Source organism: Thermobia domestica, chromosome 3 (genome assembly GCF_964235325.1).
Source record: "Thermobia domestica chromosome 3, izTheDome1.hap1.1, whole genome shotgun sequence".
Taxonomy (NCBI): Eukaryota; Metazoa; Arthropoda; class Insecta; order Zygentoma; family Lepismatidae; genus Thermobia; species Thermobia domestica.
In genome coordinates, this window is record NC_137456.1 from 48,134,896 (window position 1) to 48,206,984 (window position 72,089).

General features: G+C 36.3%; 1 protein-coding gene across 1 annotated transcript; it reads right to left on the minus strand.

The window, feature by feature from the left end:
* Positions 1-4,963: 4,963 nt before the first annotated feature.
* On the minus strand, positions 4,964-44,960 carry LOC145681768 (uncharacterized). The gene is made up of 6 exons (XM_081753379.1): positions 44,452-44,960; positions 41,408-41,569; positions 35,707-36,233; positions 24,060-24,786; positions 9,916-10,019; positions 4,964-7,051 (listed from the first exon to the last, which is right to left on the minus strand). Exons 1-6 carry the CDS (start codon positions 44,608-44,610, stop codon positions 6,385-6,387), a joined length of 2,346 nt encoding a protein of 781 aa, XP_081609505.1. The 5' UTR covers positions 44,611-44,960; the 3' UTR covers positions 4,964-6,384.
* Positions 44,961-72,089: the final 27,129 nt, after the last annotated feature.

Sequence of the window (72,089 nt, forward strand, 5' to 3'; positions counted from 1 at the left end):
ACCTCGTGCTTAACCCATATTTTAGGCCGTCTGTATTGTAGATTAGTGTCTCTTAACACTTTTCTTATTTGATGTATAGTTCGCGGGATATTTGCGTGTAACACTCAGTGTGAACATTGCGCTTTGTATTTGAACGTGGAACAATTTTCGGCGGCCATTTTGAAACAGGCTTGCCCGAAATCAAAACAAATTTTGTACTAAGCTGTTTGGCTTTCCACGATCTATCAAACAAGGTATCATTCAACCTATATTCGCATATGAAATCTTCAAGCTGGTCCCGGGGCTCCATGATGGGGCCCTGGGGACATCGCAACAATACCATTCCACATTCTCTATGGTTTTTCCGTTTTGCATTTTTCGTTTCGACGTTTTTTACTCAGCCGTTTCTGATTTATAAGTACTGGAAATTTTATCTGATACAGGACAATTTTTGGCGTCCATCTTGAAAACGCTGCCCTATATCAAAATTTGTTTCCTACAAAAATTGTTTAATTTTCCAAGCTCTTTCGAACAAGGTGTCACTCGACCTATATTCCCATTTGAAAATTTCACTTATTTCCCCCTCCCCGCGAAATGGCGCGCGGAGCGAACCTCCTCGTGTTTGACTCAGTTTTTAGGCCTTTCTGTATTTTACATTGACTCTTAACATTTTTCTTATTTGATGTATAGTTCGCGAGATATTGGCTTGTAACACTTGACTCACCCTATATATATATATATATATATATATATATATATCCTATCTCTCTGGCAAATAAAAAATAACTAGTTCATCGTTTCTCCTAGACTGATTGTTGAATTTGCCGCTGTGGTAGAACTCTCAACTAACTTGCTGAACTTGACAAATACAGTATTTTTTATATAACAAAACATTAATCTTGCCCAATAATGAGTGCAACGAAAGTATTAAATGCATAGATCTAGTATTTACATTTGAATCCGAAGACTTTTTTTTTAAAAAAATATCAGTGGTCGAGTGATGTCGTTGAAGGTTTGCATTTCATTAAAGTGGTTGACTTGTTAGTGGAAGACGGTTGGAAATATATGTTTTCAGTCGTTAAAAACTTTTTTTATTAATTGTATAATTACACATGTGTGTGTTGTACTGTGTTCTTTAGGTTAACGTGGTGTGGTGTTACTTTTAGTTTTATATAACAATGGATAAGTTCATTATCTATATCTATTAAAATGCTACAATAGCAATTAAAAGCGCCTGATTTCCAACCTTTAACTTTAGCTTTCAAATCTTTCATTTACGGTTATGTGTGATTTCACGTTTAACAGAGATAAACATTTTAAGTATTTGTACTTTATATAGTCTCAATTAGTTAACTATATCTTTTTCATAAAGTTTATGATACAAAATTATTGCTCAAAGCATTTGTATTTTAATAAGCCTTCTCTAAAAATCAATGCATGTGAGTTGTGCTTCCATCTTCCGAGTTCTTTTAAACTATGTTTATATGTTTGTTGTCAATCCTTTCGACAATGAATCTCGGAAACTACAGGCTCTAGAAAGATGACGTTTTCACTGATCGATTGGAAATTTTGCGTAGATTGTCCAGTTCTAATTGAATATTTAAAAAAACATGGCCATTATTTTTTATTACATTTTTTTAGGGTACGCTGGAAGCGTTGAAATTTAAAAAAAACTAAAGCATCATATCCTATGCGTTATACATTCCAACACCACAATGTTGTATATTGGGCTTGTATATGTATCAGGCGTTTGTTCCATGGCCAAATAATAGTGAAAAAGGAAGGATAACTATTTCTCGAGTCTTAAGATAAATCTTTATTTTTTGAGTGTTTTCGACACCATATATAACCACCCAATGAACACCATATATAACTGACATTATAATTAATTGTATATGTAATGTATTTGCTTATTACGCACTGCATGCAAGAAGAAAGAAAACACTAGTCATACATGAATTAGAAACTCCAACCGGAAGTAGGCTCAAATCTTGTAAACGGTGCGAGATATTGAGAAAAAATAATCGAAAAAATCTGCCCTTTATGATACCCCTTGCCGATTTTTTTAAAAATCAAGACGTCTTTCACTTGTGTCTGTAAAGGGACATGTACATATGTTGTGAGGAATGAGAAGAATATTTATGCTCATATACGAATGATGCGCTGTGCAGGGAGCGCAGGTTCAGCTAGTCTACAGTAAATGGCTAGATTTTGTCGCATCATCTTCATAGTCTCGTAATAATGGACAAAGGGAACGCTCTTCTACTATACCTCAAGATATTTCAAAAAACAGGTGAAATTATCAAGCAAGTAAAACTTAAAATATCAGACGGACAGAATGGTTTTCAAACAGAATGGTTTCAAAGAGTCACAGGGTTGGAATACTCACAATATCAGAATGCAGTTTCCTGTTAAGGCCGCACAGTTTCAACTTTGTGGGTGTAAAGAAGTCACCTTCACATCAAAAAAGTTTTAGGAATTGGAAGGCGGCTCTTGACAAATCAAAACTGGGTTTTATAAAACATACAGCTGCAACAACGACACATTGTTGCAATGAAATCCTGGGCAGAAAAACAAAATCGCACGTCCGTAGGAAAATCAGTTTCACTTTTGGTAAATGAAAACGTTCTTGAAAGAAATTAGTATTATGTGAAAAGTATAGCTGAAATTATTTAGTTTCTTGCTGTAAATCAATTACCAAATGAGGTGTACATATTGTGAAGAACATGAGGAGCACACAGCCTATTCCAAAATCATTTTAAATATTGCAATATTCCCTCCACATGCATGATACGAACAGCAGAAGCAGGTCGATATAAAGTGAGCTGCTCAACAGCATTCGGTGTTTGACTAGTCAACCTTACCTCTTCTTCTCCAGCTGCTACGGGCCAGAAAAATTCTTAACTTCTCTCTAGCTGCAGCGTGTAGGAGATTCCTTTATCCAATTCTCCAGCTGCTACGAGCCGGAGAAAGCTCTACCTTCTCTCCAGCTGCTACGGCAGGAGGAATCCCAAGCACTTTATTAAGGAATCTTGTATATTTTACACTTAGTGAAACATTGCAATATAATTTGGGTAAACACTTGGTTTTGTAATAAGACGCGGTGACGGAACTAAAACACGTGTACTGTTTACTCTACGGATACGCAACGAAAAGACGAAAAATCTTGCTATTCATTATATGCAAATCCCTAAAAACGCCTGTTATCCGTCTCCAGACTATTATTATACAGTTACATTAAAAAAATCTTACAATGTCGACTTGTTTCTCAAGAGTCGTAGCTAGAGTTTTCTTTTTCTAGAATTACACAATTCAATCATATTTCTTCTCTCTCTCTCTCTTTAAGTCTTTAAAATGCGCTTTTGTATTCCATTACTTTCTCTAATGACTATGGTAAATCTCCTGTAACTGTTAACAGACTTTTGAATGTGATCATACATTCTAACATCCGGTGGGAGACCTTTGAAAAAAATTGAATTTTCACTTTAAACTGAAGGTCCATGTCTCATATAGACTTGGTGCTGAAATGGATGCTAAGCTCCAATCTAACCAACCACATTAGACCAAGTTTTTATTATTATTATTATATTCAACTTATCTATGGATTTATCTTATCTGTTACTTTGTTTTATTGATATTCTCTCACTGAATCGCGTTACTTTCATTCAATAGAGTCCATGCAATATTGTTAGCCCCTGGCTTTTTAATACATAAATCCGAGCCAGCTCTTCTTTCACATTTTTCTTCCTTCTAACATTATCGGTGGGCAATGGCTTCAATTTGCATATATCCACATCCCATAATTCTTCCTCTAGGCTCCGTGACTAACATCAGGTGAAGACTTGTTCAAATCTCTCCAAAAAATTCGAAAGGCGTACTTCATCCGTGAAAGATGTTTCATACTACACCCTTCTCCGATACGAATTCAACCGAATCTAATCTCGGTAAGCTAAACACATCCGAGACTCCTTGGATTTCAATGACGTTCTCTACACCTATATATGGTTGAACTCCACTACTGCCTATGTGTCTGATGCTTTTCGGATCTTGTTTGATGTTACACTCAATCAAAATGATTTTCTGCTGAACAGCGGAAGCATCGCTTACTCCATGCTGAACATTTACCCTTCGGGGCAAACTTTTCTACAGGTTTTGCAGTTCCAAGTGGGTAGTGCCTGTTTACAACTACTGCAAATAGACTGTGATGAAGCTGATAAAAATGAGGTTCACGATCTCTCTGTGATAATATTTGCCTTTGCTGTTCCCCTACTCTATTCGACGCACGTCTTGAGAAGCATAGCTTTTGGTTTTAAAGAACCCCAAATGAGCTTTTGTCTGCTCTATCGCACTGATTAAATCCACTCCCTGCTGAAATGCTAGATGCTATGAGCATGAGTCTTCAAGCCGTTTTGTCACGAGCTCAAAATACAAATTGATCCCGTAATGTATGTTCCAAGGAATCCCTCTAATTGCAATACGACGCTTGCTTCCTTAGGGTTAACACAAATTGTGCCACGGTCTGATATTTTTCTTGTTTAGTTAAGTGGAAACGGAATCTTTTCTTCAATCTCACATGTTTACACACCAAAATGTGCAACCACCACCTTCTTTACCTGTGCAAATTTCTTATCATAGGACATATCTAGTACTCACAGGTAGTTTACATTTTTATAAGCTTCATCAGCGAAAAAAAAATTGTCTTTTTTCTATCTATTCTATCTATTGTATTGTATTGTATTCTATTCTATCTATGGCAAGATCGTTGATATCCACATTCCTTAGAAGCGTTGCAAGTACGATTTCAACTTCAACATCGAAAAATTCCAGTAAAGAGAATGAAGTCGGGTTACTTTTTCACATCTTTTGACTGTCTGAATGCGAGAATTCATATTTAAAACGCCTCTTGTTTCACGGGGCACAATCAAAACAAGTTATATTAGTTATGAATTAAGAATGTGTTAGAAGAACTAGAAACAGTTCAATCTTTCAGTAATTTACTTTATTCGACACAAATCAGAGGTAATATTAACAGATGTCAATAACCTACTAACTTGTGGAACGACCTAATCGTGTATCATTTCAATTCAATTATTATTTATTCATTACTATACGAGGCTCTTCACACCAAATTTTCATATAGAAATATTTTTTTTTTTTTCTAAATCAAACGCATAAATAGAAAACTGTCCTAGGTACAACAACTGATCCCGAAATTACAAAAACATTCGCAGATTGTTTTATTCCCTCAGCACCTACAAGACAACAGTTGAGGTTATTTCATCTTGAAAAAGTGTCCTGAAAGTAATTTCTCGACTTGGAAAGTAATCTCTCGACTTGTTTTTATTGGGAAGACTATTGTCTGATATCATCTCTTGAGTAATCTGAGTTATCCTCTCCCGCCCCAATACTTTCTTCGCGTCGGCGCTTATGTCCTATACAGTATGGCGCTAAATTTGTTGTACTAAAGCAGAGGAGTGATTCCTAAGAGTAATACAAACAAAAAAGTTCCAATAAACATAGGGCGAAAACCCCATCGTATACGTGTTATAGGCTGTCGAAATCATGAAAAAATGAATTTTAAAGGTTCATAGCTCCAAAACTATGGGACCTACCTTGGTCGGGTCAAGACTTCACTGAGGAACTAGTATGTGTCCTATCCAAAAATGCGTGTTTCAGAATCCTGAGGTGTTTCCACAACAATTTTTATAGAGGGAATTTGACTACGAGCCTATAATATAAAGTACTCTCCAACTACCTCCATAAAAATTGTTGCGTGCGTACCTTAGGATTCTAAAACATGTATTTTTGGATAGAGCACATACTAGTTCCTCAGTGAAGTCCTGACCCGACTACAGTAGGTCCCATAGTTTTGGAGCTATGGACCTTTAGAATATATATATATATATTTTTTTTTTAATGTTTTCGGCAGCCTATAACACGTAAATGATGGGGTTTTCGCCATATGTTTATTGGAACTTTTTTGTTTGTTTTACTCTCAGGAATCACTCCTCTGCTTTTGTACAACGAATTTAGCCCCATACTGTATATTAAAATACAGTGGATGAATAATTCTTACAACGATGGAATTGTTTCCGCTATATTTGTGATGAAATGTTCCCGAGTTTGATCGTTTGTACAATATCAATAGTGAAGTCACTGCAGAGTAAAATGTCCCAACCAGCCTGATGTCAAGTTAGTTGGAACGTTTCTTCTCGTAATAATTCCGTTATCTAATATGGCACATTTCAAACACAAACGATTAAAGTGGAAATATTCAGAGAATTCTGTGTACTATTTCAAAATGGCATCAAAGAAAGAACCAACATTCCGATCTTAACTTAGTTTTCTGAATTGCAAACGCACCACAAACAACTGAGCGAAAACATCCCCAATAATATTCAAATTTCAAACTGCTGTACAGGACAGTGGCGTAATTGTGGCCTTAACTTCGTTAGTGCGATTGTATGAACATTCGAATTCCGATGAATGTTGTTTAGCGAGGTGGGAACCGAGTCTAAATCTCCGAGAATATTTTTTCCCGCATAAATGGCAGTTAAAAGGACGTTCTCCAGTGTGCGACCGCCAATGGTTCTTGAGGTGTGACTTCTGAACAAAGGCTCGACCACACGTTTCGCAACGAAAGGGTTTCTCTCCTGTGTGAATCCTTCGATGCACTTCCATGTGCATACGTGATCTAAATTTCTTTCCACATATATCACATACACTGTTATTAGGAACTTTCCATTTAATATTTTCAATAGGCACAGTTTTCGTTGAAGGTATCAAAGGATACTTCATTCTACCATCAACCTTCCTGTTGTTCACTTGTCGATCAACACTGAAGCTTCCAACAGACGATACAGTATTCTCCAAAGATACTCGTAGCAAAGAACACTCTGACAACGGTAAATGTGTCCATGCACTGCTCACAATTAGAGATCCATTTGAGGTGTTTTGTTTCGATATGTTTGAAGTGTTTACTGAAGGTAATGTGGGAATATAAGCAGTATTCTTCATGTAGCAGCTTCTTTGGTTGCTTTGGGATAAACTTTCCGCATACGGCCGCTGATACCTTAAGAATACAATAAGAACAAGAATTACTTATTGTCACTGAACATCAAGATGCTACGATATAAAAGGTTAATTATCAAAATTGACATGCGCATAATTAACAGCAGACAAGACTTCTTTCCTTTCCCAAGTATCCACCACCAATAGTCGAAGCAAGTTAAGAGAAGGGAAGAGAACACCAATCAACAGCGTAGACTCGCCATCTTTCCGGCTCCCTACATACATGTAATTGATGCATACCATACTGGACATAGTTATTGTAGCTTAATAATAAAAAGCGGTTAATACATTCAATACGAGGAAGTATCGAAAAGTTCGCGCAATCACCTAGAAGGAGATGAACTACGAACCCCCTCGGACACGCATTTTATAGTTAGATCCTCGTATGTTAACCATATAAATTCTGGACTCGATAGAACAACTCTTTCTTTTTTCTGAAGGTGCAATGATTAACAAGCTTGAGGCGCGGAACGTCATTAAGACTCTCCATCTCTTCAGGGGAAATCAGCAAAGCAGATCCACGAAGAGAGGAGAAGTCTATGGGAATGAAAGCCCATCCAATGAGAGGGTATCCAAAGTGGAAACGGCAATTCCAAACCGGACACATGACCACTGCGGACGCCTCTAGATCTGGAAGACCATCTTCCACTGATGATGTCATCTTGACGAAGAAAGTTGAGATCATAATGGAAGGAGGAGGATAACCACTGAAAGTGTTATGTGTACAATAGGTATGAATCTGCTTGGAATATCATTCAATCTAGCTGCATCTTCAGAAAGTGTCAGCACAATGAATGCCACGACTGTTCACACCTTTCCAGAAGAGAAATTGCGAGGATGCTGCAAGAGAAATGTTGCATCGCTGTGAAGTGGATGAAGAGGACTTTTATCGGCAGACTAGTGACAATGGATGAAAGTTAGGTTTATTTCTGATCCAGAAACAAAAGAAATGAGCAAACAATGAAAACACTCGTCCCTTAAAAAAGTACGAATGTAGAAGTCTGCCGCCAAGGTGATGAAAAATCCATGATGAAGGCAGTGGAATTAGGATATCAAATACTGCCCCACCCCAACACTCACCCGACCCAGCACCAAGTGACTTCTTTCTCTTCCCAGAATGAAGCGTCTATTCAGAGGCCGCCATTTTGACAGTAGGGATGAAGGCATTTCTGAGGTTGAACTGTAGTTTGAAAGCCAAACTGCCGACTTTTACAAAACGGGCTTACGGAAAGTGAAGAACCGGTGGCAAAAATTTCTCGCCAGGCACGGTGACTACGTAGAGAAGGACTAATATCATGGTATCAAAGTTCTCCAGAGTGGGTTTTTTCTAGATGATTGCACGAAGTTGTCGATATCACCTCGTACAATTTCGTGGCCCGTAATCTATCAGATCCAGTAATGCGTCCCCCATGAAGACTTAAGGAAAAAAAAAAATAGACAACCGCAGTCAGTAGTTCTGACAAGGGATCAATACCACCCAGGGATTTATTTTTAACCATGGAAGCCTGTGAACTTCCCCCCTTGTATGTTTTGACTTCCCTGTCTCTAGGTTTAATTCAGTCTTCCCAGCCTGGAAAGATATTTTCCCCTTTCTTAGGCTACATAATCTGTTTTAAAGTACAAACCTATCACTGTTCTGCCCAAAGTGAACTCTTATCTTTTGTTGTATTTATTGTTCGGGTGAGGAATTTGGTTTTCAAAGACTTAAGAATTACTTGTCATAACAAAACTGTCTTACGTAAGAGTGTGACATTTGTTATGACAAGTTGTCCAGGCTGCAATGTAACTATAGGGCTTTTACTGGATGTTGCACACTTGTCCTTAGCAGTAGGATAAAAAGTAGTAAGGTAAGTTCCGGTAATGCATGTAATCTAATCTACTTAACCAAATTTTATCTAACGTACCTACCCATATTTATCATTAAATTGTTTTAAGAAAGTGAAATAATAATAATAATAATAATAATAATGAACTTGGGGACTGCCTATGTAACTAGTGCCATAATTTCAAAGTAGGTAGGTTTAAAAATAACGTCCCAACCCGACTTTAAAGTTGTTCTGTTATACAGAATACAGTCTTGGGTATATATTCCCCCTTTCTACAAAATCCACAAATAAATCACTGATACCACCTACCATCATTTTCTTATGTACCAACTTTGGGTTAGATCCGTGAATTCCTACTGGGTGTTCTTATACTCATTTTTACTACTATATTCATACTTTTCACATTGAAATGTAAACTTCTGTGAATATATATATATATATATATATATATATATATATATATATATATAACCAATTTTACGTTGTGTAGAGGAGGATTTAGATTTCTGGGTTTTCAGCATCTAAGGCCATTTAGCCCGTCACGAGGTATGAGGGATGACGTCCCTCGGCGAGCACACTATCCGGGCAAAAGGAAGGAAGGAAGCGAGCTGAAACCTATAAGTTAGGTACCACCCTGGCATTTGCCTGATGTGAATGAGGAAATTCTAGGAAAACCTCATTCCGGATGGCTGGCCTGAAAAAGCTTTTTACACCTTTTCGACCGAGTGCCCTCATCGGGAATCGAACCCGGGACAGCTCGTACCGATGGCGAGATGTGTTCAGTTTAGAATTTTACGTTAGACTTTAGATTTACCTAGTGATGATTTTTAGGTAGCGAGAAAAAAATAATCGTAGGAATCTGTAATGTAGTCACAAAATAACGTCTTTTTCAATTTAATACGAAGAAAAATAGTTTCATAGAAGGCAATTATGGATATTTATTCTGTATACGCATGAAAAATGACTGAACAAAAATTTTAGTTTTTTTAAGAAGCATTTTGCAACCTTCATTGATGTCCATGAGAGACAAATCACTTACCTTTGTGTTACCCTCTGTTCACGTGTTTTGGCTTGGTTTTTCTTGCGTTCGCCTGCTTCACAGAATAACTCTTTACGTTGGTCCTTATGTGTAATGTAATCACACTTTTAACAGCCAAAAAGGAACTAAGACACATTTTCTCTTACCAGAGTAGCTATGGAGGGAAAAAAAAAATAACGACTCTCACAAATGGATATGGCCGCATGATCTGAAACTAGTTTTTACCTTTCTCTGAACATCGTAAGTGACCTTCTCATTATATTTTCCAGCTCATTCTTGTACAGTTACTTCTAAAACACGTGTCTTAGTCTCCTTATATATGGCATGTTCTATTCGAGAAATGTTGTATTGTAATTTTTTTGTATGTGACGATTCATTGATCGCTTTAGTAGTCTATTTATTCCGAACATTGTGAAGTAACTACTTAATTGTAAATACTTAATTGTAAATATATACGCTTTGATTGGACACGTAAACTGAAGGAAACAATTACACGAAAAAAAAAAAAAAAAAACTAACAGATAATATTATATAGTAGAATGTAACGTGGAAAGCATTTGTAGAAAACGGAAAAGAAGAAAAAAATCGTACACAACAATCCAGCCTTGAATGTTCCACAGCGACCAAATGATTGCCAACCTGAGTGTATCGTCCTCTTTCAGCTATATGTAGGTATACATATATCACACTTTATGGTCACCAAAAACGTCAAAGGCTAAATTAGTAAAACAACTGTCAGGTATTTTAAATTACTACATAAGACATATCTCAAACAGAAAACAAAAACACATTACAAGAAAACATGCAAGCCTAAAGCATAATTCAAAGTCCTTCTCCTTTGTCTTTCTGACACTGGTATTGCATCTATATTATACAGGGTGGACTAAAAATAGGTATACACCACTGCATTGATCAAGTATAACATTCTAGCTTATAGATTTATTTGCTTCGGCTGTTTCGAGCTTAAGATATAAGTAAAAAGACATTAAGAACAAATAATAAAGAAATTAAATCTACCTGATGAATAACAGTAAGAAACGATATAAAATGCAATGAACTGATCAGTATGAGACTATACCTACTTTTGGGCCACCCTGTATTTTGAAGAAATTAAAAAAAAGAACTGTCGTTTAGAACTGTCTTTTTGTCCACTATTTCTCTGTTAAATTTACTGTGTCTATGGTATTTTAAGTAAGTTTAGAACCAACAAAATATACTTTTTGTCAAGGAAATATTTCATTTTTTATTGCACTTAAGAACCTGCTGTTTCGCATGCAAGAATAGCTTGTAAAATAACTCTAAAATCAATTGCATAGATAAATATACAAAATTTAATCATTTACCTTATTTATACACTGGTATACTAGTAACAAACAACACTTAGTTCCAAAAAATACCGTAAGGTTTCAAAATGAATTGCACATGACATGAAGTTAATCGACATACTTATGATTATTGAGACTTTAGATTAAAGGAAGATACTTAAAAGTTATCTGAATACCATTCATTCTAGGTTTGGAACTTCATGTACACAATAAACGGCAAATTCTGACCAAATCATATATTATCTAATAAATAACACATGCTTTGGTCAGAATTTTCCTTTTGTTGTGTTAAAATTTATGTTGCTCACCACAACTGTTCTATGTAAAGTTATTTAGTGATACGGACAACATCAAGGCGACAGTAGAATTTTTCACAGTACTCATTCCAGCATATTTTTAAATGACACGACGTTAGGTCAGGTGACCTAGGAAACCACTTGTAGAGCACCAAATTATGGCTTACAAACTGGTGCGCACATGGTAGGAATTCAATTATCGCTTTGATGTTCCTGTTACTACAGGATACACTGAATTTTAGGGTATTTCTCTTAAATTAATAAGTTATTAAAATTATACATTCATACATATTATAAATACATTTGAAACCCAATCTATTTTGAGAAACCTTGTATTTGTTAAGATCTTATCAGTAAGGTTCCATACAACAACACTCAATATCAGTTGACATATCAAAGTTGCATGTATATTACAGCGCAAACACATTCTACTACATAGGGTGTGGAAAAAATTGGGGGGTAAAATTTGGAAGTGAATTCGTAACATCAAATAGAAAAATTTAAAAAGAAGTTATTATTAGCGTTTAAGAGCGTGGCATACTGGAAATAATACAAGATTTACCACTTTTCTATAGTTTGTTTTTCATAAGTGAAAGGAGATAATGAAATGCAACTTAACAAAATCATAGATAATATTATTCTACAACAGAAGATAGGAAGCTGAAGAATTTTCATTGTGGCCATCCATAGAAATTACAGTGTTGCCAGAATAACATTTCCCTCAAAATCTAAGTTAAAGCAGCGACTAGAGTAGCGTTTCCCGACTGGTGTGCCGTGAATGGGCCGCTGGTGTACCGCGAGGAATCGAAACAAAATTATTAATTTTATAGCAATCAAATTGCAAAACGTAGGGAAAAATGTATATTTGTATTTCATATTACTATGAAGCTCTACTATGAATCTACAATTTTAAGTTTCTTACCGGGTTACTGTTCTGTACATTTCTAATGTTGAAAAAGGTATTTATCATTGTTATGACCAATATTGCTTCTTTATTGTTGCAGACTATTTCGTAACTTGAAAATTTAAAATATCATTCAATCCTTTCGATAAATTACCTACATTTGCGTTTTAAAAGTAAAAGAAATTTGTTTGTTCGTTCGTTATTTAGTGATCTTCCTCCTTAGTAAAAGGTTGGATGCATTTTTTAAAAAGAAAGCGTATTTTCAAAAACCTGAGTCCAATATTTCATTGCAATTGTTTCTATTTTTAAATTAGAATGAAAAATATGCATAATGATTTACCACGGGGGAAAACTAGTGATAGAGCTTTCTTCTCTGTAAGAAAGAGATAAAAAGTCACAGAAAGAATACTACCGTGTTTCAAATTTACAAATAATAATATCTATAAGTGTGCCGCGAGAATCCAAGTAACACCAGTAGTGTGCCGGAAGTTGAAAAAGGTTGGGAAGCGCTGGACTACAGGAACGAACTCAATTGCATTTGTTTACGTATCATGTTATCTTGGAATCCTGTGAACTTCCTTTTAAATAGTAGTTGTATTTAGTTTATAATAAACAAAATAGTTTTAACACACAGTTAATATAATTTAATAATGTTATTTAAATAGTAGTTCACAGGACATTATTTAAATAGTAGTTCACAGGACACCAAAACAATACGATACGTAATCAAATGCAGTTGAGTTTGTTCCTCTAATCGCTGCCTTAACTTAGATTTTGGGGAATTGTTGTTCTGGAAATACTGTAATTTCTATGGATGGCAACAATGAAAATTCTTCAGGTTCATATTTTCTGCTGTAGGATAATATTAACTATGATTGTGGTAAGTTGCATTTCATTATCTCCTTTCACTTATAAAAAACAAACAAAAGAAAAATGGTAAATTTTGTATTATTTTTAGCAGGGTCAGGCTTTTCACGAAAACAAATGTCCGAAGATGAAACATATACTAATCAAATAGACTTAGTAAGCTGAACAAAACTGAAAGAAATCGACTAATTTATAAACCTAAAAATTAATATGAGACTCATACCATTTCTTTCATTAAGTTCTTCATTTTATGACACTACCAGAGCTGGATTTAGGTTTGGTGGGGCCCTAAGCTATTGAAGGTAATGGGGCCATTTGTGAGTCCAGATGAACGTAGGTGTCCTATACACACAGAAATGAAGAAACTAGTGATATTTTAAAAAATAGGTTAGTAGAAGGGGCCCATTATTTACATCACAGGACTTACACAACACGAAGCAGTGTTGCTATATGTAGACCTCATTTGCTGTTTCTCTTATATGTTCTAAATGTAAATTCACTTTATTCCTTTATTTTTGGGATAAAGGAATAGCTTCCTAAGCTATAGCTTGTTTAGCTTATACGTAAATCCGGCGCTGGACATTACCGAAGTACGGTTAATGAGATATAGCCTGAACTTATTAAATTTTAATTTCTGCTTAATTCAAATACTGCACAAATATAACACACACATGATTCGATGTATCATATCTAGCTGAACCAAATATTATGCTAAACCGGAATTCTCATGTATAGTTTTTGAGAAAATCGAAATGAACGCATTTTTGTGGCGCTAAGAAGTATGTCATTTGTTGCCAATAATACAAGTTCAAAGATAACTTTCGTTTAAAAAAAAAAAAAAAAAAAAAGGACTACTACCATAAAAATTACGCTGTTCAACACAGATTCTCTAACGGAAACATATGCACCCAGTTCTTGGATAATTTAGTTACCTGAACAGGAAAATCACAATTAAAGAGTGAGAAAATCACTTCTTGTGATTGCGTTGAGAACCCAAGAAGGGAATGTAGTTAACTTTTAATGAGTAATTCTATGAATTTAAAATAACCAATAAACAATGAAGACTCATGTTGAAGTATCTTTAAAGGAAAAAAAAAAAAAAAAAAAAAAACATATACAGTTTCGATGGTCGGCTCACATCATCCTCGGTACAGTTAAACTTATGCTGCTAATTACAAATTTCAATTTCTTCAAATCTGCAGAAAATGTTCGAGAGAATAAAAATTCTGCTGTAGGTAAGCAGGCCCGCATTTACGCACGGGCTAAGGAGGCAAATTAACAAATATCAAGGCTAAAATATGATATGCAGAAAAAACAAGGCTCTACACTGACGGAAATTTAAGGGAGATATGAATTTTGAAAACGTGATTACTGTGATTGCCAGTACTAAAATAAAGAGACCATTTTCCTAGGCGTTGATGAACTTATTCGTTTTACTTAGAAATATATTTTCAAAATATGTTACATTTTGTGTAGACTAGTTTTAGTAATTTTTGCTTTTACAGAGTTCCAACAGATTTTTGTACATTGTTTTCCCTGTCAATGATTTACCTATTTCCCTGACAACAGTTTGTTGAATTTTGTTACTTTTTCGTAACCCCATGAGTTAAGTTAGGTACTAAACTAAAAGTAGAACACAAAAACTTCCTATAAAATATAGGTCGGTCTAGAAAACACACGTGACTGTAGGACTGTTTTGTTTTGTATCCTAGAAACACACTACAATGGTTTGTCTTTTGTCAGTTTCTTTTGTTTTTCCTTGCACATAATTGAATACGAATGAGGAAGAAAGGAGGATGAGCAAAATTTTTCCTCGGTCCAGAGGCATAAAATGACTAAATCCGAATTTGTAGATAAGCATAACTTCTGAATTCCTTAAATCAAAGTTAAAGATTATGTTTTTTTTTAAAAAAAAAGGAAATCCTTTAGTTTAACGTCCCGCGAATATGTCCATTAGGCTAAACGAGACGATGAATACGGCAAGTGAATGATGATGGATGAATTGATAAAATGAGGATGTGGGAGGAAACTGGAGTAGTACCCCAAGAAAATCCACTGTACTCCCTACTATTATGTAACTATGTTAGTAACTTGTCCACATAACACTTGTAACATTATAAAATAAACGTGCTTAAATCAGAACAAGTACGAGGAGGGCTCATACATTTTAGAAACATTTATTACATAATTTACACTTACTATAAATTAATTTTAGCCTCTGTACAAAATGCATGAGGATGATGGAGAGCAAGACAATCCACTAAAGTACAATTGATTTCTCAGTTCACCGATTTTCTCCATTAAGGATGCTTCAACTAATGTTTGTCCAATGATATCACTGATCAGAACAACAATACAAACCACTTCTGAATTCACTCCACTGCACGAAATCACTTCCAAGGTTTACCCGCCTATTTCCTTCACACCCTATGCATATGTTTAGATGCTATAATACCATAATAAATATTTCTACGCGGGATTTTTTTCATTTAATTAATATGTATTACTAGCATTGTAAATATAATAAATAATAAATAAATCTCCTTATCGAACACCATTAAAGCTCTCATTCAGATCATTTGAAACGGTTAGGAACAATGTCTACAAAACCTAGGACATATACACACACATATATAAATCTATACAAAAAATACGTCACAATAAACTATAGTAAGTTTTCCGGTAGTACGAAAACTAGTACAAAAAAGTTAGTATTAACATATCTATAAATAAATTAAACTATCTCACAAATAATATTTTTTTAAAAAAATATGTTTTAAAAATAATAAGCTTCATTTAAAGCAAGTTTGAACTATGCAATTATGATGCACAATATAGAATACACAAAGTTATAAATACTAGGCAAGAATTCATTACACTCACTCACTATTCTTTCAATAATAACATTATTTTCAGAATAAGTACTACTGTAAATTACTGACACAATGATTTCACGTAGCGAATACAGAATTAGCTTTAAAATTTTTCAGGCACTCATGTATAAAATTGAAACTAACACTATGTACACGTTTTACTTCTCAGATGAACTGTTTATCATATGAATACAAGAATTCATGGTTTCCACCGTTTTTGTGATAAGAATTTCTGAAAAGATGGAACAGTAAGTACAGTTTATTTTCTCCAGTCAACCGACATACGTATATACAGATGATTATCAAAATAATGGAAACAAGTGCATGTGATAACACTGATAAGATGCATGAATGCATTTACAGCGCCTGGTGTGTTAGGTGATCGTATGTAGTACATAAGGCGCGTGTTCAAGGTGATACAGGTCTACAGAACTCGTGGCAAAACAACACGGAAGAAAACTCGCAGTGCCAGGGATCGTCGAGTATTGAAGAAAATTGTAAACAAGGTTCGTAGAGCAAATGAGGCAAAAGTGACTCCGGATCTCAATGAACACCTAGTACAGCCTTTCGACGCAAGTTGCCTAACTTCACATCAACGGTCGGGTTGCAATTTTCAAGCAGCTGATAACCGTTAACAATGCTTTAGTGCCAGGAAAATGACGCTGAGAACATCCAAAGACATCGCCGATGATTCTTCTTTCACCTTATTTCCACTATCAAACAGTGTATGTATGGCGCAAGCCCAAAAAAGGTTATGGTCCAATCTGTATTCTCCTTATTGTATAACTTGGTTGTGATGCTGTGGGCTCCAATTTCTCGTATTCCGTGGGTCCTGTGATTACGCTCACAGGATATATTACTGACTATTAATTATGTAAACATTTCAGATGACCACGTGCATCCTATAGTCCAGATGTTTCCGGCCAATAACGCACTCACCACGATGACAAAGAGCCAATTCACACTGCTAAAGCTTTTGCGGCAAGGTTTCATGAACATCGCGATTAACTACACCTCCCGAGTTCCTTCGTGGCTATGTAGATAGCGTACGCGGCTTTCGCGTGGGAGACTCGGGTTCGATTCCCAGCAGGAGCGCATGTAGTTCAGATTTCTCGTTAAGTTTCAAGTCCACGTCTCAAATAGCATTGCTGTTGAATTAGACATTACACTTAATTCAACTCAAGTACTTCTCCCCATGCCCGCTCAATCCCCAGACCTCAATATAACTGAACACCTTGTGCAACTTCTGGAGCTCAGATTCCGAAATAGGTATCACGTTGGATATGGCAACTTTACGTCAATTTTTGGTTGACTATTCTATGTATGATGACTGTTGTAGTAATGTAAGAAAGAACATTTTCATATTCACTTAAAATATTAAAACATAGTTCAATATGCACTACTGCATACTTTTATATTATTTCATATTTCCACGGACCTTACAACGATAGCATATCCTCGTCCACCTTTGCTGACGAACTGAGTACTTCACTAAATGAGAACGGATATCATCACCGTGGAATACATATGACATATACTTCATTCCACCACGAACCACACTATTCTACAGGCTATAATGTTTATGATGTCGCGATTTAAGTTGCACTTCCTTCAAGTGTTTCCATTATTTTGATAAACATCAGTATATTGGGGAAAATAAACTGTGGTTATCACTTCAAAGGAATTAAATTTGTTAGTAAGGAGTTTTTAAAAAAGTGCATTAAAGACCTGCTAAACAATTCTCTCTCTTTCGGTTGTTCCATGGTTCGTAGGACTCTTAAATATACGGTTGTTCACAAAAGATTCGTTCTTTTTACCATTCATCAATCTACCTTTATTTTAATATGCATATAGTTGTTACCAGATGGTGCATCTATTTTTATTATTAATACGAACTATTAAAGTTTGTTCTGTTTTCTATTTATTTCTTTACTTATTTTAACTCTCAACTGATAACAACGTTACGTAAAATATGTTTAAAGATACTTACGAGGGGGGATGAAAACTTTTAAAAATGAGTCAAAATTTTGGAAAAAATGGGGTGAGATTATCGTTGAAATTTGCAACATTGGGAAGAACACGTTGAAAAGTAGTCATAAAGTGGAAGCACCTAGTCGGAAAAATGAATAAATAATAATAATAATAATAATAATAATAATAATAATAATAATAATAATAATAATAATAATAATAATAATAATAATAAAAATCTACTGCAGTAGCTTATTATGACTCGCTCCTCATAACTTAAAATTACATACCCACCGCATAATTCTGGAACTATTTGAACCAGAAATTTGAAACTGTCGTGTTAGGTAGCTATAGCTAACTATTCCAGGGTGTCTACTAAAAATCCAAAATGAAATTTCGTGACTTTTTCTCCACAAAATCATAAAATTTCCTAACATTTTCAAGAGCGAATTTGGGTGCAAACTAGGCCGAATTTTCATCCATGCGATAGAAACGTAATTTGCTTGCGATTTGGTAGCATCTAAAGCCGACCATAGACATTTTTGGTGGTGATTTTTGACGTTTTATAGAATGAAATTTTCCAATCTATACTTACATTTGTACAGTTAAAAAAATCGTGACCCAAATGCTAAATTTCATGACTTTTCCGTGACTTTCATGACCGTTTCCTGATTTCGTGAACGATAGACACCCTGTATTCTCTAAACAAAAAATTGGATCAGATTTAAGAGAATCCCTTCCTACTTTAAAATTTCAACATCGTCTTCTAAAAGCAACAGAGAATAATTTATTGTGCATAAAATGAAAACACGTTCTGGTATTAGTTAAAACTCAGAATAAGCACTCTATAATACTATAGACAGCGACAAAGTGTTTCAACAAATGTTCTTTTGATTATAAGTATTGAATATTTGTATTAACATGAAATTTAAAGTACAGTACTTTCCTCTTATAAGAAACACACATTTAACTCCCGTTTCAATAGTTTTCTATATGTAATAATGACACGTTGTATAAAGGTTCGACCCGGCGGTGACATTACAGAAATGTAGAAGAGTTGTATCCCGAAAGTAATGGTTTCAATAATGTTCGAACTGCCACACTAACCTCCAAACGATAAAACAAATTCTTATCCAAGGTCCAGGGCATAACTGTTACCAACCCCACCACATGGACTCAACGCTGGAGCTGACAACCGATAAATACTGTATATACGAGGTGTGCTAGAAAAGTAAAGAGACTGACAAAACTGTGCACGAACCAGCAACGCTGCTGCTTTCACCTTCACTCAACAGTTAAGTTGAACCTTGGCGTTGACTCAGTACATGTTTGAACTTGCTTCAGTTGCAATACGATTATTGAGAGCGTCTGAAACGAAGTTGTGTTTGTGAGGTGCGTTACGAAAATGGTCAGGCAATGAAGTTTCGGCAACGTTCTGCCATCAAATTTTGCGTAAAACTTGGCGAATCCGTTACTGTTACTTATGAAAAATTATAAAGAGTTTATGGAGAATATTCCCTATCCAGGGCACACGTGTTCAAATGTTTTTAGAAGGTCGAGAACAAGTAAAAGACAAACCTCGCACGGGAAAATCTTCAACCTCAAAAATGCGGAAAGCGTCAAGTCTGCAGTACGCTCAGATCATCGATTGACGGTGAGAATGATCAGTGAATTAAATCTGAACTGTTTAGCATCCACCGAACTTTAACACAGGATTTCAACATGAGAAAACTGTGCGCCAAGATGGTTCCAAAGAACCATGCCACACGACAGTCTCCATCAACGAATTTTTGTCAGGAAAAAGCACTTTTCTGGTTCCTCAGTCCTTTATTCGTCTGATCTCAGTTCCTGTTACTTCTTTTCATTCCTCTTGCTCAAAAACCACTTGAACGGGTTTCAGGGGAAGCATTACAGCATTGCTGCGAAGAACGAAAAAAAAAAATGAAATGAAATCTTTCAGTTTTACGTCCCACAATTATGCCGGTTAGGCTAAAGGAGACGGTGATGATGAGATATGAGTGAAATTGTGGAATGAAGAAAGTGGGAGGAAACGGGAGAACCCCGAGAAAACCCACGAGCACGGTGTTTGTCTACCACAAAGTCCACACGGCGCGAGCTGGGATCGAACCAGGAACCTCAAGCACCGGAGGTGAACGCTCTACCACTGAGCCACCGCGCCCCCACAACGGAAACAATACATTTATCTCTGCGTGATTGCCAAAGAGGACTATTTTGAACGGGATAACCTTGATTTATAACATTAAAATAAAATCGGTCTCATTACTTTTCTAACACATCTAGTATATGTAAGGTAATCTTATTCTTCTATATATGTATTCTTTCAAAATACACTTTCGTAATGCTACCACCGGAAAACATGCAGGAAACAAATTATGAATATCATAATCTAATATAAATAGTTTGTTTGTGTGTTTGTCTGTCTGTCTGACTGTGTGCGGCCTGAGGACCAGACGAGTGGACCGAGAGTTGCCAAATTTTGGTCAGGGGTACCTTGGCCCAGGCCTCAGATTAAGACGAAGCCCTTCTTTCAAATTTCGAACCAGGGGGTCTCAGGGAAGGCGTTTACCGGAACCGGCTTGGGAACCAGACAAATTGACCGAGAGTTACCAAATTTTAGTCACGAATACCTTGGTCCAGGCTCCAGACCAGAGTTAAACGTTTTTGTCAAAATTCGAACCAGGGGGGGTCTCTGGGAGGCGTTTACCGGGACATGTAAAAGTAGTAGAAAATGACCGATATTTGTGTCGAATTCATAGTTTTCGCGGTCGCTGAAATCAATGGTGAAACTCCGATCGCATTAACTTCCAAATTCACGCTATTCGGCTCCGGGGTGGGTGGGGGGTGAGATACCGAGACATATAAAAGTAATCCAAAATTACCGATATTAGTGTCAAATCCATAGTTTTCGCGGTCGCTGAGATCAATGGCGATACTCCCACAGGCGTTGACTTCCAAATACAGCCCCCGTGCGAAGTGTCTAATTGTTCAAAATTTATTAATCGATAATCTCACTGAGCTGAACAAAATGATATGGGTGAGCATAAATCCTTATGCACAGTTTTTGAGAAAATAGGGAGAATTGAATCAGGGTGTATACTAAAATTCCAAACTGAAATTTCGTGACTTTTTCGTGACCTTTTCTTTACCAAACCATAAAATTTCGTAACATTCTCAAGAGCGAATTCGGGTGCGAATTAGGCCGAATTTTCACGCATGTGATACAAGTGTGCTTTGCTTGCGCTTTGGTAGCGTCTAAAGCCGACCATAGACATTTTTGGTGCTGAATTTTGATGTTTTATAGAACGAAATTTTCCAGTCTCTACTTATACAGATCCAAAAAAATCGTGACCCAAAAGCTAAATTTCGTGACTTTTTCTTGCCTTCCATTACCGTTCTCTGATTTCGTGACACTCGTGACTTTCGTGACCGATAGACATAAGGGTGCCAATCCTGAGGGGGCAGGGGGCCGGGTTGCCCCAAAGCTCATGTGGCCCCCCAAGTATATTTATGAATATACAATATTTGACATAATTTGAATGCAATTTGTCTTAACATCCTCATATATATATCTTCTGCGTCTGAGCGGGCCCCCAAATTTACAGAGAAATCGGCGCCCTTGGATAGACACCCTGTAAATTCTTTAGTAAACCTAAAAATTCATGCTGTATTATAACCACGCCACATATAGAGATGAAAACTGTAATGAAGTATACCTTTATCAAGGTTTCCATTACGACAGTATACAGTATGATTAATGTAAAAATGAAATCTTTTAGTTTACCGTCCCATGATTATGCCCTTAAAGGCTACGAGAGATGAATGATTAAAGCAAGTGAATGTTGATAGAATTGGTGGAATGAGAGTGTGGGAGGAAACGGGAGTATCCTGAGGAAAACCCACAGATACAATGTTGTCTACCACAAACTTACTTGGCCGCGGATCAAACCACCATGGACCGCACGCACCAGAGGTAAACGCTCTACCACTGTGCCGCCTACCTATCCCCCCTCCAGTATAGTTAATGAGACACAGGCTAAAATTATGACTAGCACTTAAACTTTAATATGTGTTTATAATACTTCCATAAATAAATAAATTATATCGCGTGAACAGAATGATATGTTTAAGCGTAAAGTTTCATGCATATTTATGGAGCGAAATGAATTTCTACAACGTTAGAAGGTACATTGTCAGTTGCCAATCTAACGCTGTTGGTAAGTTTTTTATCCTGCTGGAAGTTACTGCTTATTTATCTATTTATGCACTGTGCATGAAATTATACACTGCTATGCATCTATTGTCGCTTCATTTCTCCTAACCGTCAAGCTCATAATCCTGACTTATATATATATGTAGAGCGTTAGCCTGAAAAGCTCATGCCAAAACAGCTTTCTATGTAGACCACGAATACCTTGGGTTAATGTAAAGCTTTTCGGATACGTGGGTGTTTATAATCATTATCGGAAATCTTATAAAATCTTTCAGTTTTACGTCCCACGCTTATGTCGGGTAGCACAAAAGAGACGGAATGATGAGAATGAAATGATTGAATGAAGATAGTGGGAGAAAACGGGAGAACCCCAAGATAATCCACGAACACGGTGTTTGTCCATCACAAACCCAACTTGACGCATGCGGTGACCAAACCAAGAGCCCCACGCACCAGAGCTGTACGCTATACCATTAAGCTACCGCGGCCCACTGTTATCATTCCTGGGTTGCTAAGGTACATAATAGAATAAAGTTCACTGTTGGACTGCTGTTCCTGCAGCGACTAACTTAAGACACCAATTGCGAGGCATTAACGGAAGTTAGTCGTTCTTGGATTGTATAAATGCATAATTTTATTTAGTTCTTAAATAGAGTTGTGTTCATTCCAATATTAACATATTATTTTGTCTTCCTAGTTGCTAGTGTTTTATTTAGTATTCTCGTGGAGTTAACAGAAGCAGACACTGTCTGGAAACCTCAACCTCAAACACGCATCAAGTCACGTATCCTACAACCCTATCCTCTTGGTTTAACCTCAATACTAATCACGAAGGGCGGAAACCCAGATACGGAAAGAACATTTAAACTTGAAAAATCATGAAGATACTCAAGATAAAATAACTATATATGATCTACTTTTGCTAAATTTAAAATCTAAAATCTTGATAACACAATTCAAAACCTAAAAACGCGTTTGTTCCATTGCAGATCTGATGTACGAGATATGGTACGTGACTGGAAATCTTACTCCTACATCGGAAACACAATACTTTGATGGTTTATTTTAACAGGCACAAACTTTTTTTCACATGCTAAGTAACCGCATCTCTCTATAATTCGTGTAACAGGTTCAAACACAGTTAAGAGTGCAACGTCTCGGATAAACTCCCAGCAGTAGTTCGGTTATACTTCATCGTCCTTTACCGTATAATCTTGGTGTTAAATAAGGGTATAAAGGATTTAGTAACAGCTCTCTAATTAAATTAACTTCCATGGAAGTTACTATGAAAATACTGAAAAATCCGTGTAACATTACTGGACTGGGTTTCCATAGGTAAAATACTAGGAGCTCAAAGGGCTTAAGCCTCCTATGAATGAGGATAAGGTTGCATCTTACGAAGTTACCCTCCTGTCATCTGGACCTTATAATAGATAACGTCATTTTTATTATTTGTATGTTCTAATTTTTATAGTCATAAACTTAGGATTTAGAACTAGGGCTTAAAATGGGGAATCTGGTGGAGGAGGTTCATACCTGAGCGAACATGTTGATACAATTTCTTGTATTACTGCATCTACGCTCACTCACTCAAACATGTTGAGAGTGAAAACCGTCATTAAATGGAGCACTTATTATTCTAACGTCCGCTAACGGACCTAATATTTCTGGTGTTTAATGGTGAGCTAATTCATGTATTCGCAGATTACTTTGATGTGCATATCGTTTATCGCAAAGAGTGCAAATAAACGGTTTTTCCCCTGTATGCGTCCTTATATGTTGTTTGAGGTTGCCCTTTTGTGAAAACCCTCTGTTACAAATCCTACACACAAATGGCTTTTCACCGCTGTGCACACGCAAATGGTTCACCAAATTAGATGACGTGGAAAAGCTTTTAGGACACTCAGTACAAGCATGCATCTTCAAAGTATCATTCGACAATCGCTGAATGACTTCCAGAATGTCAGGATTTATCACTGGCTTCTTAAACTCGTTCACATTTTTCTTGAAGACCAAATTTTTTAAATTCATTTGAACTGTTGATTTGTTTGGTGATGCTGGTACAATTTTCTGGACTGGGGGTACCGGCCTCTCAGATGAACGTGATCGGTCACATGACAATCGTTGAATGTACTTCACAATGTCAGGATTTACCATTGGTTTCTTAAACACGCCCACATTCTTCTTGAAGACACCCAAATTCTGTGAATTCATTTGAACACCTGCTGTTGATTTTCTTGCTGGTGCTCCTGTGATTCTCTGAATCGGGGGTACCGGTCTCTCAGATGAATGTACGTTCATAACCCGTGACGACCCTCCACCAGCGCTACCAACTACAAAGCTAACGGCTGGAGTTAAGTAACGTACTATTTCCTCGTCTGAAGCATCTGTCCTTATGCGAGATCTGTAAATGAACAAACAACACTTGTGCAAATACCTAGTGAAAGCACCATACCTTCTTAATACTACAGAAATTAAGTCATTAAATTTTAGAATGAATCTTTAGCGTTTTATTGGGACATAGTTCCGTTACCAACCATCACGTGCTAAATACTAAAGGGATGATACATTGGTCTAATAAGAATTGGTTTTCTTGATCATAGACAATGACACTACACAGTAAATGGAAGATGTGCTACCTGTTACATTATTATTTTATTTTTCATGACCAATTTGTGTGAACAACGTACCGTATTTGCGCGAATATAAGACGGGTGCGAACATACGCCGCACCTAAACTTTTGACACAAGATTATAGAAAAAGTAAATCTCGAATATAGGCTGCATTACTAAATTTACGAGAAAGTTCAATTAGACAGTACTTTGTGTTGCATTCTCTCTCCTTTCCCTTCTTCGACTCTTGCATAACTAAGGGTGACTCATCACCAGCAGGTCAGGTTTTGAGTATTGGGAGGTCTGGTGACCTGATTTAAACGACACTGCAGGGAAGTTCAAAGTTGATTTATTCGAGAAAAGCTGAGTATTTGGTTTCTAAGTGACGATGAGAAAGAAGCGTATTAGTTACACAGCGAAATTTAAACTTCAAGTTATCAGCTATGTAAAGAAACGCGAAAAGTGGATATCTGAACGCAGATTTGATGTTGGTGAAAAAACTTCGTCGCTGGTGTGCAAGTGAAGAGAAACTCTTAAATAGTTTGAAAAGTCGGTCTTCATTTCGAGGGCAAAAGTGGAAAAGATCTGCTTGATTTTTTAGTTTAGAACACAAAATGTGGATACGTCGTTACAACTGAAATGATTCAAATTGAAGGCTGCAAAATAATAAGTGAACATTTCATTTTGAAACTGCCGATTTATGATCTGAAGGAGGAAAATCTCGATTATAGGCCGCTCCGTGATTCTTCAAGCCAAAATGTAGGGGAAAAGTGCGGACCTATATTCGCGCAAATACGGTATATGGATGAAATTTAATAAAAGAATAGTTAAGAAAAGAGATACAAAATGAAAATGTTGAAGACGGATTTTGGAGAAACGGATATGGATTCTTGCCAACGCATTTCAACCGTTTTCTGTTTTAAATGATAGAACGTTACGTGGTAATAATCAATCCCATCTATCATACACATATAACACCAGAAATAATCGAAAACCATCAACACGTTTCTCCTTCAAAATCACGTGCACGTCAAACGTAGATGATTATGAGCACTGTGAGGTGAAAACAACTAGAAAAATTGGTAATACACACAAAACACGTTCACTTCACCCATGCCACTACTGTATTGGCCATCCATAACAAGGTATGGCTGCTAACAACAATGGTTTCTGATCCTCCGAACTCGCCATATTTAATTCTAATTCCTAAGCTAGAAAATCCACGATTCCAACAATAAAAAATATTTCAAGCACGATCGTGTCTTGTTGTCCGTGAAGCTGAAAGATAAAGTGAAATGAAATCTTTAGTTTTACGTCCCATGGTTATGCCGGTTAGACTAAAGGAGACGGTGATGATGAGAGATGAGTGAAATGGTGGAATGAAGAAAGTGGGAGGAAACGGGTCCCGGTGCTTGGGGTCTCTGGTGCGATTTCAGCTTGCGGCGTGTGGACTTTGTGATGGACAAACATCGTACTCGTGGGTTTTCTCGGGGTTCTCCCGTTTCCTTCCACTTTCTTCATTGCATCATTTCATTCATCTCTTATAGCAGTTTCAAAGATGCCTCCAGATTTGTCAGCATTACTAGATACATTGTAAAGTCTTAAAAGAAAACCATCTTCAAGGAATGGCCTACTAACTAACCTGAGCTATTTTTTATGTTTTTGATACGGAAATTTAATGACTCAACCTCGTAACATGCCAAATCAGGTTAACCAAACATTAAATATATACATATTCAAGGCGTTCTCCATTTGCCTATAACAAATCATTTACAGAATTAATTGCTCTTCTAGAGACGAATATTAGCCCCTTGGAATCACATTTAAATAATTTGCTTTAAGTATATGACAAGATGTTGACCAACTCACATGTCCCTTCTACAAGAAAAAGTGAATCTAGGAAACATCTCTGCGCAGGAAATGTACTATTTCCATTTATATTAACCGGCAATACTTCGTGAGTTCTAGTCGTCATATGATTTGAACGTTTATATGACATACGACTTCGTCATATGTCGTCATATGGACTTCGCATGTCCACAACTCGTCATATGATTCCAACGGGTTAATCATCTCGTATAATCATCCAAGTAAAATGTGGTAAAGCCGCTGATGTTACGAAAACTTACGATTTCTATTTTGGGGGCTGCGGTAGCTCAGTGGTAGAGCGTTCACCTCTGGTGCATGGGGTCGCGGGTTCAAACCCTGCTCCTGCCAAGTGAATCTTGTGGTGAACAAACACCGTGTGCATGGGTTTTCTCGGGGATCTCCCGTTTCCTCTCACTTTCTTCATTCCACTATTTCATTCATTACTCATCATCACCGTCTCCTTTAGCCTAGCCGGCATAATCGTGAGACGTAAAACTCAAATATTTCATTTCATTTCATTTCACGATTTCTATTTTCAAGTTAAAACGGCTGGAAAGGGAGCAATGGCAATATATTTAGAAATAACAAACCATTTATTCTAGAATCTGCAATATTACATCCTACCGTATATATCCTGCCAATTCCGGAATGCCATGTTTGTTCATATCAAAAAAAGAGCGTCCGACCGTTTCCAGGATAATGTTTCTAGGTAAGACGACTGAACACTCAGTGGTTCCTTAAATTTGATGATAGAAATAGAAGAGCTATCGGAGAATTTTGGATGTTCGAGTACTTTTCACCTGCGACGTGAGTCAGTGAACACACGTGTGTTGAAATGCTGCCATCCTTGCCGGAAAGATGACACCCAACATGTCAACGTCTGACATAGAAAGGCTTTGTTGCCATGGGATTCGCAGAGATTCACACAGCATACCTTCGTCTTACTGTCACGTATTACTTTTATTTAAGGCAGTCCTATTGGAAAATATTGTTCTGGACGGCTCAACATCACATCCGCCCTATTCGACTTCCACAGTGAGTATAATGGTTATTATTAAGGCACTTCAATAATTTTTTTTATCGAGTGCAGGACGTTTTGGATTCCATATAGAGCTATTTCCGTATGTACAGAGGCATTCCGTATTAGTGATGTGCTGAACAATAATTATGTCTGAAGTGTTCCATGAAGAAACTGACAAAAGCTCATGGCAAAGCTATGCCGGTAGGAACTTGGTCTACTCTTCGTAAAGAAACTATTTGGAACTGAGAGTGTGATGGAAAATAATTCTGTCTGAACGGAAGTACTGTAACAGGATTGCAAAGAAATTATAGTAAACAGATAATGAGATCAAAATACATCCAAAAATCGTCAAAACTTTAAGTGTCGTCAAAGGATTCACGAAGTCAATCAAGTTTCTCCCATGATTTTACATTATCCCACCTGTTGTTAAATTAATAATGTAAAATACTTACGGTTCTCATCAGATTTATTTCACCTGGATGATTACGCAAATGCAGCTATGTGAATTATTACCACAAAACCACATGGAATATGCAATGTCACAATTAAAAAAAAAAATCGATTCAATTTCTACTATCCATTATATTAATTGCCAATTTTGTCTTCCTTTTCCCTAACCAACCAGAAAATAACCAGATAGAAACCTGAATTAAGTCCTCATACGAAATAATGAAAAAACACTGGAGTTAGTTAAGGAAAAATACAGTCAAGGCTTTCACTCAACATGAACAACAGAAATTATATAGGGCGTTTCAAAACAACACCGACAACGTTTGGGAGGTGATTACTCACTCCGAGACAAGACAAAAAGTATAGACCAATCTTGATGCACAAATCCTTCCTTTCGGAGTTATAGGCTATCGAAACTTGAAAAAATGAATTTTAAAGGTCCATAGCTCTAAAACTATGGGACCTACCGTAGTCGGGTCAAGACCACTTAGGAACTAGTATGTGCCCATTCCAAGTTTCAGAATCCTGCGGCACTTTCGCAACAATTTTTATAGAGGTAGGTAGTGAGTACTTCAAATTATATGCTCGTAGCCAAACTCCCTCTATAAAAATTGTTGCGTAAGTACCTTAGGATTCTGAAACATATATTTTTAGTTAGTGCACATATTAGTTCCTAAATGAAGTCTTGACCCGACTACACTAGGTCCCATACCATAGTTTTGGAGCTATGGATCTTTAAAATTCATTTTTTAAAATTTTTTTTCGGCAGCCTATAACTCCAGTGCATCCAGGTTGGTCTATATTTTTTTTAGCTTATCTTGGTGCCAGGAATCACCTCCCAAGAATTGTCAGTGTTGTTTTGAAGCACTCAGCATATATTTTAATATATATATATGTACAGGTACAACTGACATTGTTAGTACACAACTCTACTTTTGTACGCCTACTGTCTATGATAATACTACATGTTATTTCAACAATACAATTCGTAATCCTTTATCTATGTTCCCATAAAAAATGTATCAACATTATTGTATGTCCTATTAAATAACGAAAATACGCTGGTATGTCATTTCTTTTATTATATAATTAATGGTAAGTTAGAAGTAACTAAAACAAAAGGAGAAAACTGATGGATAACTATTACTTTTTGGTCCTTTACGATCTCTCGGACAATCAGCAGACATACATATCTCAAGATTGTTTAATTTTGACAAAACGGCACTGATGACAGCAGATGGTGAATAAATTAAGTGAATCCATTAATTTAACGTCCCACGATTATATTCTTTAGGCTAACGGAGACGGGTGATTGAAGTGAATAATTATGAAATATCATGATATAATGGTTGCATGAGGATGTAGGAGAATCCCGAGAAAACCCACAGGAACGATATTCTCTAGCATCAACTCGTTTAGCCAGGCATAGAACCTGGGACTCCTAGCACCAAACATGAACGCTTTAACATTGAGACATACCGTACCTCCCAACAGCAGACTGTGGACAAGAATCGTTGGTTGTAATTACTTATCGAGCGTATAGAATACATTTCGAATTACTCACCTACTGACGTTCTTCGGACGATATTTTCCTAATATTTCGAGTGTTACAATCGAACACTCATTCTCATGGGCACACAGTGACTTACGTCATTTCTCATAACACAATCTTCAATGAGGAAGAATGCTCGACTGTCATCTCGAAATATTGGAGGGAAAAAATGTAATTCGAAATCGCTGGTTGGTTGGATTAGTGTTTTAGAGTCCCCTTCAGCATGAGGCTATTTTGAAGCATGCACCTACAGCTTAACATGGGACCCGAACTACATGAGCTCCCACCAGGAATCTAACTAGGGTATTCCATGCCGAAGGCGCGTATGCTAGCCATACAGCCACGAGGGAACTCTGGACACCAATCGCTTAACTACGATTAGTCAATATTAAGTTAAATTTCATTTAGAGTATTACAAATTTTCCGAATCTTAACCAGTCTATAGTGTACCTCATAACTGAAACATTTTCAGGTTTCTTTCAATGCCGATTGTTCTACACAAGTCTCCTCTTAAGTTCTCTAATGTTATTTAACTTCGTTCCTAATAGCTGTAAAGCTATTTTATGTTGAAAACAGTCATTTTATAACGGAAACAATTAACAATTAAATTAGAAGAATTTTGAAAGTCGGCCTGAGTATACAGGGTGTTTCAAAACAACAGCGCAACGTTTGGGAAGTGATTTCTGACACCAAGATAAAAGTATAGACCAAAATGGGTGCACAAATGCTTCCTTTCGGAGTTATACAGTGCCGAAGACATGAACTTTTAAGGTCCATAGCTCCAAAACTGTGTGACCTACCATAGTTGGATCAAGACTTCACTTAGGAACTAATATGTGCGCTATCCAAAAATACATGTTTCAGAATCCGAAGGTACTTACACAACAAATTTTAGAGGGAGTTTGGCTACGGGCGTATAATTTGAAGTACCCTCCAACTATCTCTATAAAAGTTGTTGAAGAAGTACCGCAGGATTGTGAAACTTGGATATTTGGATAAAGCACATACTAATTCCTAAGAGCAGTTTTGACCCGACTACGGAGGTCTCATAGTTTTGGAGCTATGGACCTTTAAAATTCATTTTTTCATGTTTTCGGTAGCCTATAACTCCGAAAGGAAACACTTGTGCACCCAGGTTGGTCTATACTTTTTGTCTTATCTTGGCGTCAGTAATCACCTCTCAAACGTTGTCTGTGTTGTTTTGAAACACCCTGTATATTTGAAGGTACCATTGCAGTTTGCTTGGTAGCACTGATAAAACTGGAAAACCAAGTTAGGATGACAGGCCAAAAGTTTGTAACTGTTATTACCCTGTGTACGGTCTATAATGTTGCTAACCATTAAATTACTATATATTTCTAAACAATATTCTGAAATTTAGAGGGAAAAAATGCACATGTCTGAAAAATACAATTAAGTTATATTTCTAAATGTACTTCAGTTTTATTTTACATTCTGAGTAGTATTCAGCCTTCTACCTTGACCTTAGAGGTTTCAACAAAATACATATTCGCAGATGCTCACATAAAGGACTAGCTTCAGTACGAGGAAATACAAATGCGGGGATGTATATTTACTAGGCGTATTCTCAGCAACTATAAAGATATTCGTAACACACTGAAAATATTTCATTAATCAAGGATCTTGCCGGATAAAAATAGTTTTGCACTGCCATAAGAAATGTTTATTACTGACTTAAGTTTGTAAACTGTAATTAATCTGCCATGCCCTTTAATTGAAAGTGGATAACGCGCTTGCCTTCTATGCACGTTGTCCCTGATTCGATCTTCAGTGGAGTACGTGCCTTAAATAAAAACTCAATTATTTGTCATGTACCGAAAAATTTAACTCTGCATGTCACAATAATGGTGAGGACAAAGGGGGATCATGGTAATGATATTGTGGATACACAAAACATTCTTATTGGCTTTAACGTTAGGCTTCAATTACCAGCGAGACCTATGTTATACTTAAATATTGAAGAAAACTATTAGCAACACACTACAGATCCATTACCATAACTTTAAATTTTGTTGAACAATACGAGGGATGATCGGGAAAAAGGTTACAAAGCATATAACTTTTATGATATCCACTGCAGCTTAACGAAAATTTACTTGTAGTTTAATACAATATGTTTGTCTTGTTCCAGGTTCGAGGACTTCGGATACTGACCATGTTTACCCAAGAAGCGGGCACTTAAAATCACACAATTCCCACTTATTTGGTGACCACAACTCCCTGACCCTTCCAGGTTATTACATATTTCCAAGTTTATATATATAATGTTAAAGAAAAGAAAGAAAAAAAAAACTATTTTTCCCCGCCAGGGGTTTCTCATCTACTAAGCATGTATCTATATCTATCTATCTATCTATCTATCTATCTATCTATCTATATATATATATATATATATATATATATATATATATATATATATATATATATATATATGCGTAGGCAGACTAGTATTGTAAAACAAACTAATTTATTTTATAAAATATCTCTTACTAAAAAGGCAAAAAGAGAAATGTATTCTTTAAGGCAAAAGTCCCAACTTAAAATTCCCTGACTTTTCAAGGTTTTCCATGTCGATTGGAACCCTGAAATGATGACTCGTCTGGAAAATTGATAAGGCTAGAAGGCCAGTGTCATAATTCTTGTGGGTTCCAAAATAGTACACCTGCTAACACTCATAGGCAGATTATGGAGGTGTATTGGGAGGGCTCAATTTCAAGGCAATATATAGCGAAGTGGTGTCGTGCCTTCAAAGAAGGACAGACTAGTATTGTTAATGACAGCCCTGTAAATAGCGGTAGACCCAGTACCTTAATCATAGATGTGAACTGTCCTTCCGTGGATAAGTGTACTCGTGTGGACAGAAGAAGAACATTATGTTCAATATCAGCTGAGCTTGGACTACCATACGTGCAGGACATGCTTAATGTCCTTAAGTATAGGAAAATATGTGCGAAATTAATGCCTACGAGAACCTGATACGTACTTCTGTGCAACTGGTAAGGAAAACCTCATCTACCGTTGTGACAAGTGATTTAACAAACAAACAAACAACACACAAAACAAAAAGAAAAAGTGATTACACTGATTACATCGAGATATAGTATTTAGTACTCTCTATCAGATGTGTTGATCTTCCAGCTATGTCACAGATCAGCCATAATAGACTTTGTAGCCTTTATTTATTTTATTTTATTTATTTATTTTTTTTTTTTTTTCGATTATCCCTCGTAGTTTAATGTGCATTCACAAATCCGTGAAATTTTTTGCTTTGATTTATTAATGCCAAGTAAGGAGGCATTAGTTTTTAATTGAACCCCCTTCGTAACCTCTCAGTTATATTAATCATTTAGAGCGCATTCCTAACCCAAAAAACTACAAAAGTTGTCAGCACAATAACCAAACGCGTATCATAACTGACGTGATACTTCAGAATCCGCAAATAAAATTTTGTCTTAATTTTGGAATGGGGTCCGCCGGGTTATATACATCTCATTTGAAAGTGTGCAGCGAAGTTCTTTTGTTTTAATTTCTGAAATTTTCTGTCTGACCATTCGGGGAATCATGATTACTCTATTTTATCATGGTTAAATAGCTTGTGTGTATACGGAAATCGATATCTTCATTTGAAATTTACTGTGAAAATATATGTATAAGGGCTTTATATTACATTGCTCTTTCCTATGCAGCATAATATTCACTTCGCTCATATATAAATGTGAAAATTAAAACGAAAAATTCGACACTGTACGTAAAAGAAGCGGTGTCATGAAGACAATACATTCATATTAAGCTTGTTTAGTACAGACTATACAACCTAATATCCTGTCATAAGTTACGACCTTCGAATAATTGAAATGAAATGAAATGAAATCTTTTCAAGTTTTACGTCTCACACTTATGCCGACCAGGCTAAGAAGACGGTGATGATGAGAAATAAACGAAATGGTGGAATGAATAAAGGGAGGAAACGGGAGAATCCCGAGAAAACACACACACACACACGGTGTTTGTCCACCACAAAGTTTACTTGGCGCGAGCTGAGATCAAACAAATGACTCAATACACCAGAGGTAAACGCTCTGCCACTGAGCCACCGCGGTCCTTTCGAGTAATCGAGTTTTACAGCAAGAGTGAGGCAGTGGTCACAAGTAAGAAAAAACTTGGAATAACTAATGTTTTTATAAATATGTATTTTTTATAAATATCAATTTTTTATTAAGTTTGACGGCGCTCTTATATTTAGGACGCTCATTCGAATGTACGAAATCGCTTCTCTCTATTACCGTTTTTGCTTTATAGTGATCAAACGTTTAAAAAAAAAAAAAAAAAAAAAAAAAAAAAAAAAAAAATCGACATTAACGCAGCACTAAAGTAAATTAAATACACTTTTAGTGCCATAAGAAACTAAACGAAACATCTAAAGAAAGTCAAGAAACAAAAATGAGTGACTGAACTGCTAATTAAACGCAGGTCTCCAGCTTACTATGCTGGTACTCAGATGTTCAGACCTGATCTGTACCGCAATCCTTGTTTTGTTTTGACAATCAATGTTTGTGTACTAGAGTGTCTGTATTCATGAATAGCATTGACGGTTGAATTAAATATTGTATGGTATATGAGAGTTCACCTACTTTTTCTCGCACCTATCTTCTATAGATGCAATTTCAACAGAATTCGAAGATAAGAATGTGAGACTGCACCGGTAATCAACCCATCACCGGCTTATTGTGTTGTTGCGAATACACATAATCTAACTGAACATAATGCTTGATAAGTTGTACTGCCAGAGAATTCAGCACATACTATGGCGAAAAGACAACGTTCTTAAAAATTAAAATTGATACAAATTTCTTAAGTTAGATGGCAAAACTCGTCCTTTCGATACTGTGACTGGTGATAAAATCTCGCTTCTTTGAATGAATTTCATATTGAGGTGAAAAGAGAGACAGTGCCTATTCCTGGAGCGCTAAACCGATTCTATGAAAAGCCTTCTAACTATCTCATCATTTTTGCTCTATGTAGATCAATACTGAAACCTTAAGTTGCAATGGATTTCTATCACTTCCGGGTTTTCGTAGAGAGTTAAGGATCGAGATGAAATGTATTCTTCTCACACTTAATCGATTGCAGAAAACCCTTATCGCTATCTATTACCGTTTTCGCTCTATAGTGGTCAGGACAGGATAAATATATATAAAGAAGTTTATGTAAACGTAACTCCTTACGAGCTTTTAATAAAGGTTACTTCTGTCGCTTTGAAATGTCTGAAACAGAAATGGCATTCTTTAGCTAAACGAATTATTTGAAGACGACAAAAGACTTTTTTTTTTTTTATTTATTGTTTCCACGTGGTAATTTATAATCACTGTAACGAAATGACAGTTTTCTGATTGCAAGACTTGTGCAACTAATTTTTAAGGTGCTAATTATTTGCGGATAATCCTCAAGAAGGTACTAAGAACTTGAACATCATCAACAGTGTTCAAGAATAGTGCTCATCGGCAATTTTTCTTTACAGAATGAGAAGTGAAAAAGTCTTACAAACAAGAAAAATTAGATCTCTTACTCTACATTTCGTTTAGCAGCGAGACTTTACCAGACACAGTGACAAAGAGGTGGGCTTTGCCCCGAAATCGTATATATAAAACTATCTTCAATGGATATTTAAGGTAATTTTTTTTATTTATTTATTTATTTATTTTATTTTATTTATTTATTTTTTTTTGAATATTTAATATGCATTCAATCGTATTTGTTAGTAAATGTTCTTAACAGTTATTTTATTTCCTAGTACTTACGTTGGTGATTTTCCGTTCTGTTTTACGGACTTTAAATCATCAGTATCATCATCATCATCATCATCTACTATTTGAACATCATCATCAGAATCGTTCGAGGCTGTAATCCTTTCATTGGGGTCATAGTCACTTAACTGTACCGTACTTTTCGTCGAAGAGTCACAGATTGATGTTTGCACAGTAGGCGGCTTGGATTCAATCAAAGCCTCAGAATCGTCAATTTCTATTTTGTTTACGCGACAACTCGTTTCAGCACTACCCACTTGTTCCCCACTATCCCAATAGTCGTCATCAAGTCTTTCCTCATCGCCATCTTCAAAGTTCTGAGGTTCTGTTTTTACAAATTGCTTCGCTGTAGTATTCTCTGGAACAGACACAGTTTCCTCATGGCTTGAGTCTCTCTCGATCTTAATATTGGAACAAGTAACATTAACCATCTCAGACTCATTTGTCACAGCTCGAGTATCAACCTCTTGACTATTTTCATTTGAGCATGGAGCCCACACAGGATCCACAGGTTCACGACACTGTAATACATAAAGAAAATTAATCAGCCAAAGACTGAAAAATACTTCAACATTGTGTTCCATATAAATGAACTCAGTTACGCCTGTTGATACAACATATACAACGTACCTTATCCTGTACGCAGTATCCTATGAAATTGATTATCAAGCCTAATTGGAGTTAATGAAAATTCTGAGTAAAAAAAAAGAGTGCAAATCGAACTCGTGTCTTCAGTTCAGTGTTCGTGCGCTGTCATGTTTTTCATTCCGAATTAGATGAAAAGAATGGATGGTCTAGGAACACTGTGGACAGTTTTTTAAAGAGCTTTTGGCTTTTAATATCTTAAATTAACAAATACCATAACCTATATAATAAAGCTGAACCTAAGTCCAAGGATAAGTGAATCTCTTTTCCCTATTGCAACAAATTGTCATTTTGACTGAACAAAGTTCATAATACATATGGATTTCAGATTACCTGCAAATAACTCATAAATATTAAAAAGTATTTTCAGATTGCAAAAATTACTTTGTTAATAACACCGCACAAGCTGGTTGGTTGGTTTGCTTGGGAATTTTTAGCGTCCCTTTCAGGACCGAGGGTATATGCGATCTGGACCTAAAGTTGTTTAACGTGTACTCCGAATTATTCTAATGTGTTCAAATTTCATGGCCTTCCCACCTGGACCCCATGCACCAAAGATGCGCGCGCTAGCCAATAATAAATGAGAAAGGTTGTACAAGCTGGTTTATACTAGGTTATATCAATACAATAGTTCATATACTGCTATGCTTAAGAGAAACGTAGGATCTACAATAAAGAGCATATAAAAACATGCAAAAATCAATATTCTGCTGACTTTATCATAGCACCTGGGGACACCCAAACATAACTTAAAGGAGGTCAAAATAATTCGGAAAACGTTCATGATATATAAAAAGAAATGTATTTGAGTCCTATTATAGTGGACCAAACTCCAACGTTAAATTTGGATAAGGGGAACCTCGACAAGAATTAATATACTGTTATAAACAGCTTTATTCAAAAATGAGTTTGCATAATATTAAATGAATTGGAAATTCAATTTTCTGGGTACGTACGGAGCCTGCAAGCTCAATCATTTTATTTCATACCTGACAATGTTCATTCACTCATAATCATAACATGAAGGATTTCAAACCGCGTAGGCGCCAAAAGGGGAACGGGTGTCCCCTGGTGGGTACGTCTGCTCCAGGGCTGTCTCCTTTCTCCAGACATGTTGTATTGTAATGCAGATGAAGTAATTTAAAATTATCCTTTCGATATATAAATAATAATAATAATAATAATAATAATATCTGCCCCTCGCTACTTTTTTCTACTGTTCCCTTTACTTCCCCACAAAATTAAAGCTGGTTTCGTTACTGGTATTAGCATATAGCTGCATCTTGTATATATATATTATTTTAATATGTATAACTGTAATTCTGAAGTTTCTTTTTACACAGCGTTTGGAAAGACCACCAACATGTATAGATAATAACAACAGTAATAACCTTTATTATTGCTTTTGCAAAGGATATGATTAAAAACATATAAAACTCTTTTGAATCCTTCTTTTATTCAATGTCTGTCAGAAGATAGGTCTGTCTAAAGAGATTTACATGCTTTTAATCTTGTCCTTTGTAAAAACAACAATAAAGGTTATTATTATTATTACTTATATATCAAAAAAATATTTTTAAATTACTTAATCTAAATTACAATACGACATATCTGAGGGAAGGGGGTCAGTGGGGGAGCAAATGTACCCACCAGGGGGGCAATCTTCACAATTTTAACGTCGTCACTGACTACACTCTACACGGTTTTAAAACCTTCATGTTACGACTGTGAGTGAACGAACACTGCCAGACATGAAATAAAGTTGTTGAGCTTGCAGCCTCTGTACGTAGCCAGAAAAAGGAGTTACCAATTCATTTAATGTTATGGAAACTCATTTTTGAATGAAACTGTTTGTAACACTATATCAATTCTTGTCGAGGTTCCCCTTATCCAAATTTAACGTTGGAGTTTGGTGCACTATAACAGAACTTAAATACATTTTTTTTCTATTTATGATAAACGTTTTCCGAATTATTTTGACCTCCTTTAAGTTATATTTAGGTATACCTAGGTGTCAGCACCTCCGGTGCTCGGGGTCCCTGGTTCGATCCCAGCTCGCGCCATATGGACTTTGTGGTGGACAAACACCGTGCTCGTGGGTTTTGTCGCGGTTCTCCCGCTTCCTCCCACTTTCTTCATTCCACCATTTCATTCATTTCTCATCTTCATTGTCTCCTTCAGCCTAACCGGCATAAACGTGGGACGTAAAACTTATATATTTCATTTTTTTTACCTAGATGTCATGGTAAGTTAACAGAATAGTTATTTTTTTTCATTTTTTATGTGCTCGGCATTCTAGATCCTACGTTTGTCTTATGTATCGCAGTATATGAACTACTGCACTGACATAGCCTTGTATAAACCAGCGTGTTCAGCCGTCCCCACTGATTTAGTGGCTAGCGTGCTCGCCTTTGGTGCATGGGGTTCCGGTGGGAGGGCCATGAAATTTGAACACATTACAGTAATTTGGATTGTATTAAACAAGTGTAGGTCCACGTCGCATATACCCTCGGTTCTGAAAGTGACGCTAAACTCTCAATCCAACAAACCAACCACCAACACTATACCTAGCATGTATAATGTTATTAACAAAGTAATTTTTGTAATTCAAAATTACTTTTTAATATTTATGGGTGATTTGCAGGTAGACTGAAACCCAAATTTCTTATCTTTGTTCAGCCAGAATGATAATTTGTTTAAAGGGAAAGTGTTCATTAAGAGTTCACTTAGTTCAATGGCTGACAGCTGCACACGCAATGTAACCAAACATAGTGAACTTCTTATGTGTTTATGAGCGAGCTTCCTGGATGTTCGTTTGGCCGGCGTGGACCTCATGAATGGCCAGCAAGAAATCCAGATCTCACTCCGTGGGGCTACACTAAAAAGAACGTGTACAAGTCCAAACTTCACACAGTGGACGAATTGGAGTTACGGAATCAAGAGGTATCCCAGTATCCCAATAGACTTCCTTCAGAAAAGCATCAACTGTATCCCTGGTCGTTTCAGGAAGCTTGTTAACAACAGGCACGAGATTCAACATATTCGTCTGTTTTCTTATGTAACGAAGGACATAAGATTTGTTTTTTTCTAAATAAAAACAAATCAATATTATATAACTTATAGCAGTTTGTTATTACATAGTTACTTTTCACCCACCCTTAGGGTTGCCAACTGACCGGAAATATTGCTGTTATTTTGATTAAGACCGGTACAAATTCCTTATCAGCCTATTTATAACATGTGTTTTGAAATCTGTAATCCAAAATAAAACACCGAACATCGAAATTCTTTACAATGCCTTTACAAATACAAATTTCTGTTGTATTATACATTAAATGATCTTTTTGTAATGTATGGCATTTCCTTAATTTAACATACGAAATTTTGATAACAATTAAATTTTATTGTGAAACATTGTTTTCAACAACAGAGGTGTATAAATTATCATAATTGTGCGGCATAAATATAGCGATAAAGGTGAATTGTCGATCGATTGTTGGCAAATAAAGGCATTTTGTTAGTACAGTGTTTGTTGCATTGTTTAGTTTCCATCCCTAGCTGCTGCATATGACAACTTTCCTTTTTTAAAAAAATATTCATTCCTGAAAGGGGCCTCAATCAATGTTTTGTCTGATAATGTCGACTTGGCGTCAGCACTTACTCTTTCCAACACCTAATTGCTACGAGTACAATAATTATTCTTTGTTTCTATTAAGCTTATTAGTGAATATACTAAGTATATACAGAATACAGGTGTTAATGCACTTTTGTTTACGATACATTTCCGTCTCATGGATGGTCCGTTCAGAGATACTTCACATTTTGGCCTATATCATAAGCTTTTGAGGGAAGCAGGTAATTTTATTTTCCAGGGTTGGCAGCCCTACCCACCCTGTACAATTGAAGTTAAACTTTATGAGAAAAGACAGTTCGAGATACAAGATGAGATTTTGATTCTGAATAAATGAACCCCACAGCAAGCATTAATAACTGTTCGGTGTACAGTTTATTAATTCTCCGAAGAAAAAAGGCGTACTACTCTACTCAATTTAGACTTTAAAGTGTTGAAGCAATTCTTTTTTCCATAAACATGAATATGTAACAGTTTATGAAGTAATAAAAAAAAAATACGGCTGTTGGACAAAGCCATCACTGAAATATAGCAGCAAAATACAAATCCACTACGCACAACGAAAGTAACAGAATTTGTTCTTTTATATAAATTACAGTATTAAAATGTATAGTTAATGTATTAAAATGATGTATCCCTTGAGCAACACTACAAAATATGCAACACTTTCTTATTTCTATAACTAAATTGATAAAGGAAGAGCCACATTTCAAATTAAACTACAGCTATTGCTAAAATTACTTTTTAACTGTACAGCTAAGAGAGTTCAAATTTCTTCAATTCTTTCCCCCACCCAAAAAAAAAAAAAAAAAGATAAATCAAGATTCAAATTTTTGTATACTTAATAAAACTGACAATATCAATATAACTAATATATAGTTATTCAATGAAACATTTCAAGAACTATCTCACTATTGCGAGCGATGATTATATTCAATGAGAAAAAGCGGAAAGGCTATTACTCACCGCAAAAAATATGTTGCAGAATTTTGTTCTACATGCAACACCTAGCGCTTTCGAAAGCTGCTACTTTCTTCATCAGCCTGTGGTAGACTTCAAAAAGGATAAAAAACATGAAGGATGGTTAAAAAGTTAGGATATGTAAAAAACCAAATCGTCTGTCAAACATTAAAACTCACGATAATGGAAACTCACTGACATTGTTCACTGTTTTCTGTTTTTGCTTTCCAAATGATAAAAGTATGTAGTGAAAAGATTACTCCCTAATAATATTTATTTCTCCTTTATCCAAGTTAAGTGAGGGCCTTTCTTTGTGAATATAATATTATGATGAAGGAAGTAGCAGCCTCCGAAAGCGCTACGTGTTGCATGTAGAAAATTCTGCTACATATTTTTTGCGGTGAGTAATAGTCTTTCCACTTTTTCTTATTTGAAGAACTCTTCTATTGGCACACTTACATTAATATCTGAAGACGAAGATGGCTTAAGCACTGATGAGGCAAGATACGAATTTAACAAATTCTCTGATTCATGGCACTGATCTCGGAAGTCTTGGAAATTATCCAACTTATTTACGCACGAGTAACACACATATTTGGGAAGATTATCCTCTTCTGATACCTAAATACGAAAAACATAAAGTATCTCAATATTTAAAAAACACAATAATGAATCGTAATATGTATGAAAATGAAATGAAATCTTTAAGTTTAACGTCCCACAATTATGCCGGTTAGGCTAAAGGAGACGGTGATGATGAGAGATGAGTGAAATGGTGGAATGAAGAATGTGTCTGTAAATACTTAGATTATGTGTCTGTACATTCATACTTTGTACAAGAAGAATTTATTTGTATTGAATGTGATATTCGCAGCTTTTGAATGTGTATGACACAAAAACAACTTACGTGATAAACAAATTCTGTTGCAACAAGTACTCAGATATATCAATACTACTACCATTTCTAGTTTAAGATAGTTTAGGTTAGGTTAGGTTAGACTTGCTAAGGTTATGTTAGGTACAAGTACTTTTATCTTACATTTCTCCTGTAAACTTTGTATTTTTTAAGTGCATCTCGACCCCTTTTGCTAAACAATAACCAGGACTTCATATAATAGTTTCACATTAGTAACTCACGGGTTAATAGCTGTATCGCCGGACCACCTTTTAGAAAATTTACCAGATGAATTGGAGAATTTATCTTGGTTTGTGAGGAAGACTGAGTGAAAGTCAGGTGAGGGGAATGGTTGAAGTTAAGAAAATACGGTAATAGTATACAACAGTGCCTCATGATCTGTGCGCGTGGATACTTCCTACTGTTGCACTACGTATAAAAATGATTTTATTACATTTAGAAGTAGTAAGAAGCATCCACGTGCACGTGACATGCGATATGTGTTTCAAATCCCCCACATATACTCATACACTACGTACAAGGGCACATTATTATTCTTCGCATACCATAAAACACAACGAAACGCAACGCAAACCGACGTACATTTTATTTTATATTACTCAGTAATTAAATGAAAGTCGCCTTGTTACCTCATTTTCAAGTTCCTATATCCTCAATGAATAATCCTTAAAAGACTGCACTTCGTGAGTCCTCGCTAAATGATGAGGCACTCTCGTATACTATATCCGAAAATACTTGCTTTGTTGCTTTCGATGTTGTGGAGCGGAAGGAACTATTTAGCGGAGAGGCACACTCGTTATGATTTATGGGAAAGGCAGTGTGGAAATGGTACGTACATGACAAGATTATGACATATCTTGTTTAAGTTTTATCGAGTTATGATATAATTAGTGTCAGTTGTTGAAATTATGTGATAGGCATGGTCTACTAAACAGGCGAACAGCTTGTTGTAAGCGTGGAAACGGATTACAGAAAAGAAGAAAAACATCTAACAAAACCTAATTCCTTACATTTTGGTACTTTCTTGGATGACGTTTAGTATCTCTCCCAATGCTGCACAACACATAAGCAGTTTATTTTATGACAAATAGTTTCTCCACCATGTTCGTTCACGCGTATACCCACCGCCACTGACGCGCCTGCCCTTACAAGTGTATTTCCCGATTTAGCCTGGGTCCACTTAATGTGTTCCTGCCCTGACTTTGTTAGATGGCATTCGTGCTTTTTAGTGGCCACTTAGTACAAGTTGGTTCGTGTTTTATGCACTAGCTTTTATGCTACATGTGCACATTGTATTTTAAAGAATAATCACTACCAAGTAAGCCAGGATTTTGGGAGAAAAACTAAATAATATTCCCTTTTCTTCGATTTTCGTGTGGTCTGGCAATATAGCAATAATGCCGTAACCCAAATCTCAAATACTTTTCTCTTAATTCGTGCGGAGGTAGAGCATCAGTCGAAACTATATCGGAATACGTGATGCTGAAGAGGATAAAAAGAAAAGAATCTAAACGGCAGAGTTCTAGAACACAGGTCAATCTTCCCATTTAGCTGTAATAGACAGAAAACAACGTGCCCTCGCTCGGCAATATTATGTGAATTAAATATTAAACTTTGTAAGGAACCAACCTAGCTTCTAATCTATATGGGGGTAACCTGTGTTCTAGCACCTTCCCAATCTAAACTTACCTACTCTACTCTATCCTACCCTAACACACCTCTACCACCTGATACTTCGGTAATAAAAAGTAGAAATTTAACACTGTGTACAGCTGCCCCTTCTGTAACGCAATAGCCATTAAATTTAATAGTCCTCCTTCGGCAAACATTCAGTAGATGTAAGGTGTTTTTAGTTGAATTGAGTTGACTGTGAATTTAACATATCTTTCAGCAGCGAGGCTATACGAGACGACAGATACTGATTAATGTGGAATCCGAACACGAGCTACCACCGGGAATCGAACCCGGGTCTCCTGCACCAACGGGGAAAAACCCTTTTCCTTCATATAGTCACTCATTTAAACTGTAAAATTACTATTTTTGTGGCGGTATACTGTAAACATTTTATTTTATTGAACAAGGTTTATCGTATGATAATGTTCCGAACTTAATCTCAAATCATGTTACCAAATACTGTCAGATAAACTATACAATACCCTCTCCAGCTGGAACCTTGGGAACACGAGAAATCACACTCCATTTAATATGGATCTGAAATTTCCTAAATTAACCCACCTCAATCTACCCTACTCTATTATACCCTTTAAAGCGGTCCTACATAGCAATGAGCAGCTGAAGCAGTAAGAGTGCACTTTGTTCAAAACATTCATAAAACCAATACTTAAACGAGTCCTGCGGGGCTTCTAACCCGCTTCGCTCGCTCAGCTATGTTTTCTAAAGTAACGCTGGAGATCTTACATTTGCAAGACTGGGGGAGAAAGATACCCAAAATCACTTGTTCTGCACAAAGTACACTCTTACCACTGAAAGCGTATATTGTAAAATTTACCCGAAGTATCATCGATGAATTGTTAATGTATTGTTAAACTGTTCAAAGCAATCTCCGAACATTTTAACAAATACTTACAATTAACGATAAGCAATTGAGTATTTTTTGATATACTTGGCGCTGAATGCCTTCATCATGAAAAATATTTAGTTTGATTTGCGTGTTCATTAAACAGAGTCTGCATAAGTCATTAAATTCAGAATTTGATAGCTTTCTCAATCGACCGATCTTTGTCATATTGTTATTTTTTTCAATACGAAATATTATCCAAAAATAATATTAAACTTTCCAATAATACTGAATGTGACTATACGAATTGTCACAAATATCCTCTTATTTCATTCATAAGAATCAATAAATAATAAAACCAAGGCATGAATCTCTCTTAAAAACACATATTGACTTCTTCACTTTCACCAAGAATGCCTAGAAAACAAAACACATCGACCGACACCATTCTGAACTGTTTATTAATATTTCCGAGACTTCAAAAATTCAGGACTTCTTTCTCCCATCAGTCCGGCACGCTGAGACTATGTTCCTCTATGTGCCTCAGTTCAATGAGCAGTTCTGGAAAAAGTGAGAATTCCTGTCATCTCTCTCATCACAATAATCATATACCACCAAATGAAAATAATAATAATAATAATCTAATAAATTTATAAAGCGCTTGATAAACATTTTATTTTGGTCAGGATTCCTATACAATATATGGAAATATTTAACCGTGCCGTCCAGTCCCAGTTTAAGTATATATATTTAATTTTGACACAATATAATGTGTATAAATTTTGAGGCTTTAAGACAATCCCCACAGATTAGAGTTAGGCTAGTGAAAAATAGTCCCCTTAACCCCTCCTCCGGCCCCTTCCCTTTAAACAAACTATGATTTTAAGAATGTGTTCTACAATAGCTTTTGGAAAACAAAATCGTCCAAAAAATGAGATAGTGAAGCCCCCCTGCTGAGTTGTAACTAAAATATTTCCGTGAAATTGTTGTAAAAATGTTTCGATCTTTATAAATCATAATGGGTATTTTGTTCGAGATTTCAGAGAAGAGAGAAGGTCCTTCGCTTCTACAATACACGCATCACTAAAACTTATTACCATTATTTATGTGAGATTCTACCATTTATGTGTCTAACTTGCTTTAATTGTACTGTGATAAATACAAGTATATTGTGTACCAAAATATTACATGACATGTGACACAACCTTGTATGATAAGAGAAATAATTTTCCTCGATAACTTTCATAAAAATAATTCAACTTTGATGCAATATGGATATATTTTCTTTTAGGTTTCCCAATGTTCTCCACTGGGTTTAAAATGAGTCAAGAATTAAAGGTAGAATTTACTTCTCAATCGATATTTTAACAAGAATTTTAGGAAACCTATAAATGGATCAAAAGATTGCATTCTTGCCAATGATTAGTTTTTTTGGATCAGGGGCCACAAAATTTTTGAACGTTCCCTAAATAGAGTTTTCGTGTTTCCTACGGAATAAGCACATCATGCTAAGTTAACTGATAGTTTGGGTTTGGCTAAACTATATGTATAAAGGTAACCAAGAAAGTTCTGTCTCTTTTTCATGCACCGCCTTCGAACATCGATATGTCACCTAAGACGAACCTGGAACATCAACAGTAGTTCCCATCAGCATCGATGACCTTCTGCCAACGTTCTGAAAGGCCATGGATTCCATCGCGTTAGAACTTGGTGAGCCGTGAAGCGAAGAAGGTATCAAGAGCATTTTGCTCCTCCACTAGGGATTTGAGCTAACGTCCTCTAAGGTGAGTCCAAGGAATGGAACAGATGATAATCGATGTCTGGGTAGTATAGTGGATGCAATAGTGTTTCCCATCCAAGGCGTAGAATGGTGTCCCGGGTCATCCCAGCCACGTGAGGCTTAGCGTTGCCCTGTGACAGGAGGACCTCCTTGGGATTCAGAAGTGCTGGCTCCAGAGTTTTCCATTTTTTTTAACACAGCTCAACAGCTGACAGTACACAGTTGCATTGATGCTCTGACCAGCTGGTAGTAGTTTCCGATGCATGATGCCGCGAGCATTCCACCGAGGACCTTCTTCTGGTACAGTGCTGGTTTCGGTTGTTTTGGAACACGTTTACGGGATGCTAACCAATGATGACTGCGACGTGGAACTTCGTACAGGATCCACTTTTCATCATATGTCAACTCCCTGTCCAGAAATGGCTATTCCCTCAGACGAAACAGCAAAGAAATACAGGTGTCTGCTCGCGTTGCCCTCTGGCCCGGAGTCAAATCATGTGGGACACATCGACCCGATGGAAGTGCTGCCGAATGGTTTCTCCACTCACACTGAATTGTAGTCCCAGTTCCTCACATGTCTAGCCACTGTCTGCCTCAATTACTGCCTGCAAATCTTCATTTTGTACATGTGCTGGTCTTCTGACACGTGGTGCGTTTTCGAGTGTTTCGTCACCGTCCTTAAACTTGTTAAACCACTGCTGCACTGTCCGAGTAGTAACGACACCCTCACCAAAGGCCTGGCTATATCTTCCGCCCCGCTGCTGCGGCGTTTGACTCCAGTTTGAACTCGTACAGCATACACGCCCTTATGACACCCTGTGGAGCTCCCATGTTTACTCTGTCCTTACGCAAGTTCACTGTATAACTGAACTGCCACAACCAGGTAGTATGTTGGATATACCCACACAGGCCGGTAGCCAGCCCAAAAATGTAGGGGGAGGCGGTAGAAGTTAGGGGGCCCGATCCAACCATATTATACTTGATTACCATATTATAGTTCATTTGCAAGCCTATCTTGAAAATTTTAGGAAACCGGCAAAAATTTAGGTGGTCCCGCAGCCCTTAGAACCCCTTGGATACGGGCCTGTACCCACACCAATAACAGACAGAACTTTCTTGGTTCCTTTATAGTTCTCCAAATATGACCTATAAGCATGGGTGGAGTTATTGATTGTCTCCTGGGGGAACAGACCATTTGTCTTCTGGAGGGGACATGGTAAATACAAATGAGAATTGAAGGATCTTATAGGCGCCACTTTTATTTTTTGTCAAAAAGTTGAGGGCCAATGCCCCCTTATGCCACCCCATAACTCCGCCACTGCCTACAACTTTGGTGATCATAAAATTTTCCGCTGAAAACGGAACATGTTCCGATTTTTAATAATCATGAGAAAGCCGTTTAACTGACTTTTGCAGTATTGCCAACACCCAACCTGCCTTCACCCGCCAGGTGCCAAACTCCAAGCATCTCTCACCATGCCCATAAGAAAACTGGCGTTAAAAAATTCACTTTAAATTTCCCATGCAAGTTACTTATAATGAATATATTTTTTAAAGACATAAGAATGAATATGAAAATAGGCTATAAAATGTCTAGATGAGTGTGGCTAGGATTGCTACTGGTGCTGAAATAGCAACCCTGGACTTTTAGGCCTACCTTTGTTCTTATCAGCATCCTAATATCAGAGCTTCCCCTCCCCCTCTCTCTCTTTGTTACAGGGCGGGGTGAAGAAATTCGATACTTATGAAAAAGGAAAGACATGTTGAAAAGTTTGTTCAACAAACTAAGCATCTCCTAAAACCTCTGCTGCCTTTAGAGCAGTACTGCGAACTGCAAATCGTGTTTATTGTAGGGAAGTTCAGTTCAATTCTCGCCTCTTTGATATTATTAATATTTTTACAATGGATAAAGGTACTGGGTTTGTTATTTATTTATTTCACTTGCATAACAGAGGATAAATACTACTTTTCTCTATTTACTGACGGAATGGCCGGGACACGTTTCTGAAGCAGGACTATCCTGGTCAAAACGGGACGTATGGTCGTCCTACCTACAAGAAAATTTTTGCTGAAATACATTGAAATCTTGTATCTTTTGGGCCAATCGGATCAGGGGCCACAACATTTTTGAACGACCTCTAAATCGAGTTTTCGTATTTTCTACGAAATAAGCACATAATAGTTAACTGATAGTTTGGGTTTGGATACACTATATGTAGTTCTTCAGATATAAGGCCTATAAGAAAATTTTTCATTGAAATGTATGAACTAAAAATAAGTTTCATAATAATTTTCGTTTAAAAAAAAAGTTATTAAGCCTTATGCAGAGTCGTAATGACGCATGATTAGTGTCATATAACGAGTTTGATTAACATGTCTCCTGCAGTAGACAGTCCTTTAGTATGATGCTAATCATACGTCCAAACGACTCTGCATAAGGCAGATTATATTTTGGTGCAGTATGGTGTTTTATGTTCTTCAAGATTTTCCTTAAAATCTCCACTGCTTGGGATTAAAATCAGTCTGTAACAAGGGAGAAAATTACCTCTGTCCGATTAACAGGACTGTAGGCTGTATCATGAGACACATGAGACAAAAGTCAATAACGCTGCCTTGTCTTGAAAATGTGTCATGAAAGTAACGTTTGGTCTCGAAAAATGTCTCTGTTTCTATTGGAAGTCCTTGTCATAGCTAGTACAAGGTATTAATTTATTGTTACATAATTGAAGCCGCGCGTTCTGTAACAGCACAAGTCCACTTTTTGGTACTATATGAGCAGGCACGTAGCCAGGATTTCGTAATAGGGGGGGTCCGAGACATGAAATACTGTGGTTATCGCCTCTTCTCTTTCTCTATTATCAGAGCTCGATTATACTAAACCATTTTACTGGTAACATATACTGGTTCGTTTAGTCAGATTTCGTGATGGGGGGGGGGAGTTTGATATGGAATATTGTGGTTATCACACCAGGAGCTTGACTAATTTAAACTATTTTACTAGCAACATATATTGGTTTGTTAAGACTTTAAAATTAGGACATGTTAGCAAGGGCGCCGATTTCTCAGTAAATTTGGGGGGGGGGTCCATTCAGATGCAGAAGGCATATATGAGAATTTTAAGACAAATTGCATTCAAATTATGCCAATATATTGTATATTCATGAATACAACAAGGGGGCTCCACATGACCTTTGGGGGGCCTGGCCCCCTTATCCTCTCAGGATCGGCGCCCATGCATGTTAGTAAGTATTTTAGTTACAAACTATGAAGAAATCTCGAATAAAAGAATATTTATAAAAATATTTTTTAAAAATTTACAATATCTACGTTCCTTCTTCTGATCATCCAAATATAACAATTTTCCTTTCATTATGACCTCAACTATTAAAAAAAAAAAAAAAGTACTATCCAATAATGTCTTGTAAAATATTTTATATCTGCGTTCCTTTCTCTGTTGAATCAAATGTCAACATGACTTGGTTTCCACATAACTTTTTTGTTTCATTATTTCCATTTATAGAAAAAGGGAAAGAGATGTGTGTTATATTTATTGACCTAGAAAAGGCTTTTGACCGCGTGAATTGGGAATTGTTGTTGGGAGTTCTAACGAAGATAGGGTTGGAATGGAAAGATAGAAGACTTATAAGAAACTTATACATGAACCAACAAGTAAGTGTTAGGATAGGGGAAGAACTGACGAAAGAGAGTGCAATTGGAAGGGGAGTTCGACAAGGATGCTGCCTCTCACTAACACTATTTAATGTCTAGAAGAGATAGTGAAAAAGAGTTTACATGATGATGATGGTATTTTGGTAGGAGGTAGAATGATTAGATGCATAAGATTTGCAGATGATATGCCGCTTGTTGCAGAATCTGAAAAGAAAATCAATAAAATGTTAGAAAAAATGAGAAAGGGCTTTGAAGAATATGGGATGAAAATAAATGTTAGAAAGACAAAAGCCATGGTGATTGGAACGAAGGGGTCTGTGTCAAATATAATAGTAGGAGGGGAGAAAATAGAACAAGTGAATAGTTTTCGATATCTGGGTAGTATTCTTAGTAATAACATGAAGTGCGAACGTGAAATAAAAGCAAGGATAGGAATGGCGAAAGAAGCCTTTAGGAGGAAGATAATTATGTTTAGTCTGTTTTGTGGGACCTTGAATAAAGAGTTGAGAAAAAGACTCATAAAATGCTTCGTGTGGAGTGTTGTATTGTATGGGGCGGAAACGTGGACAATACGTAAAGGTGATGAAAATCGACTGGAAGCCTTCGAAATGTGGGTGTGGAGAAGAATGGAAAGAATTAGTTGGGTCGAGCGCAAAACGAATGAGAGAGTGTTAGAAATGGTGGGTGAGAAAAGAACACTTTTAGATATTATTAGGAAGAGGAAGAGAAACTGGTTGGGACATTGCCTAAGAAGAGATTGTATCATGAGGGATGTCCTAGAGGGTATGGTGTCGGGAAAGAGAGGGAGGGGGCGAAGGAGACTACAATTAATGGATGATATAAAAACAGAAAGATCATACGCGAAGACGAAGAAGTTAGCGGAGGACCGTGGAGCATGGAAGCTTCTCAGCTGCGGCAAGTGACCTGCCAATAAAGGCAGAATACCTATGATGATGATGATGATGATGATGATGATTCCGTCAACTACTGTCTGTTCCAAATGACAAGTTAAAGGAGCAGTAGAAAACCGTTTCTGAAATAACATGTTTGATACTACAGGGAAGCGATGATAAAAAATTATTTTTATTTTTAGCTTTATTTTATCTTTATATTTTATCTTTATTTTTAACGCCGATTCTTCCTATTTCTTGTTTCTTTTTGTTTCGTCCTTCCTTAATTTTTTTTTATTTCTGGTCTCGAAGGGGGGGGGGTCCGGACCCCTCGGACCCATCCCTTGGCTACGTGCCTGATATGAGTTATATATATCGCTGGAATCGTCTAACTGAGCTCTATTTTTGACATTATCCGCTTCTTCCGCATGTTACTGACATGTTGAGTTTCATTAGAAGCAAGTCCATGGACCTGTGCTGGTCTGGAAAGCAAACAGCCGACACGAGTTTAGCGTGGCTGTCAATCATAACAGCACAACATTCCACTGTCGTCGAATTGAGGCGTGCGCATCAAGCGCTGATTTGTTAAAAATCATACAAAATACACGAAGAGATACAAATGTAATTAAAGTGGAACAAAGTATGATTAAAGATTTTAAAGCTGTTTTTTTTCTAAAATTAAAGAATCTTTTCCACTTACTAAAGAACAAAAAAAGTGGAAAGTAACATTTTATAAAAATAATTGAATACAGATCAAAAACCATAACTGCAACCAAGACATCAAGCGGCTTAGTTACAGGAACATTCATCAAGACAGGAAAAGCAAAAGTTGATGTGATAAACATGGAGAAAACATATAGAGCTTATATTCTCCTGATAGCCACTGAAGCCGGGGCTATTGAAAATTCTCTCTCCTCAATTTTACCTGCAGAGCAACCTTACTTTCAGAGACTTCTGGGCCAGTATGGTAAAGATCAGACTGCCAGTGCTGAGGAAGCAGGAAGTGAAGTGTGGAATTCTGATTAGGCCCTAAGTGAAGGGAAGATATGGGCAAACTAAATGTGTTGTTTCTTGTAAGGTAAGGTAGTTTTAGTTTAACGTCCCTTTCAGCAGCGAGGCTATATGAGACATGGATCTATTGATTAACGTGGAATCTGTATTACATATTGTGAAAATAGATGCTGTGTAGGGCCGGACTTAGTGGTGCGGATCCCGATTGGGAACATTTTGCGGGGCTTCCGGTTTACAACTAATTTGCATCAAGGTCTGTAGAGTAGAGTAGATAGATAGATAGATAGATAGATAGATATTGCGCTCTCTCTGCTGGTCTAGTGATTATATCCATTTCCCTTTATAACGTTCTTCCTTCTGCAAAATGTTCTGATGAAAACGCTCACCCTGTTCATTGCTTATAGCAGCTAATTTTTCAGAGAAATAACTCAAATGGAAATGCAGACAGTGATGAATTTTAAAATATATATTTCACCCTTGTGCCTCGCAATTTTTCAAGAAGGTTCTGTACCAGTATGTTATAGTTTTCTCTTTGACAAGTAAACTTAACGATGTTGAAATCTAGTTACTTCACCGAACTTGGCAGAGAAGTGTGGAATATCAAGAAACGAGTGTAGGCAAAATTTAAAATGCTTCCGTCTGTAAAGACGGCCGCAGTGACCAAAAACCTGATCGATCAGAATAAGTCATAACAATGTGTTTCAAGTTTGAAAATTTCATTTTATTTGTAAAAAGGGTAAAGGGATGAAAAACAAAAGCATTAACCAACACCGGGAGGAAGTAGACATCTATTGGAAGTATGCTTATCATGGCCGTATCTTGAAGTCGTCCATCTTGTATCTCTCTTGACTTTTTTTTTTTTTTTTTAATAGGGGTTCATGTAATTTATTGTGCTAGAATTTTACGAGAAATACAATGGTGACGTCTATATTTCCATAAGTTCATACTTGTAAGACATAATGAAATGCCCCTTGATATGTATCTTTTTGAAAAGAATTCAAGTCAAATATACGCTAATGAAAACATCGTTGGCATAATCGGTATACTTATAAAAGGTATAATCAGCTTGGCATCGTTATCGACCACAGACAAAATGAAATGATGATAAGACGACCACAAACCTCAAGGGACTGATGGGAGATGGACGACATATTTTGTATTGGATTATTCGTGTTAGAAGACAAATCTTCATAAGTAGCCACCTATTCAGTACGCAATAGTATACATTCGGTTTTCCTGACGATTTTTTTTTAAAGAATACATCCACGGGATTTTTCGTAGGAGAGGGCAAAGTTGGTCCGCTGGTTTTATATTTTTAATATAGCTATAATAAGAGAAAGGATATACAAAGAAGTCGCACTGAAGCTGATTTATTTGATACCATCTCGGTATTCACGGTAGCATCACATGACATAATCAGTAAGAACACCACGAACTTTTACTTAGTGAGGTGTTCAAAATAAAAGAGGGTGTGCACCCAAAATAAAGATATATATTTTTACATAAACTCTAAGAAAACAATATTTTTACGCCCAGGGGTGTGTGTAAAGAAATTTGGGGGAATGTTAGGGGTGTTGGGTGTGTGCAGAATTCACCGTGGACATATCTATTTTTACAACAGAAATTGTAAACGTAAAATAAATAAATAAATAAAATAAAGAAAGAAACTACTGAAGCATTAAATTCAAAAAATATTTGCTTATGTACGGAACCTTAATTTAAACTATTCATTAACTTGTTAGAGGCCATGTCCTCCCTTGTAGAGTCCATGGATGTATAATACCTGTATTGCAATATGTTGTTGTGTGTACTTCACAACCCAGAGCAGCAGAGTCATCTTAACGGTAGCATAGCCATTTGGCCGGGGGCCCCGCGAGCAGAATGGTGTGTATTAATTACATGTATTAGGAACAAAATTTAGTCATAGAGACCACAACACACTTATTTACTCTGGGGCCTGATATGCTGTTGAAATGACACTGGAGACTAGATTAGACTGGACAGTAGAGTAGAGTAGCGCGGGGGCCCCTTAGGCGTAGGGATGCATTCGAGTCGAGTCGAGACAGAATTTTCCTGACAAAATTCGAGTCGAGACACAGCTCTTCCAATAGAAAAATATATATTTTTCGAGTCGAGACATCACTTTTACAGCACATTTTCGAGTCGAGACAGTCTCAAATCTTGTCTCGTGCGCATCCCTACTTAGGCGCGTGGCCCGATTGGGAGCAATCGGTCCAATCGGTTTAAGGCCGGCCTTGATGCTGAGTTTACGCACAGTGACTGTTTGTTGTTTCATTTCCAGACATTATTGCTTAAACAAAAGTATATTTCTATTCCTTTTCCAAATCAGAGTTATAGGGCCTTATGCAGAGTCGTTCTGACTCACGATTAGTACCATACTAAAGAGTTCGACAAACATATGTTTCCTGCAGTAGTCGGGTCTTTAGTATGACACTAATCATACGTCAAAACGATTCTGCATAAGGCAAATAGAATCTAAAATCAGAGGTAAAAGTGAGGAGGAACGCGGGGTACGTCGTGCTCCCACTTCCAGAAAATATCTGTGGCGTCTCCTCGCTTTCTAAAAAAAAATTACAATGGGCAAAGATAGGCACGAGGAAGGGCGTGACGTCATCCGTCTCCCTACCTTTTCAGATTCAATTTTATCCCTGTCTAAAACCAATGTAACAAACACTAATGAGTTGCATAATAACACAAGTCCAGTATTTTAATTTTTTATTATAGACAAATTACATGTAATACTCGTTATTTTAATACTTTGTGATATTTATTATTCAGCAAAACGTAAGTATGAAAAAAAAAATCAGATTTCCAAGTTCACATTTCCAAGAAATATTCAGTTTTTATTGATTTTTTCAATTTCTCTGGTTATTGGAAGTCACGGCTTCAATTAGAATCTGCATTGCTAATTATAAAAGTTCAGTATAAAGCATAAAGGAATTAAATTTCTAATAATAGCCTATCTCATGGAAGACCTCCATATTGTTATGAACTTCTCATTTAAATACGTTACCTAACAAAATCAAAGGGAAAACTTACAAGATGAGAGTTGCAGAACATTGAAGTCTCCATTTCATGTTTATTCCATAGAGAGTCCATTCTAACCAGTCTAATGAGTGTACTCTTTAACTTTTCTCGTCTACTAGGCACTATCTCCCTTTGTTTATTTTTCAGGACGTTTAGTTATGTATATAGTTTACAACTTGTTTTCCAACTGTTTCTTCTTGCTTTCGATTTTTATTTTGAGAATTTTCACTCTCACTTTTGAGTCTGACTTTCAGGATGTCAAACTGTTTATCTTCATTTCTGGAAATCAACTAATTACGTTCACTACAAATGTCATAATTTTATATATTTGGTCTAGGAATTAATTCGTGCGGGTGGACAAGAGATGGCGCAACGAACGGAGCGTCCCACAGTTCCGTGTATCCACACATGTGTTGCAAACCCCTGTCATCGCGTATCGTTCGTAGTATAGGGCAGTGGATTAAAGCGACAACACCAGTTTGTAGTTAAGTGAACATGGCGCAATTTGTGCCTGATAAAGTGTTTTTGCGGGGTGTCCTGCTGCATTACTTTAACATGCAGAAAAGTGCGACTGAAAGTCATCGTATTTTGGTGGAAGTGTATGGTGACCATGCTCTAGCTGAGCGAACGTGTCAGAAGTGGTTTGCACGGTTTAGAAGTGGTGATTTCGGCTTGGCAGACCAAGAGCGAGCTGGACAGACAAAAAAAAATTCAAGACGAAGAATTGACAGCATTGCTCGAGCAGGATTCGTGTCAAACGCAGGAACAACTTGCAGCAGCATTAGGCGTTGATCAAACAACAGTCTCCAAACGCTTGAAAGCCATGGGAATGATTCAAAAGAAGTCACATTGGGTTCCACATGAATTGAAAGACAGAGACGTTGAAAGACGAAAAACCATTTGCGAATTGCTGCTTCAACGACAGAGCAGAAAGGGGTTTCTGCATCGAATTATTACGGGTGATGAGAAGTGGATCAATTACGAGAACCCTAAACGAAAAAAGGCCTGGGTGAAACCAGGTGAACCAGGTCCATCACAACCAAAACGAGATATTCACTGTGCAAAGGTTATGCTGTGCATATGGTGGGATATGAAAGGTGTGGTGTACTATGAGCTGCTGCAACCGGGTGAAACTATGAATGGAGAACGTTATCGACGACAATTAATGCGTTTGAAGCAAGCTCTGGCCAGAACACGACCAGAATGGGAGAACAGACATGATAAACTTATTGTTCAACATGATAACGCTCGCCCACATGTCGCAAAACCGGTCAAAACCTATTTAGAAAATGTCGGATGGGAAGTTTTACCCCACCCGCCGTATTCACCAGACGTTGCTCCTTCGGACTACTACTTGTTCAATTGCATGAACAACGATTTGATTGGACAGCGGTTTACTTCTTCAGAAGATATCGAAACATGGGTCTCTGACTGGATCGCTTCCAAGGATGAGGACTTCTTTCGCCACGGAATCCGTACATTGCCTGACAGATGGGCGAAAGTGGTGGCTAGCGATGGACAATATTTTTCTTAAGGTATTTATGTATTTTGTGTTTGTACTACAGCTTCAATGTGTGCGTACCAACCGCACGAATTAATTCCTAGACCAAATATATAAAACAATTTAATACACCTAAATAAATTATATTACAATGCTGCCTCATTTCGTCTCGTGTGCAACTCTAAAATTCTCCCACTTTTATTTGGCGTAGGAGACCCGGGTTCGATTAGCAAAAACGTTTATGTCCATCCCTTTGTTTGTCTGTCGGCAAGTATCAGAACAAACACGGTAGGTAACTGATAGCATGGAACTTTATACATATATGGTTTCAGAATTCCAAGAACAGATTCCATCTCTGCTCTTGTTCGTTTGGTGTTTGTTGAAACCGGAAGTAGTACAAATCAACAGAACTTCCAGTTTTAATATGAATCAATATAGAGCAAAAGCTGTAAGAGATATGAAGAAACTGTTTTTGATATGGACTAAGCGTCCAAAGAATATTGTTCCGTTTACAACTTCGTCCTTGTATTGCAACTGGAAATGATACATTTGCTACTTGCTATTTCAATTTGAATTAACATTGTTTGGATCTACCAGTGTCACACTCTGAAACGAAACACTTGTGTTAATTGTTTACTTCGAAATATTTACTTCAAAAAATTAAAGCAAAAGCTTTGGTTTTACTCCATAAATTTCCAATTGAAGATACATGAATATAAGGTGACCTGAAATATTGTGAACAAAAAGAGTATGAGAAGAGATATAACTAATACAGAGTGGTATACCCACGGGGATGAGCAATTGGGAGTCTGTGTGGGGGGGAGGGGTCGCGGTAGCTCAGTGCGTTCGATTCTAGCTCTCGCCAGGTGAGCTTTGTGGTGAACAAACACCGTGTACGTGGGTTTCCTCGGGGCTATCCTGTTTCCTCCTACTTTCTTCATTCCACCATTGCACTCATTTCTCATCATTACCGTCTCCTTTAGCCTAACCCGCATAACCGTTGGACCTAAAGATTTTATTTTTTTTTCTTTTAATTTCATTTCAATTGGGAGTCTGGATCCCCTAAACCACTTTCTGGTTCCCGCAAATTGGGTGCGACTGTTAGGTATTTGTTTAGATATGTTTACTAAAGTAAACAACGAATATTTATAATAGAAATAGAGACTCCTACTCTTCACACGGGAAGAGTAAGGTTTAATGAATATAAACCGGAAATTTGAAAATTGAAAAATTGTTCCTGTTTTCACTTTTAGAAGCGGAATTGTGGAAAAGCTGAAACGAATGTTTACTCATTTTCATTATTTTTTTATATATCGAATTTCATGCCTACGACTAAGCAAATGAGTCACACTAATCATTTTCTGAGTAACGAGTCGAAAATTTTAATACTGGAAAATGTTCCCTTTAGGAGTCGAAGTTTTGAAAAGACTGAGAAACATTATCGATTAATTGCAATTAGAAGTTTATGTAAGGGCTACCAGATTTCTTAGCTCCAACCAGTGGCGTATTTACGATTTTGTTTCGGGGAGGGCTTTGCTAACTTTCGTGGGGAGCTTTGCCTGAAAATGTGAAAATTCTGCAAGATATTTCATATACTTCACTATAGTAAGTCAGATTTCGGGTGGGCTTAAGCCCGGAAGCCCCTCCCCTAAATACGCCACTGCCCAACTTAAACGAATAACCAGTAACGAGCTTTTCTGTATAAAGAATCGGAAATTTAAATATTATTTAAAAAAAACTGTTCCCCTTCCCCATTAGAGGCTGAATTCTCGAAACATGTATTCTCTTATTTTTAATTAAGAGTTTAAATACCGAATTCCATTCTTCTAACTTGAGTAAATCCTCACATTTAGCAATTTCACAATAAAGAGTCGAAACCTGTAAGATAGAAATTTCCCCCTTTTCCTTATGTAAGAGCAGAATTTTCCCAAAACTCTGAAACACAAGTTCAGTTATTTTTAGCGAGAAGCTCATATAACAAGTTTTATTTTTTAATCTGAGATACTTCATTCTTGGAAAATAAAATATTTGAACCATCTTAAACCTTCCTTAGGATACAGATTTTTAAAAATTATTTCTCATCATTTGTTTTCATGGCAAGAGAGATTCCTGTCCAAATTTTGTTTCTAGCAATAGTAGTATGATCTTTATGCTGATGAGCAAATCACTTATATATATATATATATATATATATATATATATATATATATATATATATATATATATATATATATATATATATATATATATAATGGTGTAGATCTGAAAGAAAAATCTAAACAGAGTCAACGCATTATAATTAAGAACTTTCAAATGCAATTTAGTGGAATAATGATCACTGATCAGTGGTATAGCCAGAAATATATGATGAGAGCACTAATAATTGCTGGTACACTCCGCATCAAAAAAATTGCGACACCTAACGCTGTGCAGTTAGGCCACCCAATATACACATTCTTATCCCATAATCGTGTCAGGTAAAGAGACCCTTCTCTCTCCTCCTTTCTTCTCTCCCATACTAAAATTAGCTAACAACATAAGCGCAATTCTAATTTCAAACTACACATGTATTAGCTTCGATAAAATGAAATAACAAAACCGAGACGAAACAAGATTCATAAGTTGATGTAGGGAGAAGCTGAAACACACATAATGAAAAGAGGGCCGCGGTGACTCAGTGGTACAGCGTTCACCTCTGGTGTATGGGGTTCCGGGTTCAAACCCTGCTCCCGCCAAGTGAACTTTGTGGTGGACAAACACCGTGTGCGTGGGTTTCCTCGGGGTTCTCCCGTTTCCTCCCACTATCTTCATTCCACCATTTCATTCATTTCTCATTATCACCGTCTCCTTTAGCCTAACCGGCATAACCGTGGGACGTAAAACCCAAAAATTTCATTTCATTTTCATTTACACATAATGAAAAGTTGAAACCAATGAATGTCTATTACACAGGGATTCAAAAATTAGGCAGGGAGAGGGAGAGAGAGAGAAAGAAGAAGAAGAAAAGGGAGAACAGATAAAAGTGTGGAATTCAAACGTAGTAAAAAAAAAAAACAATCTAGCATTATAAAGTTCCGTTTCCAGAAATCCAACAGTAATATAGAAATAACGTTTGTTTTCACATATTTTTTCAGAAGTATTCGAATATATAGAAGATGCTTTAACACTAGCCCTTTCCGGATCCTGGCTTTTTGGGCTATTTTTTAGACTTTCAGTCAAGCAGCTACTGTATCGTCACTATTTATCCTAGGATAATGGTTCATACCTCATTCTCTTCAGAATAGAGCTGGCTTTCAAATGGTAGCACTTGCGTGCTCATACCATATACCAGAAGCGGGAAAAAAGTGTCAAAGTGAAAATTTCGGAGGGAAAATTTTTTTCTCGAACTTTGGCCCCCCTGCCCCCCCCCCTGTGTGATCGTAGCCATCTAAAAAAATCTGATAAATAGTACTTGGTATACTGAATGTGTGTGCCAAATTTCAAGTTTCTATCTTGAATAATAAGGGCGGGAGAATTTTTATCACAAATTCCCACAGTGCCCCAAAGTACCATAAAACACTATGATCTCAGGGAAAAAAATTCCTGAGACATCCCTAATTACCCTAGGACTATAATCCGCCAATCATTCTCTTCAGAATAGAACTGTCTTTCAGGCGGTACCATTCATATGTCTCCATCATGTATCTAAGGCGGGAAATTCCTGAAAAAGAGAGTTTTTGGGGCAAAATTTCCCTTTTTTCAACTTTTGCCCCTCTGGACCCCCCTGTTTTTACGCAGAAATCGAAAAAAAACTTCTGGTAAATACTACTCGGTGGACTGAATGTTTGTGCAAAATTTCAATCTTCTACGTGAAAAAATAGGCCCGCCAGAAAAAAATTCCCTCCAATGCCCCACTTTTACCCTATACAGAAGTATATTTGGATAAAAATTCACTGAGACGGTCCTAATTACCCTAGAATAATAATTCGACCGTCGTTCTCTTCAGAATGGAACGGCCTTTCAGACGGTATGACTCGCGTGGTCCTATCATGTTTTTTGGCGGGAAAATGACGAAATACGGGATTTTGGGGGTAAAAAATCCCTATTTTTACCCCTTTGCCCCTCTGGTTCCCCCCCCCTGTTTTAGCACTGACATCGGAACAAAAAATCTGGTAAATAGTACTCGGTGGACTGAATGTTTGTGCAAAATTTCAATCTTCTACGTTTAAAATAAGCCCGCCAAAAATATATATATATACCGACAATGCCCCATATTTCCCTATATAGAAGTATATTTTTCAAAAAATCCCTGAGACGTCCCTAATTACCCTAGAATAATAATTCGACCGTCATTCTCTTCAGAATGGAACGGCCTTTCAGAAGGTATGACTCACGTGGTCCTATCATGTATGCGAGGCGGGAAAATGACGAGAAACGGGATTTTGGGGGTAAAAAATCCCTATTTTTACCCCTTTTCCCCTCTATTTCCCCCCCTGCTTTAGCAATGACATCGGAACAAAAAATCTGGTAAATAGTACTCGGTGGACTGAATGTTTGTGCAAAATTTCAATCTTCTACGTAGAAAACTAAGCCCGCCAAAAAATATTGAACATAGGCTTAAAAAATGAGAAGAGAAATTTTTGACTTGTGACGTCATCACCACCTATGTCTGGATGCAGGACGGTCTGAAACCATATGTAATGTCTTCTACAAGGACTCTGGACTTGGAAAACAAAAAAACAAAAAAAAAAACGGACGAAAAAGCTCAAATAGAAGAGAAATAACGCAATGTACCATGAAAAGTGCATATGGTACAAATTGTACCATAGGATCCCGAAATTGCTAGAAGCACAAAGCAGTCATTTTGACTGCTTCGAGATATATAATTTGGTAAAACTTCTGTAATGTTTCCGCTAAGGCAATGAAATTCATTGACTTTTAATATTTTTGTGTCCACTTGTTTATAGTGTTAATAGGAAGTTTATGATCCTTTTTACAGGGGCGCTAATTTCACTTAAACCTAGAAGCACGAAGCAGTCATTTTGACTGCCTTATAAAGAGTATGGAAAATTAGTATATCTGTTTCTGATTTACAAATGGCAGCTTGAAACAGTTCTTATTTCTGGACAAAAGAAAAATTGAAACCTTTATTGATTGTAATTTGATTCAGAAAAGTAAGATAACTTATTATTTTATTGTAATATCTAGCTCCGACAATAACTTGATAAAAGTTTTTCCATTGCCTTACAAGATATCTCGCAGTGATTTATCGTCGAAAAACAATCTAGTTCAGGTATATGTGGCCAATATCTGCATGTTAGTGTGTACGTGTAGTTGGTTGGGGTGAACTGTGTACATGTGATATTTTACGATGAGACCTCAAGAAACATTTCGAGTTTTACATGATCTGTCAGAAGATGAGTCTGAAGAAAATAATGACAATTTGCAGAGTTGGGGTAAAGGGGATGGAAACTGAAGTGATACTCAACCTAAAGACAACATTTTATATTCAAATGATGAAGAAGTGGAAGACAGTGATGGAGAAGACAACGACCGTAGTGGTGACAGTTTTATTGCTCCAGATGGAACAAAATTTGATTTGGGACAAGATGACGTTGTCCGTATATCTAGCAGAATATTGTTCACGAAGCTCCAGAACTGACAAATTTTGCCAAGCAACGAGTGTCTGAGGAAGAATGTAGTAGTGTTTTCCGTTTATTATTTGACGAATCAATGATGAGTCATATCCTAAAGTGCACCATTGCAGAAGCAAACAAGCAACTGAAGTCAACAACATGGACATTAGCTCTTTCAGAACTACAACCTTATTTGGGCTTTTTTTTTTTTTTTAACCGAAATGCTACTGGTGCTTCAGCAATACCCATTACGGTCTTGCGAAGAAAAACCGAGTAACCAATTTATAGGAAAACAATGAGTAGAGACAGGTTCTTTGAAATAAGACAGTACTTGAGATTTGATGAAAAGGGGACAAGATCTGCAAGACTTCAAACATAAATTCGCACTCGCATCCGAACTGTGGGATTCGTTAATTGAGAACTGCATAAAATGTTACAAACCACATGACAACGTGACTGTTAACAAACCACTCTATCTGATGAAAGTCAGATGTCAAATTCTGCAATATATGCCAAATAAACCCGATAAGTTTGGCACCAAGTTCTGGTTACTTGCCGACGTACAATCAAAGCCTCAATGGCTTTCCATATCTGGGCAAGGATTTGGAACGCCCTGCTGGGATAGAGTAAGGTGAATTTATAGTGCCCAGTTTGATAAATCCTTTTACTAAAATAAAGAATAAATGTGACATGTGATAACTTCTTCACAAGAAAACTAGCTGAATCTCTTAGGGCTAAAAGTTCAGCTCAACTAGTTTGGTTGAGATAATAAAGCAAAACCGAAGCAAGTTTCCTAAAGCACCACCACTTCGTGCTTCCCAAAAAAAGCAAAGACCTACTTCACTGTAATGTTTGCTGAGATCAGAGTGGTAGTACATTAACGATGTCTACAAATGTAAACGGAACAAAGGCGTTTGTGTGTTGCGTTCTACGCACAAGTCAGTGTCAATATCCGTAACACGAAAGAAAGGCCCGAAACTATAATCAGACAAAGTTTGGTGTAGAAATCGTGAATCAAATAGTGAAGAAACACACTGTGAGATGAGAGAGTAGACGATGGCTAATCAGGAGCGTCATTTCAGATTTTGCTTGGGGGGGCAAGACCCCTTCATATAAGTAGAATTTCGAGTTTTTCACTGATTTACTACTATTCTATTAATAAAATCTATATACATCTCAAACTCAGGGGGGCAAATGCCCATCCCTGCCCCTCTAAATGACGCCCCTGTGGCTAATGTACGTTTTCTTCAACGTAGTTGATTTGGCATATTTGAATTCCTGGATAACATACGGAGAAGCTACCGGAAAGAAAATCAGTAGGGACAATATCTCCAAGAGTGGCTGAAGAGTTGAAGGTCAATGTTGCTGATGACAATTACAGTGTAACTAAAGATGAGGAAGTTCCTTACACACGCACGCGACAATGTAAAGTACGATTGTGTAAAGCAACAAAACAGTTTATGTATGCTTCAAGTGTCGAAAGTATGTTTGTGGAATGCACAGCAGAGATCTGAAAGCGACTGCACCAAGTGTAAAGTCTTTCCAGCCTTAGAACAAAGTAGACGTAAACAAAGCAAAATGAATTACTCCGCGGCTCACACGCGCTTTGGCAACGAGAGACGTGGACAGCAAGATCGTCTGCTTGCTTACTGTCGTCACATAATTTCGACTATAAGGCTACAGTTTGTTGGTGAATAATTAACGGGCTGACACTGACTACTGCTATGTTGGAGATATACAGTATATTTTCTTAAATCCTTATATAAACGAGATTGTCTCTATTCCTGTTGTCTTCTTTAGTGTTTTATAACACGAGACGAAAATGGATTATTGTCACACATCGTCGCCTTTAAACTCTGCATTCTACAATAATTTTAAATGAATGGGGAAGGCGCGTGAACGCATACGCATGCGCAGTAAATACTATACGTCCAGATACGGGTGAGGTTGAAATAAAGTTACATCTGTTGTTAAATATTATATATATTGCGCTTATTATCACAAAATGAAGGATAAATTCAGATATTTTTATTTGAAATTATTATTTTAGTAGGGATTATATTGCGGTAGGATACTAGTGCACTGGGACCAACAACCAATCACTGGTCATCGACAAACTGGTAGTCAGGTGGGTTTGTTTACATCTACTTTTTCCTTACAAGGGACATCACCCAATTGTCCGGCTCCGATTTCAATAAAATTTTTGTTGCTGATAGAGGACATATATTCATTACTTGTGATGACAGAAATTTTTGCCATCGTGCATGTTTTCTATTTTTTAATAATTTTTAAAGATTGTGATCTGGTTAATAGAGATTAATGCAGAAGTCCCTTACTACCCTTCGTAAACGGAGTGTTAATGAAAGAACAACCATGTAGATACGTATAGGGTCTACGGAGAAGTCGTATGGTATGCATGACCTTGACGGCAGCCATCTTGAAATCCGCCATTTTGAATTAAGGTCTATTTTTTTAAATGGGAATAGGGTAATATGATACATAATTTCGGGCTAGAATTTAATCAGGAAAACAATGGTGAAGTTAGTTTTAAGATGCGCTCGTTTGGTGAAAAGTTACAGCCATATTAATTGTTTATACTTACTATGTGCCTAAGTCCTTTATCTCCGCTTCTAACCCGCGTATTAATGTATATAAGTGGATAAAGGTTTCGGTAATACATATTATGCCTAGAGGGAAGTGATACGATAAGGGTATCATTGACGGCAGCCATCTTGAAATCCGCCATTTTGAATTCAAGTGAAGTTTTGAAAACTGAAAACCATAGCATGTGGCACCAAATTTTAATAGTAAATTTTCCCCAAAAGCCACTGGTATGCTTAGTTTTGTTCTATAGTTAACTAGTATAAATTTATGACTCTTCTAATGTACACGAAACGTCCATTATTCGATCTTTCAAATTGGCAACACTCCTAATTTTCATTGCATGTTTTACGATTCCAACCGGCACTTTGCAATTGTTTCCATGGCTCATGTTTTCTAAATTTATTACATTTTTTAAGAGTTGCGATTTGTCAGTTCATGAATAGTGTTTGGATAAGCATCCAGCAATCTTTCTGAATTTTGAAGACTTGCCATGTAATTATTAATTTCATAGACAATGTAATTATTTATTTCCTATACCTGCAATTCAAAAACTCGTTTACTGACATGAATCATCGCAAAACGAAAGAACTCCAACTTTGCATTCAAGTAACACCGGAGACGTAGCTTATAATGGATAGTAGATGAGACGAGAAATCAAATGAAAATTCACTTCAAAAAAGGAAACGAAATATGACTGTTGTGTAAATCAATGGTCTTTTGTTTTGTGTTATACTTATTTGTTTATTGTATATTTATTTATTTATTTATTTTCTATGGCAATATTTTAGCTAGTCAGACAAAAAAAGTCATTCGTTTTCTAGTTATTGTTGTCGATGGTTCATGTTTGTAAGATTTATAATCACTATTGATCGGGAACTCGATTAAGTTACACCTTTTTATAAACAAGTTACCTGTTTTCATATTTTGTTCATGGTACAAACAGTGTGTTGGGAACAGTCATATTACGTCTCTTTGATATTTTCTATCATTGTTGCTGTTCCTTTAAAGTTGTATTTATTAAAAAAAAAAAAAAATACTGTTTGTTGTTTGCGCAACATGTAGGCTAAATTTCATGATAATTGTGAGTTCGTGTTACACCAATTTCTTATAATTTCATTTGTATTTCTTCACATCACATAGGTCCATAGGTTCCTCATGTACTTTGGGTTAAAATAAATAATTACACTGCCTAGGAAATTAATAATAACATGGCAAGTCTTCAAAATTCAGAAAGATTGCTGGATGCTTATCCCAACACTATCCATGAACTGACAAATCGCAACTCTTAAAAAAAATGTAATAAATTTAGAAAACATGAGCCATGGAAACAATTGCAAAGTGCCAGTTGGAATCTTAAAACATGCGATGAAAATTAGGAGTGTTGCCAATTTGAAAGATCGAATAATGGACGTTTCGTGCACATTAGAAAAGTCATAAATTCATACTGGTTAACTATAGAACAAAACTAAGCATACCATTGGCTTTTGAGGAAAATTTACTTTTAAAATTTGGTGCCACATGCTATGGTTTTCAGTTTTCAAAACTTCATTTAATTCAAAATGGCGGATTTCAAGATGGCTGCCGTCAATGATACCCTTATCGTATCACTTTCCTCTAGGCATAATATGTATTACCGAAACCTTTATCCACTTATATAGATTAATACGCGGGTTAGAAGCGGAGATAAAGGACTTAGGCACATAGTAAGTATAAACAATTAATATGGCTGTAACTTTTCACCAAATAAGCACATCTTAAAACTAACTTCACCATTGTTTTCCTGATTAAATTCTAGCCCGAAATTATGTATCATATTACCCTATTCCCATTTAAAAAACTTGACCTTAATTCAAAATGGCGGATTTCAAGATGGCTGTCGTCAAGGTCATACATACCATACGACTTCTCCGTAGGCCCTATACGTATCTACATGGTTGTTCTTTCATTAACACTCCGTTTACAAAGGGTAGTAAGCAGTGATTTATTTGTAGAGTTTTGTAGAAGGGGGGAATATTTATGCAAGATTGTGTTCCATATAACAGAACAACTTTAAAATTGGGTTGGAACGTTATTTTTAAACCCGCTTACTTTGAAATTATGGTGCCGTCCCCAAGTTCATCAGTTTTTCACTTTTTAAAAAGCAATTTTATGGTAAGTATGGGTAGGTACGTTAGATAAGATTTGGTTAAGTAGATTAGATTACATGTGTTCCCTACCTTGCTACTTTTCGTCCTACTGCTAAGGACGAGCCGTGTGGACTTTGTGATGGACAAACACCGTGTTCGTGGGTTTTCTTGGGGTTCTCCCGTTTCCCCCTACTTTCTTCATTCCATCATTTCATTCATTTCTCATCTTCACCGTCTCCTTTAGCCTAACCGGCATAATCGTGGGACGTAAAACTCAAAGATTTTATTTCATTTCATTTGGTAAGGACAAGTGTGCAGCATCTACCAAACTCCCAATAGTTATATTGCAACCTGCACAAATTGTCATAACAGGTGTCACACTCCTACGCAAAACAGTTTTGTTATGACAAGTAATTCTTTAATCCGTTTTAATTTGGACTTTGAAGACCAATTTTCTCGCTCAAACAATAAATATAACAAAAGGTAAGAGCTTACTTTGGACAGAACAGTGATAGGTGCACATACACTTGAACCTAATTTTATTAAATTGAAGAGGAAAGACGGTACTAAATGACATTCCTTATATCATAAATAAGTTTTAGTACGATTTTACCCCTTTTGCTCAATAAAATTAGATTTAGGGGTATGTGTACATACCACTGTTCTGCTGAAAGTTAACTTTTGGTCAACAAACCATACTGGTCTTGAAACGAATCCAGAATTCAACATAGATTGTAATCTGGTCTCTGAAGAATCATGAGCATGTATTAAAAAATTACCAATATGATGCTACCTAGGAAAAGAAAGAACTTTACCTTTTCTTTCATTTTTACTCTCGAAACTGAAACGGTCCTTATACAATATTTACAGTTTTTACAACAAAATCACAAGACTGACTGTCGATTACACCTTGGGTTAAGCTGAAGCATGACTTACGGCATGTTATCTAACACTCTTTAGAAATTAACTATACTTTCACAACGTACCTCACTTTAGAATAATGAAGCAATAAGAGGGTGGTTTACATCGGATACCTCTTTTTCGCAGTTGATTTGTCGGTAGCAGCATGATGTCCACTTTTTATCCAGCTGGTGGTATACTTTTCTGCATTGAAATAAGTAACGTCTGGTCCATTAATGTTTACGAAAGAAGAGATTCGAGGGGTTTTACAGATAAACAGTTTCTAGCGTCAGTATGCTGTAAGCTTAAGCTGGAAAAGCCTCTCTCACACTCTGCAGAAGAAACTGGAAGAAAACTGATTCTCGTATTACGATTTTTTAGATTTGGCCCAATATTAGAAGGTTTCACCTTATGTTCTTGGAGTTCCTGCAGAATTTTGGATGAATCGTCAGAGGAAAGTTTTAATTTTATGACATTTCCAATACTTCTTTGTCGCCGTATAACATTCTTGCAGACAAGTTTTCTGGACAATTGTATTGTAGCAAAGCCTCGACCTCATTGAACGTTTTGTTAGGAAAGATAGACTGTATGTTATCTGGTGCCCTTAAAGAATTGCAATCCTATTTTCTGATACTTCAAGAGAAATGTCTGAGGGTTTTGCAAGTGGGACTCCACAAAACTGACCAGTTTCTTCAAACTGACGAGTAGTTAGGGGTGGTTACTTCTAGCGCATTTCCTCCTCCCACCCCTAACTACCAAAAATTACATATCCGCCACTGACCATTGTACTTTAACACAGAAGGATACCCCAAAGTGAGATTGAATATGCTTTTATGACATTTAAAATCATAAAAACTTACATCTAAAAACTTACAATCTAAAATCTTACATCTAAAACTACAACTCTTCTAACTTATAATGACCCCAGGGTAGGGTATTGATTCCATCCTTTAAAACACACCTCTTATCATCTACACAACTTAAAGCTAACTTATTTACTTCTATACTGTACAAATCGTGCTTATAACTTCTAATCAAATTCATCTTCTTATAATATTCTTTTTGGCTAATCAAACAGTCCTTATATTCGTTAAATGAAAGTTCTTTATACACAACACACTTCTTAACACCTTTAGCTTTCTTACAACACTTTTCTTTATCGAACTTACCTTTAAAGTCTTTATCTGTTAAATCTATTTGAGGTGCTTTTATACTGTACATCTTACTTCTTAAACCCACAAACTCTTCTATGATTGTACCTTTAATTTCATCCTTCATCTTACCAAGTATTTTCTTATTGATTTGTGTCATCCTATATTTGTTATCTTTAGGGTAATCACTCGTATCGAAGTAATCAATGTAATTTTTCATGTCTTTGTACACATCTTCTGTTTGAATATGGTATATATAACTATCGGTATCTGTATAACATACTTCTATTTTGTCTTGATATTTTGGTTTCATCACATTATAATGGAAATCGTACATTAAATAATTTGACAAATCTAGAATTGACATACCAACATAAATCGGTTTGTTAAATTGCACTTTAACCTTGTTCATGTGAACTGCTACTAAATTTTCCGTAAAAACTGTAGTACTCTTATAATTCGGTTTTGCTACAAGTTTCTCGTATTTTTTCTCATCACTTACAAGTTTGATATTAACTCTCTTTCTAATATTCTCCATAGTCTTTCCAAAAACGGAATTGTTCATGAGCTTGTAGAAGTCTTTTTCAAAGTCATTTGTCGCTCTAGTTCTCATCTGGGTGTTTAAATCTATATAGTTCTTTAACCAACCTGATTGCTCGAACTCTATTACTCGATGTATTTTCTTAAGTTTTAATCCAAGTGATAGACACTGTTTTAAATTTCGATAGTGAATCACATATTTCTCTTTACCATATAGAGTTGTTAATAGCTTTGATTGTTTTGAACCAGGCGGACATATGTTTTGAGGAGCTAATGGGTAGTCTTTGTGATAGTCATGTAATTCTTTAGGATATTCAAGATCAACTTCTAATATGTAACCAGTATCAGAATCATCAGGTATATTTGTGAAATCTATTTCTTCAATCTCATCTTCACTTAACCATCTAAATCCCTTATACGGCAGATATTGACTCATTGCCCATCCATACAAGTTATTGGCATCTAGATACGTTAAGTAAGAATCTTCTTTGTTCTTATCATAATCTTCCATATACTTATTGTTTGTTTTTACATACCTTTTTGAGCATTGACTAATCCCACCTCTTATACCTTTCTCTACCATTAATACCATATCATAATCCCACAACAATTCTAATTTTATATTTGTCATCTTTAACATTGCATCCCAAGCTAAACCTGGTGCCGTCATATACCAAGCTGGATCAAGATCATAAGCTTTAAGACATGTTTCTCTAAAGTTCTCAAACACATCTGCTAACAATAATACATCTGTTTTCAAATATAAATCATGGTATTGTCCGAGATTCTTAATGTCAAATGTTTTCCATACTTTCTTTGCGTGTTCATAATCTTCATCACTTATATGTGTGTTCATAAGCTTGTTGAAGAATGCTTCCTTTAGTGGTAATTTTCTTTCTCTAAACCTATCCCAATTGTTAACATAATCATATGGGTAAACACCTTTTCTTATTACAAGTTGAAACTGTTCTTGATTAGGATAAAAGTGTTGCGTATGTATCATTTGTTCGCGTTTCAAGTTCGATGACAATTTGTCTAAACTAGAAGCCATAAATCTAAATGAATCTACAAATTTCAATTTAATAGTTCCAACCTTTTTACTGAATGATATGTATCTTTCCTCGTTATTGGGTATTAGATCTATTTCTTCTTTATTACATCCAAGCTCTTTTATAAACAAGTGAGAGTCATATCCTGTCAAGTTATGTATGATCACTGGTACAAACTTTGGTACTTTGACTTTTAAATTGCAGTTATTACATAGAGGTGCTACAAATTTTCCTGTTATATGATCGTGGTGCTTCACTTTATGATTTTCTTTAGTATACTCCTGCTTACAGTAATAACAACATTTAGATTCATTGAACTCTTTTCTCTGACTTTTTGTTAATGGTAATTCGTTATTTTGTTTGTATATGTTCGATATGTGTTTAGCTTCTTTTGTTAACATTCTTATGAACTTCTTAGCAGCGTTCTTACCTCTATACAAAACAGGATTAGTTTTACTTCCATCGCTCTTTACTACATAATAACAAAATCCAGATGGTTTATGTTGTTGATATTTTTTCGTATATGGCTCGTTATCTGGATAGCATTCTTCACAACCCATAACTTTATGTAACAAACATTCAAAATCAGCATAAATCACAAATGGCATTTTCATTCTGTATTGGTAGTTTTTAAATTCAACACATTTACCTTCTTCAGGCATTATTATTTTTACTGGCTCATTTAACGAACAATCTTGCTCATGTTTATTTAAAGCGTTTTGAGAGTAAAAGTATAACAAACATCTATCACATAAATATTTTCGAGCTCTCTTTTTAGTTAACTGTGTACATACTAGTCTGCTTAAATCCTTAATCCAACAATAGTGTGTTTTAACTTGGTCTTCATTTTGTTCTTTTACATATAATAAATTGACATGATTTTCTTGCTTGTTTTGTGTGTGATGTAGTATATAGATTGAATAGTCTTTATCATATGCATAAACATTTATAGAAATATTAAGTAATTTTTCAGCTCTTGGAATATCACATAGTTTTACAGGAAAATGAATATTTTTTAATTTTTCTTCTAAGTATTTGATAGCTTGCTTGTACTTGGAAGGTCGTTGTGGATCTTTATTAACTGGGTATAGTGCAGAACAAATTGAATATAAGAAACATTTTTCATCTTCATTCTTTACATTAATTACTGCCTTTTTGTTTTGAATTTGTTTAGGTAATTCTATGTATGTCGATCCTCTATATGGTGTATATTTGACGATTGCTAGTTGTAAAAAGTTAATGTTTATAAGAGCCCAACCAGAACCTCTAGCTTGGAACTCATCCATTCTTGTTCTTAATCTTTGTTTCAACTTAGTTATTTCTTCCTTTAGATTACTTGATCGGTATATTTCCTGGTTTTCAGTGTTAAAATAGAAGTTTTCAGTTTCTTCACCTTTCTTATATGTACAACTTATATAAAGATTAGCTTTCAATGAACTATGTTTACTTAAGCCAATTTGTAATCTGTTTAATATAGCTTTAGATGTTGCAGTAATATATTGTTCAAGTGGATCTTGTGGTTTGTAATCTGTTGTAAATCTCCATGTTTCTAATCTTGATTTTAATGCAATGTTCTGACGTTTTACATCGATTGGTTGTGATTCAACTTTGATTCTTGGTTCTTCAATTACTTCTTGTTTAAAGGGGAATATATTTCTAATCTGCCTTCTGCTTTGTTCATCGTCATATTGTTTAAGAAGGTCTATCAGTTCTGCTTTTCTTAATCGGGAATATCTTCTGATTCCCCTCTCTTTACATTGTCGTCTTAACTCTACTACCGTAAATTTACTATAATTATTCATCCTATTTATTATATAGAAAAT

Bases quoted from the DNA above. Each gene is read 5' to 3' on its own strand.
- LOC145681768 (XM_081753379.1), bottom strand. From the start codon at position 44,610: ATGACAAAGATCGGTCGATTGAGAAAGCTATCAAATTCTGAATTTAAT. The intron at 24,787-35,706 runs GTAAGTACTAGG...GTTCATTTACAG, and splicing joins CAGAACGGAAAATCACCAAC to ATCTCGCATAAGGACAGATG. The intron at 10,020-24,059 runs TAAACACCAGAA...GGCTGTTAAAAG, and splicing joins TACATGAATTAGCTCACCAT to TGTGATTACATTACACATAA.